The 72,089-nt window shown below is 43.7% G+C and overlaps 1 protein-coding gene and 1 pseudogene across 6 annotated transcripts; one reads left to right on the forward strand and one right to left on the reverse strand.

The window, feature by feature from the left end:
* Positions 1-342: 342 nt before the first annotated feature.
* LOC147627941 (putative TPR repeat-containing protein At2g32450 pseudogene) lies at positions 343-3,625 on the forward strand (annotated as a pseudogene). 2 transcript variants are annotated; one of them, XR_015268354.1, is made up of 2 exons: positions 343-535; positions 701-3,625. The product of XR_015268354.1 is annotated as a putative TPR repeat-containing protein At2g32450 pseudogene, transcript variant X2 (transcript). The 2 variants fall into 2 exon arrangements; XR_015268353.1 differs by having other exon boundaries at positions 344-535; positions 696-3,625.
* A 40,614-nt stretch (positions 3,626-44,239) lies between these two features.
* On the reverse strand, positions 44,240-48,933 carry LOC147627942 (beta-glucosidase 40-like). Of its 4 annotated transcripts, none has more exons than XM_086814913.1 (14): positions 48,280-48,933; positions 48,053-48,137; positions 47,561-47,627; positions 47,280-47,338; positions 47,099-47,174; positions 46,855-46,926; positions 46,653-46,740; positions 46,317-46,569; positions 46,052-46,167; positions 45,734-45,948; positions 45,533-45,564; positions 45,302-45,404; positions 45,094-45,202; positions 44,240-44,907 (listed from the first exon to the last, which is right to left on the reverse strand). In XM_086814913.1, exons 4-14 carry the CDS (start codon positions 47,280-47,282, stop codon positions 44,742-44,744), a joined length of 1,233 nt encoding a protein of 410 aa, XP_086671039.1. In that variant the 5' UTR covers positions 47,283-47,338; positions 47,561-47,627; positions 48,053-48,137; positions 48,280-48,933; the 3' UTR covers positions 44,240-44,741. The 4 variants fall into 4 exon arrangements, with proteins under 4 accessions (XP_086671039.1, XP_086671040.1, XP_086671038.1 ...); XM_086814914.1 differs by having other exon boundaries at positions 48,372-48,480; XM_086814912.1 differs by lacking the exon at positions 48,280-48,933 and having other exon boundaries at positions 48,053-48,253.
* Between the last annotated feature and the right edge of the window lie 23,156 nt (positions 48,934-72,089).

Here is a 72,089-nt window from a genome sequence, read left to right on the forward strand (position 1 = left end):
GCAAAACCCTTAAGAGGGCTTTTTACCTTTCAGATAAGGGCATACAAAATTTTACCCTTCAAAAGAAAGGCATATAGCTCAGTTAGTAAAATTGTGGGGTCCCTACGACGATGAGGACCCGGGTTCGATGCCGAAGGGGTACACGACGATAGCACACAAAAAATAAAAAATAAAAATTACTAGGGCTCCCTTCGAGGAAAAAATGCTAAATGTGTGCAAACAATTGAAAGAACTTTTCAGCGCCTAAGCAGTGTCATTCGTACAAAAGCTGGACACTGAGGATAGTGGACGGTGGGCACCCTCTGCAAAGGATAATAATAAAGAACCAGTATCTTAATTTATAAGGGACTCACTGAGGTGCTCTCGCAGCAACCATGGTTTTCCTGTAGGGCACTGGCTATGTACAGATTAATATCAAGCTTTGATTGGTCCCGATCTCCTATCTACAAAGGACCTCTGAACGGCCACACGCGCTACCACCTGCCGATTGCTATCACTGACCCACTGTTTTTGATTCCCTTGTATTTTGTATAAGGTAGGACAACAACACCGTAGTCAAATTTTTCTTCGGAAATTTGCAGGCATTTTGTCACCTCGGAAATGCAAACGACTTATTTTAACATTAGTCTCTGATTACCTGTACCTTTGAGATCTACAGTTCGCACAATTCTGATTTTTGTATGGCTTTGATTAAGGTAAGGCTGCACAGGATTCCCTTGTAAGGAAAGAACCCCAAAACCCACCTCTGCTAAGTCTCTGAAAACTGTGCTCTCCATGGCAAGCAAGCTTGGTTCGCAGAGTTTAACACCAGCTTTGGGCAGTTGTTGCTTATCTGGGTTTCTCATGTCCGCTCAAAACATCAAGTTTTGCCTACAAAACTGCTGCAGGCATTGTGGGCGTCTTCCCAAACAGCAGAAAAAAGCTTCTTGTCTACATGAAGACATCTACTCGTAGGGCTTTTGCATCTGGGTTTCTTCACATCAGCCGTGCTGTGCAGGGGGTTTGTTTACCCTCATTAAGTAGTCTGCAGAAAGTGCAATTGCCGGGCTATGGCTTATGGAGGGCATGCCTCCAGCCTCCGTGTGCAAAAGGTTACCAAAATCTTTAACAGATTTGACGTTAACCAAGACGGGCACCTCAGCAGAGAGGAGATGGCTGCCCTTGTAGTTGCTGTCAACCCAAGAGTGACCTTCAATGAGGATCAAATTGCAGCTATCCTTGATGAAGTTTTCCGCACTTACGGCGACTATATTGATGGGGACCAGGGCCTGAGCTTTGATGGCTTGCTGCAGACCTATGATGATGGTGCAGGAGACATTGACAGAGATTTCAATGCCCTGGGCCTGGAGTTAGATAGTGAAACTGAAGCCTATAGCAAAGATGGTGGGAATGAGACCTCTGCTGCAATTGTATTCTTAGCAGATGAAAGAACATCTTCCTCTAGGAGGAAAAGAACAGTTGGGTCATGGGCAGGATCGCCCAAAAATGGCATTGCATATGATGATACATGGGGCTTGATAGAAGAACTAGAGATACTCATCAGGCGGCTTGAAGGCAAGATGGATAAGAAGGGAAGAGGTGATAGTTGTGGTAGTGATTCTTGCACAGCAAGCATAGGATGGGCTAGGGATGTGGGTTCTACAGATGGCAGCACCACTAGTGAGGTGGTCATTGGTAAAAAACCCTGGCAAGAGCTTGGCCAGGATTATTCACAGTTCCAGAGAGGATTGGCTGAGATAAGGAAGAAAGCTGATCGATCGCGGACACAAGAAGAGGCTTTCGACGCGCACATGGCCACTGGTAGAACACTGTTTGATCACAGATTGTATAAGGAAGCTCTGGTGAGCTTCAAAAGAGCCACGGAGCTAAAACCCACAGATGTGAGGCCTCACTTTCAGGAGGGCAACACACTTTATGCCTTGGGTAAAACCTCGGAGGCGAAAGAAGCTTTTACTTTAGCATTGGATGCAGGGGAGATAGATGGGGATCAATGGGAGGGTCTTCTTCCTCAGATCCATGTTAATTTGGGCATCGCCTTGGAGGCGGAAGGAATGCTCTTGAGTGCAAGTGAGCACTACAAGGAGGCAGCCATCAAGGAGCCCAAGCATTACAGGGCTCTGAAGCTCCTGGGAAGTGCTCTTTACGGAGTTGGCGAGTACAAAGCTGCAAGAGAGGCCCTGCTTGAGGCTATCTTCTTGTATGCAGGTTATGCTGATGCTCACTGTGAGCTCGGTTCAGTCTTGCATGCTTTAGGACATCATGATCAGGCCATTATGGAGTTTCAGAAGGCTTTGGACTTGAAATCTGATCACATGGAGGCTCTCTACAATCTTGGAACCTTACTTAAAGACATTGGGCAGTATGGAAGGGCGGCCAGTACATATTCCAAGGTGCTCACCCTGCAACCAGGTAATTGGCGTGCTCAGCTCAACAGAGCAGTTTCTTTACTCGGAGCAGGGGAGATTGATGAATCAAAGAGAGCGTTCAAGGAAGCTTACAAGATGACAGGAAGGTCTGAGCTCTATGATGCAATGGTGCATCTCCGACACATGGAGAAGAGGCCTAAAGGTCTCTTAAGCTTTTTGAGAAGAGGTGAGGTGAATTCAGGCACAGTAGGGGATAGCTTCAGAGCTGAAGACAACTTCATTATAGTGGAGTCCGTTCGGTTCAGAAGAGCGAATGCAAGTACAACCCCTAGACAATGGCTTGCATCAGCTCTTGACATCAGACAGTTTCAAAGATGTACTAGATTCAACCGATGTGACATAGCCAATATGAAAAAAGAACTCAACCAAACTCTGCTACCTGTGTCCTCTTCACATGTTGGCATATCAGAGAAGTTGATTAGGAAAGAGGCTCTGGAGAAAGTTATACGGCGTCTGCTTCATTTCTTGAAGCCTGAAGCATATCAAGGAGCCATGAAGGTGATCAATGAGAAAGTACTGGCCGTGTTAGACCCTACAGGTTCAGGGAGAGTAGACCTAGGCATGGTGTTTGCTGTTCTTGCTCCGGTCTGTGGGGGATCAGTAGACAGAAGAAAGCATACAGCATTTGATGCGCTGGTCTTCCGCTCTTCCAAGAATATCGATGGAGAAATCTCAAAGCAAGATGCGAAGCAGTATTTGAAGATGCTGCGGGCAGCTTATCTACCTTCACAAGGGGAAATCAATCAGGGTGAGACTACCGGAGATGATGATCATGCAAGCTTATCATTCCCGGAGTTTGTTGAAATGCTGGATGATCCTGATTGGGGATTTGGGATCTTAAGTATCTTAGCAAAACTGGAGATGGAGGATCAGGTCCGTCATGGGCGGCAGACCTGTTCTGTATGCTGCTATCCTATCATTGGCCCCCGCTTCAAGGAGACAAAGTCTAATTTCAGCCTCTGTTCTTTATGCTACAGTAGCGGCAAGGTGCCCTCTATTGCAAAACATGAAGAGTTTTACTATTTCAAAGAGTTCAATAGTGAACTGGAAGCTGTCAAGGATAGACTCCAAATCTTAAAATCGCCTTTCACATCTTGTTCAGAATTGTAAAGGTAAAATTTGCATTCATTTCGGCAAATGATTGTGGAACTTGAAAGAATTTTAGTACAGAGTCAATAAATCCATCAGCATTTGCACAAGTATTACCATAGTAATTTGCTGAGAAATGAGTGTTTGGGTTGTCTTACTAGAGTTCTATTTTTTTCCTCAAGAAGTGTCGGCCATTGGGGTTCAAACTCATGACCTCTTGGGTAGGGTGGGTCTTACTGTGATAATGTTTGCTGCTAAAAAAAAACCTAAAAAAGCAGTGGATCGTGCAATTGGAAGCATGCTTTTCTTCAATGCATGTACCATTCTTAGATTTCTCTACTGAGCAAGGTTCTAGTGGTGTGGAAGATGCTCATAGATCCTCTCCACGATGAGTTAAGTTGAACGCTAAAATCCTTGCTGTTGTCTGCCTAATGATGAGAGACACCATTGAGGTGAATGCATAAGCAATGTAGAGGATCGAGTGTGATGCTGCATTAAGTTGGAAAAGCCATTTAGGATCAAAGTATAGGAGTTAAAGTTTTTGTGTTGTCTTCAATCCAGCCATAGCATGTCTTTGGGCATTCTGGGAAACACATGAAAGTACATGAAGCACAGAGACATGAAATGCAGGTGTTCTGCAGTATGTAAGGGACTCCCTTTCCCTTGTCTCTTGCCCCCCTGGTCATCTCCTCCTCCTCCCCCCTTCCTTTTGTCCTACTCCCTCCCCCTCGTCGTCTTGTCCTCCTCCCTCTTTTCCCTTTGTGTTGGTCCCTCCCCTTTCTTGTACCCCCTGCCTCTTCCTTCTCAGCTGCTCCTGGTCAGTGCCTGTGCCTGGTCCCATCAGCAGTTGAATCGTGGTTTCCGATTCCCCCCTTCTTCAGAGGACTCCATGGCAGTTGCTTCATGTTCCTCTACGGAGAACTGTCATTTTGGAAGTATACCTCCTCCTCTCATCTACTTTGGCGGCTTATTTTAAAGCCAAGACCTTGGTTTGCAAGATAGTTGGCAGCATACTTGCAAGAGGCAAATGCTCCTAGTGGACTCCGTAGGCGGAGTGTGGGTGCCTTCGATGGCTTTGTTGCATCTAGCTTGCTAGATGTGCCAAGCTGCAATACTGCTACAGATCTCCTATCTCTGGCACGAACCCAGAGTCCAATGATCAGTAGATGGGTCTGAAAGAGTGCACAGAGTGGAAGCAGAGTGGCACTAGAATGTGCTGAACAGAGAGTGCAAGAGAGAGAGAGATATGGAGCAAACTATGCTGAATATACTGAACCAAAACTGTCCCAAGCAAGAGACAGTGTTAGTCTCATAAGTGAGGGAGCAAATATGTACAAGACTGAATGAATAATGAGAGGCCAGCACCCACTATTTATAATGGGGAAATGTTGGCCGACTGGAGCTCATAAACAGGCCGACTGGAGCTGTTGGACATGGCCGACTGGAAAAATGCCAGAATGGCTGGGAAAAATCCCAGAAAAATAGTAAAAAAGGGGTGGCCAGCCCACAAACAAGGGCCATACAAAAGGGGACCAAAGGGGCACCAGAAATGGGCAGAAACTGGGGATGAATGTGCTAACAGGGTCTAGGATTGATACTACCGACGTGCAAAGGTGAGAGACTTGACGGGCTAGCCCCCCACCTTCCTCCTCATAGGCCATGACAAGCTCAGCCTAAGTGGCCCAAGTGATAGTGCCCCATGAAATGACGCAGGTCGAGGTCCTGTCCATCGTGAAAATGGGGAGAAATCGCTACCAAACCTGTTGAGCCCTTGGGCAATCCCAAATACAATGTTGCTGAGACTCCCGAGGGTGGCTGCACCTTGGATAAGTAGTTGGTCGACCGCCAATGGCCAACCACGTGCCGACCGCCAAACTCTTGTGTGCCAGCAGCTAAAGAAAAGAGGGTGATCTTTCGAGGCTGAAAACTATCCCAAAGCCTCTTCCAAAAATCAGAGAGAAAATGTCGTGAAAGGCCTTGTGACTGCCAGTGTGCTAGTGCTACCGGGGTGCGCTCAACCTCAAGCATCTGAATCCTACAGCCTAGCTGTACGGTGCATGCGAAGAAAGGGTACTCAATGTCTCCTCCTGGTCAGTAAGATCACTCCAAGTCCACTCCCCTAGGTCCCATTGAAGGCGCTTTAGGGGCCGGCTCTGCCAAATCCATAACCGTTAGAGTCTCTCCTTGGCCACCTTGGCCGGCGGGGGGTCAATGTGCTGTTGGAAGGTTGGCGATTTCGAGCGTGTGATCTATGGCTAGAAGGTGCCTTGGATTATCCCATAAGTGGAAGCATGGGAAGTTGAAGAGCCATATATAGGCTAGAGTGGCACCTTGTCATAATCATCTCCTCCGGCCGGTGTTTTGGGAGGCAGCTCACCGGGAGATGGGAGCCCGGTGGAGGGATGTTGTAGTGCCCGTTGGGGGTGTTTGTGGAGCCCGATGGTGATGCGTCTCCTATGTGCGTTAGTCTTCCGCTGCGCATTCTATCATGGCATCAGAGCCCGGGCGTGTGTGGTCCTGGGCGGCTCAGGCGTGTGTCGTCTTGGGCGACCCCCTCGCGCCTCGATGGCTTGCGGAGCTTGAATCGAGGGAGGGTGTTGGAAGGTTGGCGATTTTGAGCGTGTGATCTATGGCTAGAAGGTGCCTTGGATTATCCCATAAGTGGAAGCATGGGAAGTTGAAGAGCCATATAAGAGGCTAGAGTGGCACCTTGTCATAATCATCTCCTCCGGCCGGTGTTTTGGGAGGCAGATCACCGGGAGATGGGAGCCCGGTGGAGGGATGTTGTAGTGCCCATTGGGGGTGTTTGTGGAGCTCGATGGTGATGCGTCTCCTATGTGCGTTAGTCTTCCGCTGCGCATTCTAACATGTGCCACTCGTTGCTTGAAATCTGATCGCCCTCACCCTCTATAAGGTGCGGCCATTGAAGTCATCCAGAGGGGGCTCTGATCTCTCTAATCTGCCATGGGGTCCAATAGAAAAAGTGAGCAAAGCACAGCTCTTATCCGTGCCATGAATTGTCAAGAGAATATCATGCCTAGTAAACATGCCCAGCCATTGTGGGGGGGTTGGGTGTGGGATAGAGGTCAGCTGAAGGAGATAGCACAGACGGAAGCATAAATAGTAAACTTATGAGAGAGTGCAAAGGAGATTGAGAGAGTTGGACAAGTTCACCTGTATAACAACAACAAAGCTTTACAATGGAAATAGCCAGCAACTAGCAACTGAGTGTTGAACAATGTGCAAGGGAAGTGGATGATGGAGAGAATAATGGGGAACTCCTTATATAGTGCAATAGGGAACTTGCTGATTGCCTCTAGGGCTGGCCGACAAGCCTTGGACAAAATAAATAGGAGAAAATGTGTAAAATACCCAATAATAGGTATAGTCCCAAAACATAGAGATGCACAAATTCTAACACCCCCTCTGCAGCTCATAGTGTGCAAGAGCTGGAAGAAGATAAGTCGATGAAGATGCAACCATGGACCCTCCAACACCGCGAATACTGGAATCACTTAGGAGAGAGCACCCGCCAACTTGTTTCCACGAAACAAGATGCCACCACGAACAACAAGGAACTTTGCATGGCGGTGAATTCCTACACAAGTGTGCAGTGAACTCCAAGAATAGATGATGAGTTGTTGGACACACCATGCCCATAATCCCCAACTCTGGACGGAACACATCACGTCCCAAAAGCCTCGAACAATGAACTTGGAACAGATCCGGTTCATAATCTTTGCTGTACCAAACATAACCATGTCCTACTAGATGTCTAATGCTTGGAACTCCGAATCACGGTCCCCATGCACAAGTAAGTGGAGTTGCAATCAGTCCCCTCTCCCACCCACAAGCCTCTTTTGGCTGGAAGCACATGGGGGGAAACTGCATGTGTACTAGAGAAGTACACCATCTGGGTTCTCTTGAGCTGGAAGCGTCTTGGGAGCCCTGGAAGTGGTACTAGAATGTGTATCATAGCTTCATGCTATTATAAAAGGTGATCTTGTCCACAAGCTCTCTATCTCCTTTGCTCTCCCTCTCTTGTAGTGTCTATGCTTCCGCCTGTGCATACTCCAACACTATCCACTAATGTGGAAAAGAGCACACAACAAATTAGATTCCAGGTTCAACAAAGACCTGGGAAAATTAAAGATTATTAGTTAGGGTGTTGTACAAACAGTACTTGAAAACAGGTGACTTAGGGTTTGTGAAGTTAAGACTATTGAGCCATTCTTGGACCCACCAATGTGTGTGCGAATTCATACTTGAATCCCACTTAGCAAAAGTCTCTTGACACCACTTGACAACACCATGGTCATTGGTTGGCGAAGACATGGAGCACCGATCAACCTTGGGCCGGACACTATCCTCCCTTAGGGGATCCTGGATAATGCGCTCTTGTTTATCTTGCAGCCTTACTGTTGGTGGTGGGTAAAATTCTAGCCGTTCCGATGGCTTCACTTGCTCAAAGTCATCAACGCCGTCCGACTCCTTGTCGTTACTATTGGAGGACATCACGTCTTTTCCCTATTTTAATAATCACGTCTCTTCTCCACATGGCCCCTTACATCCCTAGGTGCACATGCAGCTCATCCTTGGGCATCTGGCTGCCCAGGCCATCTGCCTGACCTGCACAACCTGCTCAAACTCCTGCTGCCCAGAGCGCTGCCCATGCACTGCTTTGCTACTTGGTAGGGGCCCAGCCTGATAACACTGCCCGACCTGCACATGCTGCAGCGCTGCCCGTGATGTCCATCAGCGCTGTCTGCCCTTGGTTGTCTGGCCCTGGACTGGCTCAGCCGGCCTGCAAAGCCAGCCCCTTATGGGTTGGTTTTGGCCATAGCCCAAGCCACCCCGGGCCCCGGCCTTCCTGATGGCTAGTCCACACCCGCCTACTTTACCATGGCTGCCTACTGCAGGTCACCCACATGCCACCCAATTCACTCCGTGTTGCCTCTTTATGGGTGCCACTGTTGTCCCTTTGTTGCAACAAGATCGTTCATCACCTGGCTGTTCTCTTCTGAGATAACAAGCCTATGGGTACCTTGTCTCATGATTTCCACACAGACAAAAGCACAGCCCCAAAGGATATCATGATTATCTTCATGCCCGAGACAACCACCAAGGGTAAAAAGCTCGATGTGCTGTCCAGCCTGTATGAGGGTTTCTTCTCTCAAATTCTTGCGCATCCACGTGAGGGATTTCTCCCTTTCTTACTTTTCTGCACATCCATGTGGAGAAACCATGGCTTTCTTGCCAAAACAGCCCGCATGAGGGTACTATCTTGTACATCCTCCATGCCTCGGGTTCTAGCACTTGTCAGATCCAGGCTCTCATACCAATGTAAGGTCTCTATAGACCACGCCCAAGGATTATCTGACCTAGAACCAAAACCCTAATGAGGTTTCATAGACCCGACATCTGATCGCGACAGATTGCGGCTAGTGGCTCACCACCCGACCGTAGAGTTCTTTGGATTCGCCCCTAAGCTTGAGGTCCGATTGTCGTGAGCCTGCATGGTACTGATGGCCCCAACCTAGCACCTCATACCACTAGGCCGAACCTCTCACCTTGCAGCTCCACGGCCATGAGGTAGCCCTCCTGTCTACCGTATGGATACCTCAATAACTCATAAGTGCCCCAAGGTCACTTACATAGCAATAACTTGGCTCCCTTGTTTTGCTTTATTCATAAGCTTTAGCCCTAGGCTATTAATTTTAAGCTCTTGGCCAATCTAAAGCTTATCTTGCTAGCGCCCTTAGCCCATGTGTGAATCGTCCATGTAATCTTGGGGTTAACCCTAACCCTAATACTAGGTTAGTGCACGTCCCTAGCCCTAACCCTAGGCCTGTTGGGATGTAACACTGGAGCCGTCCAAATGTGCCTTGACTTGCTACATGATGCTCGGTTCAACCTTGCGGAGATGATCATTGCTTCCTTCAGTCCTATCTGTGGAGACCACAGGTGGCACCCCACTACTACGCCATCAGGTGTCTCTCGGTCAAGACGAGCTCTTAAGTTGAGGTGGCGACCCCTTTCTGAGTTTGTGTAGTTCTACACCACGCCTGCCCTATTCATCATAATGTAGGAGCAGCCATATTTGCTGTTCTGTTGAGTGTGACCCTCGAGAGGGAGTGGAACTCTCTTGGTGGCAACCACCAGCCAGAACCAAGTCATTGACTTCTCTCGGTTGGCAACTTGCACACCATGGATTCCATTAGCTAGGCCAGGCCTGTGGCGAGGATGGAGTTGGACTGCTTTGTCACAGAGAGCCTGATCGCTCCTATGATGTAGAGGGGAGAGAGGCTCACCTCTTTGTCTTCTTTCACATGAACTTTACTGCAGAGTGGGGTATTTATAGCTACGTGCACTGCGAGGATGGCCACCTGCTGTGGCCCGGAGCAGGGCCATTGCCGAGTGGTCCTATTTGGCAGCATGCATTCATGCCCATTTGGATTACCTTTGGGTTCAGATGGACAGTTATGATTCCTCGCCCAACCTTGCATGGAAATCATTGCGAGCCAAGGAAAGCTCATAACTTCTTTTGTTAGCCATGCAGATCATCTCATGGAATGTTCACGCCTTAGGCAGCACCTTAGGCCACCCACAAGGTCAAGATGATTGTGTGGAAAGAGTTACAACAGACTAGTAGGCGGTGACCTTGATGTGCTCTTGGTTTAGGAGCACCATCTCATTGGGGGCTGCACCCATCGCTGTCGAAAGCTTCCACAGGGCATATAGCGATACCCTCTGGTCTCTGGTGACTGGCCCCTTGGTAATTATGGTGGGGTGTGCATCTCCATCAGTAGCAGTAGAGCCAGCTCTTATCCCAGGTGATGGACTCGTACTACTATTCTTAGGTAGAGCGTAGTGGGTGATCTTCGCTCCAGTTCATTCAATTAATGCATACAATAGATTAGGTTGAAACACAAGTCTTATGTTTTCCGTTTTTGCAATAGTTAGTGTTAACTGCAGCACTATCAAGCACACTTCCACTTAGTATTTAACATTGGTATCAGAGCATAGGTGCTTTCTAGGTAGCCATGCATGCACGTAGCACATTAGGTTGCTAGGGAGAGTCTAGGCAGCAAGATCTATGTTTTTGTTTGTGGCCCGGGTCTACTCCTAAAGATGATGGAGTGAGCCTTAAGTTGCAACAGAGACTCCTCTCATGTGCCCTGAAACCTGAAGCTTGTCCACTAGCTAGCTTGACTTCCTCTAGAGCCCTATCAAGAGCTGCAACAGCAGCCCCAGGGGAAAAGGACACTTAGGTCTCGTCAATGTGCTGGCAAATTGTTAGGTTCTGATGAGGCTGTCCAGGATGTAGCAGTGGTGTGCTAGTGTGCTTGGATAGTGTTATAATTAATGCTAACTAATGCACAAACTAAAAGCACCCAAAGTTGTGTTTCAACTTAGTCTACTGTATATGTGCATATTGATTGAATAGACAATCATGAATATTTAAAATGATTGTACATATCAGAATTAAATCTTGTAAGACCCCTACCCCATAAATATACTAGCCAAAGGGTAGAGATGCTTACTCAGCAAATTCCAAACATTGACATAGATCCCAGCCTAACCAGCGGCTCCCCGAGGCTCAACTAGCTAGGGACAAACATCCGAATAGTGTGAGCAATTTGCCTACTTTCCTAAATTAAATTTAATTCAATTAATCTTGAAGACAGGTGCAACATCACACATATGCTCCCCTTTTCTCTTACCTTTTTCAACTCTCACGCGATAATCCAGTGCAACCTTGCACAACTTCAAAGAAAATTGTCCCAACTGAGTTAGTGTAGTGGTCAAGCTTATGATTTGTAACCTCTAGGTTATGAGTTCAAGTCCCACTAGGCTCTCTCATGTTATAAAGGGACACCTATGCTCGCTTGATGTGTTTGGTTGCTCGGGCTCTTGCCCCTTGAACACTCGAGTGACTCCTCCTCCTCGGGTGGTGGATCACCCGAGATAGGAGGATCCATACGAGACCCCTCTGCTGTTCCAGTGCTCGACTCATCGCGGTGGTTATGGGGGATGCCTAATTCGTGGCTCTTGCCCGATGGTACGTGGCCCTTGCCCGACCATGATAATTGGCTAATTGTTGGAAGGGGAAATCGGCTCCACCCACTTGAGTGGGCCTCGGGTGTGTACGAAAAAAAAGCTTCAAAGAAAATTAAATAGTCAAAACATATCTAGGTCATCTTTGCATTCACTCGTATTACATTTGGAACTCATAACATTTCATGTATCACAACATCACAAAGAGTATATTAGAATGACTTTACAATAATATTGTGTACCTTCATCTAAGATATACATTAGCAACATCGTGTCATATCATATCATGTCCAATCATATCATATCTTATCATATATTATTATTATCGAAGCATATGTCATATCCTCTACTAAAGCATAGTTTATATGAATCATATCATCATTCACAATCGATGCACGTTCATTCAACCATCTGTATGGATCATCTACATCATCATTAACAAAAAATGACCAGATGAATCATGTCATAACGTCAAATGTGCAAATGCAAGTGGATTATTTTGGCATGGCCTTTTGTGTGGTATACTAAGTTCCATCTCACAATTTTCGAAGTGCCAATCTAAATACATTCATGTAAGTACTCATGCTTACAAGCATCCATGCATTTGTAAATTACAATTTATCTAAAAAAAGCAAAATTTTTCTAAGTAGGTTAATTCAACATGTTCTCCCCAAGAAAAAATTATTTTATCACACGCAAGACTCGTTCCAGCACGCGCAATCTCTTGTGATCCCTCCCCCTGTGCAGCCGCTCCATCATCCCCGACCCGGGCCGCCGTTGCTTGCATCTCTTTCTCCAAAGCGGATCTATAGATTCTTGCCACGATTGTTGCCTCACTTGAGGCATCCACCTTGGTTTGCAAAATTGTTGGTAGCCCAACTGTGCGCGAATAACTCAGGGATCTTTTTCAGGCCAGCCTCATTGGCGAACCTGCAAAGATCATCGATACTCAGCCTCTGGGGCGCGGATACTACCAGGTGGAGTTCGACTTGCTATCGACGTCAAACCGAGTCATGCAGTTGAGTCCCCTTGCATTGCGTACGACGCAAGCCTTCTTTGCATGGTGGTAGCACAACTTTGATCTTGCGTCTAAGCCATTGGTTGGTGATTGAGGTTTCCTAGTGACAGTTTGCTTCCCATGCCTTCCTCTTCTCCCGGTGATTAGTGGTTCCATCAGGAGAGTGATGGAGTCCCCCTTGATCGCTACCTCGGCCTTGTGAGGGCAGTTGGGATTCCATCCCTCGGCATCTATGTGGCCTCGTTGGAGTCTGTACCGCATTCTATATCTATTCCTAGCCTCTGAGGGGACCCCATATAGTAGCACGTGGAGTATTCTGGCCTTCCAGGCCAATGCTTCATTTGCAGACAGATGGGCCATTTAGCTAGGGTTTGTCCTTAGGCGATAGTCCAGGAGATCGCCTCGGATGGTTCCTCCCTCCGTTTCTCGTGATGACCCTCACCAGGGGGTAGAGAGAGGGGCAAGCCCTCAGGCAGTAGAGCACCAGGCCTCGTTTTCGGGTGACCTAGCGGACGGTTGGACCGCACTTGGGGCGCTAGACGACCACCACCGAGCGTGCCAGGCTGGCAGATCTCACGAGGATTCAGTTTTGTTAGAGAACCGTTACGAGCATTTATCTCGGTATGTTTCCATTGGTGACACTCCTCTCCAGTCCCGGAGTGGGCCCCTTCGGCTCCACTAGTATGGTGGCCGATCCCTCATCGATATCCCCCCCTGACCCCCAGTGTTTTGAGAGGCCAGCCGGCCACTTTGAGCCCCCGGCGCGGGCCCCTCCCCTCAGCTTTCCTCTGAATGGATCCCTCACGATAGCACCCCTCCTTGGCCTCTCCGCCCCTCCATCCTCTCTCGTCGGCTCCCCCACCCCCACCCCCACCCCCACCCCCACCCCCTCCTCCCCCTCCTCCTTTCCCAATCTCAACACCGACTTTACCCGCTGCTACAGCGCACTCCGCCCCACCTTTATCATCCGAGCCCTCCCTCCCTCCCTCCCTCCCTCCTTCCCCCCCCCTTCTCTCTCCATAGCACTCTTGTCACCCCCGAGCAACCCGTGACCTGGAGCGGGATCAGTCTGTCGCCGCCTGATCCATAGATTTTTTGAGTCGGTAGAGAGCCTCCCGGGTGAGGGTTCTCTCGCTAGAGTCTTCTAGTGGGGCCCCTAGGATCCTGGGACAGTATGTGGACTATAGTTTTTTTCGATGTCTGACGGAAGGGACCGGCATATTTGAGGAGACAGTAGTCCCTATTTGCGTGTGTGGTTTTTCACCACTCCAGGTCCTCTACGCCAGATAATGGCGCGATGATCTTCTCTTTCCTTCTCACCCACTTTTGGCCTGTGGTGGCTAGGATGGAGCTTGGAGGTTCAACCCATTGAGGCCAGGACAGGGAGATGGTAGTCTCTAGTCTGGAGGTGCTGCTTTTTGTGTTCATGCATACTTCTGCTGCGGTACCTCTTCCTCCCTCTTATAGATACCTCTACTGTGATCGATTGAGTCTGGAGCATGTATATGTGCATGCTCGTACAGAGTGGTGTCAGATGGAGGATAGGATTAGTGCTCATTTGGCGCGCCTCGCTCCCACACGGATTGTGATTATTCCCCGACTAAACCCTCACCCAAGACTCTTTGAGTGGAGGGTAATTCCACTAGTGCCGCATCACACCGAGACTGATATGCGATTTTTTTTCATGGAACATTTAGGGTTTAGGGCGGCCTCTGTGCTTTCATAGACGAGGCGAGCTTCAGAGGGCCATAGTGAGGGGATCCATAGATATTCTTTTCCTCCAGGAGCATCATCTCTTAGAGGGGCGCGCACCCGCAGATGCAGGAAGATTCTTCCAGGTAGGAGTCATACCACAGTTTCAGCAGCAGAGTACTCAGCCTGGGAGGAGATGATTCTTACAGTCAGGAGACAAGACCCTTGGCATCTTCCAGAGTTTGGGCGTAGCCCTGGGAGCCTTTGATTCTTGAGATCGAATAGGAGAAGCACCGGCCCCAACCTCTCTAGACTTGATAGGTTTTATATTGATGAGTGGGCTTGCAACCGAGGGGGTATGATTGGTATTTTGGCAGGTACTTACTTTTCTGATCACGCCCTGATTATTTTGTCCTTAGAGGATCCTTGGAGGCATGAAATGCATGTGAGCTCGAGGATTCCGGATAGCCTCATCTCTAGGACCCCGAGTTATGCAGTAGGATAGAGCGGATATGGGTGGGATTGGATTTTCTTTCAAGCTCCGCTGTGCGTACGTTGGATGAGGGCTTAGGGGAGATCAACAGTTTCTTGTAGGAGGCAGTCTAGAGCCGATTAGAGGGTTTTCGAGAGCAGGAGAGGAGTTTGAGGAGGAGTCTTGCCTCTATATTGCAGCTTCAGGAGAGGTTCCCAGATAGCCAGTGGGTCGAGAGTTAGCTTGCCGCCGCTCACACGGAGATTAGATCCATAGAGGAGAGGGGGGTGGAGTACATGTATCATGCTAGGGCCTCTTTTTGGACTCAAGCAGGGGGGATAGAGTCAAATGTGGATTTCTTTGAGATAGTCGGACCCCACAGGAGGAGAGATGGTATTCTTAGGTTGCGTGGCCAGGATGGAGCTATTGTTTCAGATCCCCCCCACAGGTGAGAGCCATCGCCAACGGGCTTTTTTCGATCCCTTCTCACTGGTGCCCCAACATCTTCACAGGTGGTGGACGCACGCGAGAGGGTCTGGCGGCATACGAGGGTGGCGGTTCCCCCTTCTCTTCAGTTATTCTTATTGACATCATTTAGTACCGAGGAGTTAGCGGAGGCATTGACGGCACTTTCCAGGGGCAAATGCCCGGGGCAGTTCCAGTGTCCTTCTTTCTTTGCCATTGGGACCTCATGGAAGGTGACCTTCGAGCTGCCTTCAATGAGATTATGATTACAGGTGCCATGCTAGAGAGGCTCTCAGAGGGCTTGATTCACTTGATTCCCAAGGAGGGATTGAGATTCGGCAGTGGAGATCCATCACTCTTCTAGGGATAGCCTATAAGATCTTAGAAAAGGCCATCAGTAAGAGACTTCAGCCTTTTCTCTCTGACTTGATCCACGACACTCAGACTAGCTTTGCTCAGAATCAGAGCATTCTAGACAACATCTTTACCTTTTGAGAGGCGACAACTTTGGCCAGGATGCGGCAGTAGGACCTCATTGTGCTACTTCTAGACTTTGAGAAAGTTTATGATAGGGTGGAATGGAGCTTTCTGGAGGGCACTATGAGCCGGATGGGATTCCCCATCGAGTGGATTCGTGGAGTCTAAAGACTTAACTCAGCCTCACACAGCCAGGTTCTCATTCAGGGAGCCCGTATGGCGACAGATTCCCCCTCTCCCGCTCGGTTCGACAGGGCTCTCTTCTGGCACCTTACGTCTTCCTATTTGTTGCCGAGGCCATAGGAGACTGGGATTTTGGGATTGCGTCTTCCCCTCCGCATGTAGGAGGAGCTACTGGACTCAGGGTTTGCAGATGACACAACAACCTTGCTTGCAAGAGATGTGGGGAATCTACAGAGATTTGAAAAGGCGATCGAGGTTTTTTGTCGCGCATCAGGAGCACATATCAACTTGCACAAGTCGTGTGGTTTTTGGGTAGGCTCAACACCCCGACTTAGCGACCAGTTGAGGATTTCCAGTGGATCCCGAGGGGCACTCCAGTTCGATATCTCAATTGCCAGGTCAGTTATATCTCTCTCTCGAGCAGCTCCCCCCGCTTCTTCTGAGTATTCGAAAGAAGCTTCTATATTGGAGCTCGACGAGGCTCTCCCTAGTAGGCAAGGTGGTGGTGGCGAACTAGGTACTTCTTTTGCCACCATGTGGTACATCACTTCATGCTGGGCCTTTTCTCGGGCATGTATTGGCCAAGTACAACGATTAATTCGGAATTTCTTGTGGGCCGAAATTGATGGGAGGCCAGCTAGGTCCAAAGTGGCATGGAGAGTGATCATTTAGCCACGTTGTAAGAGGGGGGCTTGGCCTCATTGATCTAGCTATTCAAAGCCGTGTGCCTTGCTGGGCACGCTGATTGTTAGAGGCCTCCTTCTTGGTGGTGAGCCTTGGAAAGATTTCCTATTAGCCCGGATTTCAGCTCGCACTCCGAGTCTGAGGGGCACTTGGCCGCAGAGTAGGAGATGGATCGTCACAAAGATGCGAGCCCATGGTTTTAGCCTGGCTTTTGAGGACATTTGCAGCCAGTTTACTTCGTGCTTGGGAGCACCTTAGGCTTGCCCTAGACAGATAGCTCCAATTGCCTCAAAGGAGCGGCTACGACAGCCTTAGGTTTGGAACCCCCTGATTCGTTTACCCAGTGGCCACATGTTAAGGGCTCGACCGCATGTTTCTTGGGGCGCCTTGAGCATGAGACCAATCAGGTCTCTTGGATATTGGTTCGCCCATAGGCAGTTACCCCCGGAGGTGCAAGAGAGAGGCATAACAGGGATCCAGGGTAGAGATAGGCTCAGCATCGACATCGACTTAGCTAACCCCCAGGAGTGGCTGACTCCTCCAGACCTGAACCCCAGAGTGGCTAGGTGTGTTTACCAGACACGATATCCTAGTGGCGGTCCACGGAGTAGATGAGGACAGTGGTCTGCTCACTTTTTCTATTGGATCCCATGGTAGACTAGAGAGATCTGAGTTTCCTTTGGAGGATTTTAGTGGCTGCACCTTGCAGAGGGTGAGGGTGATTGGTTTTTGGGCAGGGGAACGGCACATAGATCCACCATTGGCCAAGGTGGCTAGGGAGTGATTATGGCAGCTATGGATCTGGGAGTGCTGACCTCCCACGCGAACACAATGGGACCCAGGAGAGTGGACTTGGCATGATCCAGCGGATCGGGAGGAGACTTTGGATGCCCCCCCTCTTTGCATATAATGCGCGGCTAGGCTGCAGGATCCAGATGCCTTAGATAGATGGCACATTGAATTAGGGAAAAACGGGACTCATTTTCAAGCCCTGTAAGATAATCCACGTCATCCTATTATTTGCGAGTCAAAAAAAGGAAAAATGAAGAAATTTCGGCTCATTTTTGCGTGTTTTTGTAGAGAGAGATAATCAACAAGTTGATCCTTACTCTGACGACGTGTTTTTAAATGCTTGAGAATAAAAGAGAATATTCCATTATTGTAGAATGTTCCTTGTATGTAATAAATATCCAAGGAATAATTATCCCCCAATGTATCTATCGAGAAACGAGCTCTCAATCAATGCACTATATGAAAAGAGTTTTCTCTGTTTAGTAAAGCATTTTTGTTTAAGCGATTTTTCTCTCCCTGATTCTATTACAATTTTATCATTTAGCCTAATACACTAATATTGCTGTCCATTAAATCCTCATTCCATTTTACACTTGCATATTTGATCAAGTTTCCATGGGAGAGAAAAGGAAACCATATCATATACATATTATCTTTAAGAAGATTATGCTCCCTTTGAAGAAAATAAATAAGCCCATTTCAATCAATTCAAGAGACAAGAATGAAATAAGAATTTTAGGTTCAAAGCATATAGACCTTTGGTGCGATGGATCTATGTATCCAATAAATTATCTAGACTCATTCACTTCTCCATTCTCTAATCTGATCTCATCGATCAGATATATTGGAGATGGTCACCAAGGATTGCTTATCCAATAAATCCTCTAGACTCCTTCGTACTTCCATTCTCTAATCTGAACTCATCAATCAGATATGTTGGAGATGGTCACCAAGGATTGCTTGGCTATTACATTGCACTACGTAAATCAACCAGAGTTGTAAAAGGCTTAAATTTTGTAGCACAGGTGGAGTACAATCATTTGAAAGAAATGTACACCACTTCAAAAAATCCATTTACATTGAAGAAACCACCTTTTAACCATTTATCTTATGATAATTATTGCTATATAAAAATGACCATAATAATGAGATATGGGACATCCATGGGATCTAATATCTTATATCGTGCTATTATGGCCAATTTAGAATAACCTCATTTTAGTCATTTTAGTGCTTGAATGCATTGAAATGTCAATTAATAATTAAAGAACTGCTCCAAAAATATAATATTGCATTCAAGATAAGAGTGAGACTCTAAGACTGTATGATGTTGCTCCAATAGTTTTTGTGATTGAAATTTGGTGTTTTTGACATTGTAGACGCGTTTGGCACGCCTAAAAAATCCCAACAACTGTTAGATCACTGCATTCCGATGTCGAAATGAGGAGTTATGCCGAAAATAGACATGGAACAAGAATTTCAATCCATATCGCGTTGGGGCATATGCCCCATATTGTGTTGTAGTGGTCATTCTTGTATATGTCCCATATCGTGTTGTAGTGATCAATCTTGTTCCGTGTCTATTTTTGTCATATCTCCTCGTTCCGGCATTAGAATGCAGTGATCCAAGAGTCGTTCTATAGGTTTTGAGGCGTGCCAGACGCGTCTGTGATGTCAAAAAAAATAAATTTCAATCACAAAAGCTATTGGAGCAACATCATACAATCTTAGAGTCTTAGAAATCATATCATATTGCATTAAGGAGAGACCATGAGTAGAAATCAAAATTGAATTATAATAACATGATTCATAATACTAATCTTATTGGATTACTATAATTTATGCTTCAACACATGTGCTCTCTACATGTGATGGATTTTTCTTTAGATATTTTTTAAATTAAAGCAAATCCATCTCATAATGTTTAGTGAAGGAGCAGTGGATCATAATGCTTTTAATGACCAAGTAAAGAAGAAATATGTTGAAAATAGACATGGATAAAAATGATTCACCCAAAAGGACCAGAACAACGCGATCTAGAACAAAAGTCAGCATAAGATGTCCCATATCGCGTTGTTGTGGTCATTTTTTGCATTGAGAGTATTTTGCATTAGGCACTCAAAACGACCAGAACAACAAGATATGGGGTATAAGCTAACATAGAATGTCCCATATCGTGTTGTTGTGGTCGTTTTTTGCTTTAAGAGTATCTTGCACCAAGCACCCATAATGATCAAAACAACGCGATATGGGATATATTTCAGCATAGGATGTCCCTTATCGCATTATTGTGGTCATTTTTTACTTTAATGCTATCTTGTACTAGGCGCCCAAAATGACCAAAACAACACAAAATGGGACATAATCCAGCATAGGATGTCCCACATCACGTTGTTGTGGGTGTTTTCTTCCAAACCTAAATGCTCAATTGGCATTAATCTTAGAACTATGGAAAAATAAACTAATGTTGTAAAATATCGCAAAATCAAATCAATCAAGGAAAGACCACAACAATGCGATATGAGACAAACTAACATAGAATGTCCCAAATCGCTTTGTTGTGATTGTTTCTCACTTGATAAAATCATGCAAACTTTAATAACTAACTATAATTTTTAAGGTTTCTCACTAATAGTGATTGTTGAAATTACTCTATCATTAAATTTGACTGTAATTCCAATTAGAATAGAAAATTACATTTTTCTCTTTCTTTCTATCCCATCCTTCATCAAGGATTTCAATAATATCTCTCTCTTGCATGTTTTCACATATAACCAGTATCTTCGTAACTCTTATAATTGACTTTGTTAACAAATGAAATAAGCTTACAATTTGGTTTGTATCGAGGAAGATCTTATGAACAAGAATCTCTTCGATACATGTTTTGTTGATCCCATGTCTGAATCTTTGGATTCTTTCTTTCCAACATGATATAAAATCGTTGGGCTGATCCTCTTTGCTTTCTTTTCTATAATGGCTATAGAAAAATCAACCACCCCTTCGACATTGTCAAGGGATTCCATGCATTTTCTACATCAAGTATCTTATAGATTGTAATCATTTGGACATTTGAAGATGGCCTTCTAGATCATGTTGCCATATATCAAGGAATGCAAGAGTGCAAACGGGAAATGGAATTTGGTAGTGATGAGAGTGCAAAAAAGTGATAAAATCACGCATGTGTTGTCAAATATGGAAAACGTGAGTTGAAAAGTATAGGCGTGAAATGTACATTTAAGCCTTACGAAAATGTTACATGTTGACAACATTTGACATACAAAAGGGAAAGAAAGATAATGATGGTTGAGTGTCTATTTTTCTTTTCGCTAAAAGGCCTAAGAATGAGTCTTGTTTTTCCCTAATGGCAGTTAGCAGCACGTTGGTAGTCTTAGGGTCTCTCACAGCACTTCCTTCCAATTTTTGGAAGAGACTATGGGACAGCTTTCGGCCTAGAAAGATCACCCTCTTTCTTTGGTTGATGGTGGCAGATAGGAGCTTGGCAATCAGTACTTGGCTAGGAGTTGGAGGTCGGCTTGCCCGCGGTGTGGCCACCCCCAGGAGTCTCATAGACATTGCCTTTGGGATTTCCCGAAGGCTCAATAGATTTGGTAGCGTATTCTCCGCATCTTTGCTATGGACAAGTCATCTACCCAGATCATTACATGGGGTACTGTCGCTTGGGCCATAGATGCTAGAGTGGTCAGGGCTTATGAGGAGGATGGGGGAGGGCTAGGCCCTCAGGTTTGTCACCATCGTATTGTAGCAGTATCAGTCACAGCCCCACCTACATGCAACTGGCGTCCAGGCTCATGCCAGAGATGGGAGATTTACAGTAGCATAGTGGCGTGGCACATTTGGCGTGCTAGATGCATTGAGGCCATCAAGGGTACCCACACTCCACCGGTTGAGACCATCAAGAGCATATGGCTTGATATAATTCACACCCTCTGCAGTCAGTGTGGGGGAAGTTGCAGGGGGGTTTTGACCACATACGGAAGTAGCGGGAAGCTTTCTTGAGGCTTTGGAGGCCTGGCTCTTTCCTCACAGATAGAGGCAGTGACCCCATTTGGCATTATAGACCACTTGTGTGGTTGTTCCCCCCTCCCCCTGTATGAGAAAGCCTTCTCCTCACAGAGCGGCTTGCCAGAGGAGAAGCTTCTCTTCCCCCTTATGATCATGTGATTCTCGCCCTTAAATGAGGCGAGTATGTATTTAGCCCTTTGTGGTTGTATCTAGCCCTCTGTGGCTCTTTTTTTAAACTAATAATAGAAGGATATTTTTCCTCCAAAAAAGAACATGTTCTCCCCAACTTTAGGGTCAGGGTTGAATGATAAAATCTCTCAAACTCTTTTTTAATTTTCTTAATTTATCACTAATTCTCTTTTTTTAATGATTAATAATATCAAGCATATTAGGCAACATTTATAACTATATAGAGATCTTAATCATGCATAAGAAATAATCTTCATCATTTTAAATCTCATCAATCAAGTTTTATCTAATAAAACCATTTTTAATGATTTCATGAATAGTGTATGTCAATACAACATGTCATTGTAACCTCATAGATCACATCCCTAAGGTCATTAAAAAAATCATGATTAGTATGCTTAATCCCTTGCTTTTGAAAGAGACTATCTTTAATTAAGAAAAGTAAAAATTACTGATTAAATTTAATCATGTAGTGTCCTTAGTCTTATCAAGATACACCTCTCTATCGACTTAATGTGCATAAATCATCAATCTAAGCCTTAATGATTGCTAATCTTGTTATAATAAGATTAGTGAATATTGATCATTTTAATGATTGAATTCCTAATTTAATTGCATAGAGGCTTCAGCAATGAAAGAGACTAAAGGACTATTTGATCAATTTTAGGATTGATCTTAATCAAGATATTAATTAAGTCTTAATCATTTTAACCTTATTAATTATATACTCTAATTACTCCTAGATCTTATCAAGTTTCAAGGTTAGATTCTAGATTGTGGAAATTAACTTAATTTCCACAAAGCTTGATTACTATAGGAAATAAAAAGCACGAAGCATGAAAATGGACCTACTACTTGTCTAACTTGATGAGAAAACTTGGAAGAATTGATTTGGCAAGATTGTAGTAGTAAAGTCACCCTTTCCTTCTTGACGATGGCATCATCATAATGGTGAAGAGAAGTGTGAATTGAAGTGTGTGTTATTGCTTAAAGTTATAAGGTTTATATAGGAGAGAGCATAGTCCTTCCATGTAAGAAAAGTCTTGCCAAGTGGAGAGAGGCATGGAGAGGAAATATAGGATTGTGGGTTTCTACATTAATTCACTAATATCCATTAAATTCTATAATTTTATATTATTTATCTAGCCTAAGGTCATTTAACCTTATATCTTTGTTCCCTTTTCACATGAGTGTCCAAACCTACATTTGAGGATTCAACAATTGAATTCAAAGCTCGGGTAATGATTTTAAAGCTTCTCGCAACTATCATTAAGGGATCAAGGCCAACTAGGCAAAGGCCTTATCAGATGAACCCCAAGTATTCTGCTATTATGTAGCAGGAAATAAAAAATTTTATTACACGGAGATGTGAAGGGAGTAACACCCAGAAGTGGTGTAACACACAGTACCTATCATTGAGGGATCAAAGCCAACTAGGCACATGCCGTATGAGATGAACCACAAGTATTCTACTATTGTGTAGGAAGAAATTAACAAACTTATTATTCAGCAAGGTTCATCTATGGAATTTTACACTGATTAGGTATCACTCATCATCGTTGTGCCAAAAAAAAATGGAATGCTGCGAGTATGTGTAGACCTAAAAAAGGTCAATGTAGCCACACGAGAAGATCACTATGCCATATACCAAACATGTATTAGAAAGAGTAGCTAGCAAATAAGCCTATAGCTTTTTAGATGGATTCTCTAGATATAACCAAGTGTTTATTATTACACTTGAGGACTAGCACAAGATTGCATTCACAATGATGGGAAGCACGCTTTAGCTAATTGGGTTATGCCCTTTGGACTAACCAATGTCCTTGCAACATTCAAATGGCTAATGTGCACAGCTTTCAAGGATTATCTACTACAGAAGTGGTTAGAAGGGGAGGAAAGACAGTTGTGGGCTAGGGGAGGAGGTAGAAATCCTCCCTAGTTTGCATGATGATGCCAGTTGTAGAAAGCTTACATTATGCCTCCCCTAATCTTCCACTAATCAAAGATTAAACAAGCTAAAATACTTTTTGATTGAAACCCTAATACATGTAAAAGCCCTAGTTCATATCTAATCAAGCATAAATAAGGCTTAATAGAATGCTAATCAACTCACTAAACCATTGAATGACTCTAAAGCATGTTTAAAATGATGCTAATATGCAAGAGTGAAACAACACTAGTGATGCCAAGAGCCAAGAGAGTAGGGCCACCAAGTGATTCTCATTCGATTTACAAAAAGATAGGGTTAGGGCTATCTCCTAACTAGCCCTGCTAATCCACTATGCCCATAGTAAGGCACCATCCATCGCTCGTTTTTGTCCCTACCCAAGGTCCCAAAAGGCTATAAGCCCTTTCTTGCCATATGTATCCACAAGGGAGCAATTTTGGGGGAGGTGTTGCCAGGCCTCCTTCTTAGGAGCATGTTTATACGAGCATGCGAGCAGTTTGCATAGTCCACCACGGTAAAATCCCTAAAATGAGGATGGATTCTTATCCTTCTATGAGGCAGCAATGTTAATCCCATAGGGTTGCCAGGGCTACCTTTTCAATAGAGTCATTAGGTTCATAGACAGAGCATAGAGTGAAGCAAATATAGGATTTTCTCACTTTATGCCCATTTTTATCTTTGAATTACTCCTCACATGTACAACCTGACTTCATCAAGATGGCCGTCCTACCCATGTGGCTTCTGGGTGCATTAATGTAGTCAGGAGCCCCACCCCTCTCAAGATTACGAGGGCAATCGTCTTCTATCTTTAATGTAGTCAGGAGCCCCACCCCTCTCAAGATTACGAGGGCAATCGTCTTCTATCTTTAATTCCTAAAGGCATAAGAAATCCACTTGTTGCCATTTAGCAAACACATCTAGAGCCTATCTATGTTTTCGTATAACACATAACCCTAAAATATTCTAGCATTCTAGGAGAGGATGCTAACTTTCACATTCATGGACATACTAACTAGTGTGGGGGATGACTTGGGACATTTCTAGATCTATGGACTCAATATTTGTAAGAACATCAACTTATTGGCCAGAATGAGTGCATGACCTTTTTCTCTTGCCTCTTTCTTGAAGGAAGCATTAGGGGGACGTACATTGGGGGGAGGGATGTTGGGGGTATTTTCACTACAACAAGGGAGTGTAGGTGTTAGATAAATTATCATCTTACCCCAAGGTGGTATCCCATGGGTGGATCCCTTGACTCGGGGAAGGGACATTGGGGGGGGAGGGATGTTGGGGTATTTTTTCTACAATAAGGGAGTGTAGGTGTTAGAGAAATTATCATCTTAGTACCCCAAGGTGGTATCCCATGGGTGGATCCTGGTCACATTTGTATGGGAATTCTCTACTCTAGACACAAACTGGTGTAGTAAAGGAGAAGGCTAGCCTAAGGGGATATCAAATCTTCTCTGTGATGCATCCTCTGTGTGGGGGATTTTGAAGACTTTGCCTCCGTACTAAAAAGTGACCTTATTGTGGGGAAATATTTAGTGCAATGGCCTGTTTACTTGCATTTGTAGTAGGAGTTTGTGAACCTACCAAACTTGACAGCCACATTAAACTCAATTCCTTTCTTTGGTGTAGTTGCATGTCTACTTGCATTTGTAGCAGGAGTTTGTGAACATGCCAAACTTGACAACCATGTTTTCTAATATGGAGAGAGCGAGCTCATCAGGGATATCATTCCTTCTATCTTAGAGTATGTAGCATCTGTGTAAAGGGTCACCCCCTTCATTAAGTTCCAGAGGCAGTGCATAAAGAACTTTTCCCAACACACCATCCAATCGTGGGCCTAGCATTGGGTAGGTCCAACAAAACTATGCCACTTATGCACACTAGGCACTCATTTTGGATAAAGAATTATTTCCAATACACCAGCCCACTGTGGGTAACTCTGACCATAGATAATATGATGGTAGGTTTAGGAAATCGACCCACACCAGTAGGTACTCGTTCTAGGGTACATACTCAGGTTTGAATGCTAGGTACCAAGGGATGATATGCACCAGACTACCATTGTAGCTAAGCACCAGAGAGCAGAGAGTTTTCATACATAGGGATTTATGCATGCATGCTCAAGCAAAGATCTCTTGTATGCATAGAGCCTAGAGCTCTTACATGCATAGAGCGCATGCACATGCAAATAGCAGAGAGCTCAAGCAAAGAGCTTTTACATAGATCTGCATATATATGTGAAGAGTATGCAACTTTATGCATATGTATGCATAGAGCACATACACAGAGCTATATACATATACAAAGAGCTCATGGATGCATGACCTTAAGCTCTATGGCTTTATGTATAGAGCTCTAGCAAAATACCTATAGGAAAAGAAACCCAAGGCGCTCAAGGTCACTGTGCAAAGAGAAATTTCAAAAAAGAGAGAAAAAGTAAAGAGAAGTAACCTTCTTATTACGATTTTGGTAGCGGGTTGAAGAGAGAACAAAGCTTGCAAAAAAAATCCAAAACCCAAAGTATGATATTATTTTACAAAAAAAAAAACAGAAATAGAGAGAAAAAAACAAAACAAAGTAGAATTACTCCTTTGTTGGTTGTAGATCTATGGAAAGAGAGAAATAGAGAGACCCTATTTGTAAACCCTAACCTTTGTTTGTTGTAGATCTATGGAAAGAGAGAAGTAGAGATACCCTATTTGTAAACCTAACCTACAAAAAATCTAAAAAACACACAAGAATCACTAAAATAACAAAGAAAGACAACTTATTTTTCTAAATTTTTAAAAAAGAGCATTACCTCTCTTATCATAGCTCTATGGAGAAGAAAAAGAGGACAAGAGATTGGAAGGCCCAAGTGCCATGTAAAGGATACATGGAGCAACCCAATATCGTGAGGCTTTTCCCAATTTCACTTGGTAGTACAAATAACTCAATGGAGAAACTAGCATGCCATGGCCTAGCTCACACATGTAAGTTAAATAGGGATAAGGCACCAACCCATGGAGACCATGGAAATGGCCTAGAGACCTCTGTCAAGAGTATTTAAGGACCACGAGGAATCTCTTAATTATGGTGATGGATTACCCTTTTTCTTTTATTATTTTATTGGTGACACAAGGTCGTGTCCCATGAGAACCAAGGCATTAGCCTCAAGGTACCACCATGAGTAACCAAGAGTCCTACCATGCTCCTATATGGCAATAGTTATCTTCTTGGTCTCAGTTTTTTCTTTTTTTTTCTCTTTTTTAAAGTATTTTTATTATTTAAATCTACTACATCCAAAGTTCACTAAAGGTTGAGTGGGAGCAATCGGCATACTCCATGGGCATATTGTAAGGCCAATCATGGTCGGATATGGAAATTATGAAGTCTAAGAAATAATAAGGCCTTAGTGTTCATGTACGAGACAAGTAGAAAGTAGTTCATTCCAATCATAGAGTCATTGAGTTAATCCATGAATGCCATTTTGCAAAGTAAAGAACCAATTTTAAAGGTAAAGTTAAGTTAGGGTGCACCTGAGCAAGTGGAAGGATTCGATCCATATCGAGGATGCATGTTCACCACCACTGCTGCATGGGTTCTTCAAGTCATAGAATCTGGATTTGGTGCTTGGACTGTAACTCAATAACATGTAAAACAATTCTATTGAGCAAGTTGATGGAAGAGTAGGCAATGGTCACATTGTATTCTGGCTAAGAAAGGGCATATGTACTATAGGTAAGTTGGTCAAGCATCCATTAGGAATTTTTTGAGGTCATTTTGGGGCCCTGTAAGGAAGTTTGACCGGAATATTCCCCCCAAAAAGGGGCACTGAATAAAATTTTTGCAAACGAACTCCAAATTTGTCGGACCTTACATATTTAGATTCTACTCTTCAAAAGCTATCCATTGATATATAACACGATAGGGTTCGGAGAAGGGACAAGATAGATACCTAGAAGATTCCTTTTTGCATGGGAAAGATTCACGTAACTCGGATCTTACATATTTAGATTCTACTCTTCAAAAGCTATCCATTGATATATAACACGATAGGGTTTGGAGATATGTGCTAATGTTCTCATCTTTTTTAGGTTTATTTTTGTTAATGTTTTATGTTCATTTTGGTATAAGTGTTATCTTATTGTACATATGGGAATTAATTTGTTTTCCAACAAGTTCTCGCTTTGTGTGAACTTAAGTTATCATGGAACAAAATAGTATTTGGGGGTACAAATATAAGGAAAAGCTTAAGTTACTTGCAAGCAAACACACATGCACAAGAGAGAGCAAGACACAAGGGAGAGATGGATGGCTGGATTTTCTTCTATCTTCTTCTCTTCTCTACAAACCATTAACATAAAGAGATAAGTCTTCTCTTCTCTACAACCATTAATATAAAGAGATAAGTACATACTATAAGGTAAAGTACCCTCCTACTATAACATACAATGGTCAGTCCATAGTGTGAACCTATGCCATAACTCTAGTACTCCAAAGTGGCTATCACATAGCTTGTCATCCACCACTGGTAGTATATCAACCATTATGTCACCAACCATGCTAGTGGCATAAGTGTGGAAGCTATCACCCAAGGAGGTCATCAATCTCCACAACACTGGTTGAAATTGATATCTTAATTCAAGTTTACACACCCAAGAAAAAAGGTGGATTATGCATTACTAGCCTTGGCCATGTAAGCAACAAACCTCACGCTCAAGTGTCTATAGAGAGAGATAGACCATGGGGTGTGATCATAAGACATTACATTCAACAAGCTAGTGGCCTCTTTGGATAGGCAGAATGGCAGGGTATCACATGGTGCCACATTATAGATACCACTGGGAAATGCTCCATCAAAATCTCCCCACTTATGTAGGGCTTCGTGCATGGGTGGAAAGGGATTCTAACTACACTACAATGGACTGGTTTGTGCACCCACTAGTTTGTGATAGTGCCTTGGATGAAAGCATTTGGTGGCCTCATTGCAATAAGGAACAAGGAAAGCCTCAAGCGTTCATGCACCTACACTAAGCCTGTAAGATTCACAAGGAAGGTCTCCTCATTTGGCATGACCTTTGGGATGCCCAGCTTACGTAGTGGGTCAGACTCGGAAGGGCATTGCCAAGCAATATGGGCTCTCACTCCTAGCACTCAATGTGTTGCAACAAGCAGTAGCAAAGGAACTTCCTTCCTATTGGCCCATAACACTTTGGCTTAGCCTCGATGATTGGCTCTGCAACAACTAGAGGAGTAACACCTTGCGAAAGCCTCTATTGAGCATGAAGGATGCAAATATTCTAGCCTACTTCATTGATTTGAATCTCTAGCTGGCTATACCCATGGTGGAGTACCTTCTCTTACGAAAGCCTCTATCAAAAGCATGAAGGCTACATATATTCTAGCCTACTTCATCAATTGGAATCTCCAAGTGCCTACCCATGGTGGAAGTATCAGAATCCTCCTAGACCATGGAATAGATGCACTATGGAATTTTGGAAAGATACCCCATGCTTTAAGGTTAATCATTTTCTCTAGAAGATTCTCCATCACAAACTCCCTACCTAGGACTAGTTAGCCTATAAGCCCGACATCTCAGTCTTCTATCCCCTTTGTTAGTTCGTAAAAAAGAGAGAACGTATTCCATCTCTTATGGGTTTGCCCCAAATCTCAAGCCCCCTGAGCGGGATGTGCGAATGTCTTTGTGTGACAGAGGAACCTAGTATTAATTCACACAGAAGAATGACATGCTCGATGACACTAAGAAGCTGAATATTACCATGGTATATCCGTCTATCCCCTAGATGCACTACAACATTATAAACACACAATGGATGGCCTAGAAAATCAAAGCCTACTTTGCATGCTAAATCGTTTAAGAGGCATAGACATTGCCAAGAGTAATACTCAAGTAAGACCACCTAAAAATGGCAACAAACATAACAAGTCATGTTGAGAAGTTCACTAGGGAAGGGTTCACATGTGGGCTACACAAATGAAGTATCTGTTAATACACAAAAAGCTAATGAATATGGTAAAGGAAAATGCACCTAATAACAAAATTGATGAGTGGCTCGAGAAAGATGAGCAAACATTGTCACTCATTGTGTTACATTTGGGGCCTAATCTCATTCACCACATTGATCATAAGGATAATGCTAAAGATGGGAAGAGTTAAATTCGGTGTTTGGAACTAAGGCTAAAAATCAATAAATTTATGTGAAAATTGAATTCTATGGGCTGGAAATGAATTTCAATGAGTCATTAGCAAATTTTTATTAGAAAGATAAAAAGTATAATGATGCAACTAGATGGCATAGATGCCAAGATAGGACATAAAGATGTTTTAGCCATTCTCTTAAAAAGCATGCCAAAGGAGTACAATGCATTAGGTGTCTACCCTAAATAATTTACTGGAACCAACCTTTAAGGGATGTGTCTCCTCTATTTTTGAAGAAGAAAAAGAGCTAAAGCAAGGAAGCACAACTGTGCAACATGATTTCTTCACAAGATAAAAAAGAAATGCTTTTACTATGAAAGGATGGGACATTACCAAAGTGAATGCAGACTCATGCACAAGCCAAAGTGTGATCATTGTTGCAAGAAGCTAGGACACAAAGAAGAGGAATACAGATTCAAGAGCCCAGAAGCCAACTACATGGAGTAGTCTTCATCAAGCAAAGAGGAGATTCCCAATGATAGACTCTTCTAAGAGCTACATTAACAAACCTCATTGCCCAAGCCTACATTTCAGCCTACATATTTAAAAGGGGTCACCATGATTAGATACCCATCTCATCTCATTTCTATTGACTACACCTTACCACCTTAAGTAGCTATGTTGGCACTAAGGGTGGGTGATGGCATGTTGTAACCAAACCTTGCTACTTGAGCAATCATGCACCCAGGGGGATATTGGAGTTGTAAACTCACATCCCACCACCTTGCGATAGCCTAAGAATATGGCACCAAGGGAAGGTGTTGAGAGATGGTGCCACAGAGCACAAGGAAGGTAGAGAGTGAGTGTAAGAGCAAGCTACCACATGTGCAAGCTAGAGTTATCCCACATGAGCTAACAAAGCCAAAATGTACCTACCTCATATAAAAGGGATCACTTTTAAGCAATCAAATCAAGCAAGCAAAGTCTCAAGTCTTTCTATAAGCACAATTTTCAATCTTGTAACCTAATTGAACTTGAGTCTAAATCTTAATTAGTTTAGTTTCTCATCATTATGTGTATAATTGTAGGAAACATCCACCCTAACTTAAGGTTTTTGCATCATCTCTTTAGCACACAAGCTTGCATAGCCATATCTTCATGTGCTGTGTTTCTCAACAAAGCTCACACCACATCAATTGTTGACGTGTAGAGCTTATAACAAAATATTGAATGGTGAAGATGAGAACCAAGAATTTAAATCCCTCTTGAAGCCTGTCGACTTTGACAACTGCATTCATGTTCTACAGCCATGGACAATCTTCCACAGAAGCTTAGGATAAGGTTTTCAAGATTGGACGATGCCAAAATTACATTCCTATTTGCGCTCAATGTATTAAGTCAGAACGGTGGAACTGGCTTGCCTAGAGCAAGAGTTTCCCTAGAAAGATCACATGGCTACATGGCCCACCTTGATTAACATTGGGGTAGCCATTGGGGTAGCCACTACATGTTATCTTGGGAGATGTGGACCTCATTAGGCCACCCAACCCTCGCACCATCCATAGCAACCATATAATTCCAAATCTGTGGCTGTCGGTTATTTTAAAGCGGAGTTTTTTATTAGATCTAAAATTACGTCGTGCAAGTTTTATGTGACTCTTGAGCATCATCCTTGTTGGGAGGGGATCAATCATGGCCATGGATTGCATCATCAAGTAGTGGAAAGGACCACAATGCTCCCATTCTGAATGGTTACCATACCCTTGGTGGTGGGTGAGGACACTCTAAACCTATCATAACATCCCAAGTATCATCCTCCACTTGTAAAGCCACCACCTCAGGTAACCTCTAACACTACATAACAGTCTTGCCTCCATTACATCAGGCCATGCCCTCAACCCATTATTATAAATATCCAAGACCTCATCAGGGCGGCAAAGACAAAGACCACCCCCCAAACCTCAACTTCAGCAACCCTTCATGATGAAGGTCACCAAAAAAGAAAGGATACCTAAGAGCATGAGGCTAGCCCCCCACGAAAAGTACGACACCCAAGCAAAGACCACCATTTGACCCAAAGCCCAACCACATGAGCAAAGATATTCCAAATGGGAGTCCCATGACCCCACAAATACACCTTTGAACGTCAGAACCAAAGCCATGCCTCTGATGCTAGCTCCAAAATTTAAGCAAGAATGGAGAATAGTAGCTTCTACCTTGACTCATATGTGTTGACACCACCTTCAGAATAGTCGAAAGACTTTGTAGCCTTTGAGTAGCAAAAGAGGCAATGCCTTGTTCATGTGCAGTGGCCCTATCTGTCCTTGTGAGCATCAAAGAAGAGCTGCTCTCGAGGGTGCCAAACCGCAAAGAGAACCATGCACGCATTTCTATGGCACCATGATTAACCCCAAGGCTCAAAACATTCACCAACAATGACCCCATAACGCCTGTGTGTGCCATGTTGCAACACCCACTTGCAAGATGAAACTATAAATACACAGCTCAATCTAGCACGCTAGAAAAGCCGACCACATCTAGGTGTCCAAGCTGTTGATGTGGATGGGCAAAGAATTCTCTATCGTCGCTCACTAAGTGCGCACATGATAAGCCTTGAAACCTAGCTCATGTGTACATATGTATAATGTAAACATACGTCCCCTTCAAGTGTAAAGTTTGGACCTTGTTAATCAAAACATACAACCTTGCACACAAGAGAAGGAGAGAAGAAAAACAAACATGCAAGGGTCGAGTCAGAGACCTTAGCCAACACTAATGAGGGTTGACTCCCCTTTGTGAGGCCGCTAGGGGCTCACTCCACCACCACTTGTGTCACTGAAGTGGATATTCAAGAGCTAGGTGAAGAGCAAGAAGAAGGGAGCTACAAAAAACTCAACCTTCACTCCATGCCACATGCATGCAAGAGGGACCTTTTGGTAGAGAGACAAGAGAGGGGAGAGGAGAGGAGAAGCTAGATCATCACCATCCCTACAAGCATACACAACCATAATCAAACATGCAAGCGTCAACAACACAAGCATGTTTCCACAAGCTTAAGAGAGAGTGAGAGAGAGAGGCAAAACTCAAACGAGACTAATGGGATTGTTCCTTTTCATATTCCATAAAATGTCTTATATACAAGAGCTCTCATTTTATAATGGCTGGCTGCCCATTTATAAATTGGGGGCCCAAAACTAGCTTCATAGATCTATGTACATCTCTTTCCTATGACCAGCATTACACAAGCCGTAAGCTCAGTCATCCCATACCTCTTTTATCATTAAGCACTTTGCGTGGTTACAAAAAGAATGTTACAAGAAGCGTAGCAACACTTGAAAAATAATGTTAATCTAAATGGTTAACATACCCTCCTCCCTAATTCAAGTCCGTCCTAGACTCGATAGGTCTAGAAGGTAGTCATGTCTTTGAAAGTTTGGAGGCACCAAGCTAGCATCCACATGACACGCTTGTAGTAGCCAAAGATTTTCTTTAGTGTGTTGGCTCTTTGTTGATGTCAAAGGCCAATCGTTGCATGCCTTCATGGTAGTGGTTCTAGTTGGGGAATGCCTGCAACAACATGATGATGAGGTTGAAAAAGCAAATAGTGGGGGTAACCACCGCAGGGTCACGTACTTGATCATATCTCCGGATGAACTCGTGGATGCACTTGATCATGCTCTCTTCAGTGCAGGGCTACTGGGGCATCGAAGGAGAGAACCATGGGAAGTTGAATAGCAACTTGGGGTTTTTTGCTGCTCCTCGTGGAAGAGGTTCTAGGCCCACCTTTGTCTGATTGGCATGTCCTCAGGGTTGATTCAAAGGGGGTGTGGCACCTTGTAGTAGTTCTCCCAAATGTAGGGTTTCAGTAAGAATGGGTGCCTCGAGGCTAGCTGCCCATGAGATTAAACGTTATGGGGCGAGCAGTGGTGGGTGGTTGATGGTAGCCTCCTCATTGTTGGGGGGCATATTCTCATGCCGCCAACTACTACGATGCTTCGCGTCGATGTATAGATGCAGGACATAGGTGTGAGTGGCACTGACCAAGTAGGATTTGTATTGCCTACTTGAACTCCATTCTGTCAAGGGGGTCACACCCGCTAAATAGGTTGATGAGCGAAGAGTTGACTTCCTCATGCTCGAGTGGTGGCAGCATCAGGATCTCACCTTCTTCTAAGGGTGGGTAATAGGAGGGGATTTTGGTTGGTGGTGGTGACAAGGTTGGAGGGGTTAGTGATGACGAGGTAACCATGGTGAGGCTAGCATGAAGCACGGGGGGAGGATTTGCTGATATATATTGAAGGTAAATTGGTGAGGGTAGTGTGCATGTATAAAGTCAATGTTAATGTGGAAAGGTGAGGGGGGGGATTGGTGAGGGAGGTGGAGTGGGGAAACGGATGGGAGTAGATGATTGGGAGGGGAAGAGGGGGAGTGTTGTGGTGCCAGATGGGAGTAGATGATTGGGAGGGAAAGAGGGGAGTGTTGTGGTGCCAGATGGGGGTGGGGTGGGGGTGGTTGGGTGATGGTGCTAGGGTAAGATGGGATGGAGGGTGGTGGTTGATGGGGGGGGAGATGATGGTGGAGGCTAGGCTCCAAGGGTTCTGTGTACGTTGTCATGGCCCCGGTAGGGTCACTGCCACTTTCTTTGTCGTCAGAGTATTCTAGGCCATGTGTCCAGAAGAATACCTTGGCCTTTGCAGCTTCCTCTGGTGTAAGTTCCATTGAGAACTCCACGTGCGAGTCATCAAACTACATAAAGCCTGTGGCTTCCATTACTTCCATCTGGATATGGCATCAATGGTAAAGGATCAGTAGGCCATCCAAAGAGTAAGGTGGAAGAGGTTCTAGGCCGTGGCTTCCATTAGGTATGGACACAAGCCATCCGGGACGCGGGACGAAGAAAAGGAAGTCGTTTGGGTCTCGTGGCATCCTGAAGCGGAGCAGATGCGACCAACTTATCAGGTTTTCTTGGAGAGGGTGGATAGGATGGTCGAAGAAGACGTGGGGGTGGGTGAAGGAGATGAGGCCTTGGAAAAAGAATAGGTGGAGGAGGGTGATGCTATGGATGGGGAATTTGGTCAGGATGTAAGCATAGGTGGTACGGGAGATTGGCTCTTTGATGAAGATATTATGCTACAACAACAACAGATTGAGGCGAACCATCCTACAGTGGAGGTCGAGGAGCTGGAATGGGTTTTGGGGAGGGATGGCAAGGTTGGGGAGCTCCATTGCGGTGTCCACCATCAAAGCATCCACCTTTTGATCAGTGGCACCGGAGGAGAGGACAGAGGGTGTCGGTGTGGGGGATGTGCTGCTCTTGCCTTTGCGGCTTCTAGCTAGGCCTCTTTTTGATGGAGCGTCTCCTCAGTGATTTCTCGATAGCACTGGAAATTTAGCTGTGTCTTGCTGAGGGCTTCTTCCGTCTCGCTGCGGCCAAAGCTCTTTTGTGGAAGTCATTGGCTACTGCTTGGGGCTAGGGACAAGTTGCTCATAGCCCTCTAGTTGGCTTCCTGCATTGCTTAGAGCTGATTTTGGAGCACTGAAATGGTCGAGAGGGCACTAATCAAATGTTGCTCCTTCTCATCGATGATCATCTAGAGATGGAGATTGTTCAGGTTAGAGGTGTACAAATCATCAATAGTTTGCCGCTCTTGAGCTTTTGTGAGCAACATTTGTTGCTGGGCCATTGCTGCAACCTCCTGTTGGCGGTAAATGCAATCTGTCATTTGTATGATGAGCTCACAGACCATGTGAAAGAAGCCCTGGGTGAAGTTTGGGACTTCCCCGTGTGTTGTGCGGACATACTCTCTACGTACGCTTCATTGGATTAGAAGTTGTCTGTCCTTGTCCAGTGGAGGGTCTCTAGAGTGTTGAAATGGGAGGAAAGAGGAGAGGATGGGCCTGCATATGAGTAATGAGGGGGGAAGTTAGATGATCCTTCAGGGGGTAGGGTTTCGGACTCCTCCTCAGTTGCCTTTCGTTTTGCCTCTTCAGCTTCTTGGTCTTCTGGGCTGGGCTAGGGCCTTGGGCTATGGGGGAATGGACTCTTTGCCTTTGGGCTCTGGGTGATGGCATGTTGTCGGCGGTGGTGATTGGGGAGAGGATTGGGGTGGAAGCAGAGAGATGGGGACTACGTCTGACCCACTGACTTGTACAGCCCTAGAAAGTTCCTCCCACCTTGCGACGTGATAGAGGAATTTGGTGAGGAGGGTTGCGGCTGGGAGATTTCCCTGAGGGTTCCAGCAGACGGCATGTATCTCTTTGTTTAAGTACTCTACCCAATTCACAGGTATCCCCTGGTGAACTCTGGCCAATGTGGACAGGCTACAAGCGGCTAAACCTGTCAATCCACGTGGTAGTCAATAAAAATGAAAGGACCCTTGCTGGCATCACTAGCTCCTCCTGGGTGATGTTGCTCCATTTGACGTTATCTTTGGTGATTGTGCCTCTGAAAGTACCTTTTGTCAACCATGGGGCATTGGTGAGCCTCACATACGGTTGGTCTAGCCAAGGGAGATGGAGGGCATCTCTGATGAGATCTACACTGAGGTGAACTATCTGTGGCTACCCCTCATTGTCTAGCACTTGACCTGTGTGCTGGTTGGCATCATAAGTCTCTGTAAAATATAAGCAGTTGTAGAGGTTAGGTCCCCATGGCTCCATGGTAGGCAAGCCTCTAAGTCCCAGCTGCTCAAGGCAGGCTGCAATGGTAGGTTCAGCTGCCTGCAATCACCCTTTAGCATGGTCTCGTATAGTACAACAGCTTATGTTCCACTTTGTGATTATTCTTCATGAATGAGTGGACTATGTGTCCACTGACCTACTTCATTAGCCAATCCCCCAAGTGTGATAATTGGGTAAGGTGGCGGCCATACGCCTTGAAGAGTCCCCATGCCTCGCACTTCTTCGTGAGGGTGGGGTGCTTGAGGGTTTCGAGTGAGGAGTCGGATGAGTCAGCCGTCGCCGCCATGGTGAAGGAGGGTGAGAAGTAAAGGAAGGCTTGAGGAAAAAGTTTTCAAGAGTTCTGGTAGGCTGAAGGCTGACAGTGAGCAAATGAGGGTGGGTTCCATATAGATAGGTTCCAAAAGGACACGGCCATGACAAGAGGTTGGTATACAGGTGTGGAATTATTCCTAGGAAACGAGCATACCATTTGAATGGTATGGCATACCAGTTGGAGAAGCGTTTGGTACGGGCGTGACATGTATTTGGAATGGGCGTACCATTGGTTGGAATGGCCATGTCCTTTGAGTGGTGAGGTTGGAACATGCGTGTCATCTGGAGCAAAGTTGGAACGGTCGTGGGCAAAAAGGGATGTTGGTAGTGGCAGTTCAACTAGATGTTGGTACGGCCATGGGCACTTGGAATTCTTAATGGTACGACCGTGGCACTTTTGGTATGCCCATGGCAAATTTGAAGTTCAGCATGTCCGGCCATGGAAAAGGAGAGATGAATGGTACAGTCGTGGCACCTCTTTTTTTTTTAGGGCATTCTAAAGCAGGTTTTTGTACCCTTGGGCTATGCGGCCAATGCCCCATTGTGGGTTTTGTACTGACTGTGCATGCCCAATTTTCCAAATGGAGTAGTCGGTTCCAATTAGGTGATGGCAAGGGTGGGATTTCCTTAGGGAGTGTAGAGGCTGGTGACAAGGGAGTACTTGAGCCTAGAGACGTTGAGGGTTGATTGAGAGTACTCCGATGTAGCCAAACAATGATAGGTGGAGGAGGAGTAACTGATGTCGAGGGTATATCTTTAGTATGGACTGTTGGCTGTGGTTGGGGGGTCACAGTGTTGTTGTGAAGCTTTTGTTGCCCTTTCTCGTGTGCAGTTGTTGTGGTGGAGGCCACTTTGGGTGTCCATTGAAGGGTGGGGGATTGCAGAGTGACAAGAGTTGAGAGTTGGTGCCTTGGTGATTTGGGGACCCAAATGTGGCGATTGCCCTGATAGAAATGTTGAGCCTGTAGTAGAGGTTTTTGGGATCCACTGGGAGGTTGTTTTTGGGATCCACTGGGAGGTTGTTTTTGGGCAAGGCTGAGGGTGTGATTGCAGGTAATTGGGCTTGGGAGAGCGCTTGGGCTGGCATTTTTCCTATACCTTGGGGGCTTGTGGTTGTCGAATTGGTTGCCCTCCTGCGAGAGGGGGATGAGGAACTCGGTGTGCTGGTGTATGAGCATGAGAGTTGGATCGTTGGGGGATCGACAAAGTAGAAGTGCCCTCATAATACCCTTGCACAGTTAGGAGCCTTTTAGGCACCCATTATTGAGAAGGCATGCCTTGTGTGATTTTGTTAGTGTATTAGGAGAGTTAGTGTTATGTGGTGGGTTAGCAGCTTGGGTGGCTTTTGAGATGTGGGAGTGGCTTGCTGCTGCCGAGTGGGGTGGTGGAGAGGATGTGTGCAAAGTGATGAGTGGACTCTTTTTGAGTGGTATGGATTTGTGTGGATGAGGGGTGGAATGATGTCGGTGACTGGAGGGGTGAATTTTTGGCATGGGTGAGCAACGGGTATGGGTTCTTCGTCTGTCATGAGGCCTATTTATATGCCCCTGGGAGAGCAGTCGGCCAGCATAAAAAGTGCCCACGACTGCATAAATGCAGTCGGCCAATCTTGACCATGATATGTTTCTGCCAAAGCTTGGCTTGCCTCGCTTTAGCCTCTTGTAGGGCGGCTTGTTTCATTTCTTCATGCTCCTTTTTTCTTTATTTTTTGCCGTTTGAATGGCCCTTGGGGTAATTTTGGTTAGTGGGCCATAGTAGCATTTTAACTTGCTACCATTGAGATATCCGGCCATTTCAACACCGTCAAGTGTCTCTATGCGCACAACACCTTGCAGGGTTATCTCAGTGACTAGGAATGGTCCTAAGCCTCTGAGCTTGAGTTTCGTTTTGTGTGTTTTTGTGCTGAATAGGAGGACCATGTTGCCCTTGTTCATTTGCTTGTCTTTTGGGGCTGGTCGTCAAACCATTGTTTCTGCCTTAGCTTTTCTACAATCATGCTATATACAGTTAGAAGGCATGTTTTGTCAAGGTTTTCAAGCTCGAAAAGGAAATAGCCTAAGACATTACCCATGATTTTCTCTTGTATAGCAGTGTGTAAGCTTGGGATGACCAAGAACCATTGGCATAACTGCCTTCAGTACCATAGGTCAAGCTGAAGGGTGTGGCATTGGTAGCTACCTTGTAGGAAGTTCTATAGGCCCAGAGTGTTGCTAGAAACTTCTGTTCCCAATCATTGCGGCTAGCCTCAACAGTTTTGGTGAGAATGGCACACAAAACTTGTTGGAGAAATCAAAGTCAAAGAGTGTGTTCTAGTGTGTAGTACTAGGAACTAGTTTATGAGTCTTTGTGTGAGAGAGTGCCACGTGTCACTTTGGGAGTTATCCCATAAGCATATGGTACTTGAGTGTGTGTGTTCACTCTATAAGAGTGATGTACTTTCTTGTGTGTCACATCAATCAAATCAAGCTATCTTGGTCTACATGTAAGTACTTGTTCATTGCTTTCATTTCCTTTCATTTCTATTTTATTATGTTTGCCATCTTTCCTTTCTGCAGCACCTAGAGTTAGCTTGCTCTCTTGTTCCGACATGGTATCAGAGCCATGCTTCTCCATGGGAAACCCTTGGGGGTCAAGGCTGACCCACAAATGGAAGTTGGTCTTCCTCCTTTGGTTGTCCTTCCATCTCCAAGCTAACTCTCTTTTTACAAGCTGCCCACTGCCCACAACCACCATCTCGCTACCAGCCTCTTCTTTGGCTCCACATCCATCGGTGCATCTGGGAGGCTCTGAAGCTTGCTGCCACATGAGCATCATTGCTATCACTCAGCTTCACCTACGCTAGAAAGCCCCTTGAGCTGGCGTTGGCACAGGCAGGCTCTGGCAACAGCAAAGGCTGGGCCTTGTCCCCCACTGGCCGCGCTCCATGCTAGACAGCCCCTTAAGCTGGTGTTGGTGCAAGGGCAGGCTTTGGCAATAGCAATGCTGGGCCGCGTCGTCCCCCACTGGCCGGTGCTCCGGTTGCATGAAGTCGTCGCTCACCGTCGCAAGCCCTAAGCTGCTCATGCGCCAATCCCCTTGCCCACCCACAGTCCTCTCCACCGCAGCCCCGTCCATCATCTCCAAGGCTTCTGCTGAACGTAAACACAACCTGTGAAGCACAGCTTCTACTGAGAAACGCAAACACAACCTGCATCTCCTGAGCCAGAGTGGGCATGCTGATGACTGCTGCTGGGCCATTTGCTGGATCTGGTTGTCGGGGGCAGAAGAAGGCGATGGGGCAGGAAGAAGCGATGGCGAGCAAGTGATGAGGCGTAGGTAGCCATTTGTTTAGGATAAGTTTCACAACCTTTATTTCTTGGCTTCACACTTCACCACAGATAGGGGTGCTTTCACATGAAGCTAAAACTTCCTACCCATCTGCTAGATAGGGGTGCTTTCACATGAAGCTAAAACTTCCTACCCATCTGCTGCACCATCAAGTCTTTTAAGATAAATTCCATTGCAAAAACAGTAAGTTTTTTAGTTCAGATTTGGGTCATCACTGCGCTATCTTCTAGTACATTGTTCATGGATAAGTTCAAGGGGGAAGGCTTTCCCACATGGAAAACCAAGATGTAGCTGCTACTTATGCGTGAAGGAGTCTGGGAAGTTGTTGAGAACGACACAATTGATGCACTTGATCAGCCACCACAAAGAAAAATTTAGAAGCAGCAAAATGCAAAAGCCATTGCCCTCATTGGTCTCTGCTTGTTGGCGGACTCTCTCATTCATCACATCGACTTTACATCCACGGCTAAGGAGATCTGGCATCGATTGGAGAGCATCTTTGGTAACAAGGTCACTAATTCCAAAGTTTTTCTGAAATTGAAGTTTTATGAGCTGAAAATGCAAGACAATGAAGAGCTAAGTGATCATCTCTCCAAATTTAATTCTCTTGTTCAACAATTATCAAGTTTGAAGTGTTCTCCAAATGATGAGGACAAGATGGCAGTACTAATCAAAAGCATGCAAGGAATTTCTCGCTTTGATCAGACCATTGAAGTATTATGCCTGGCCGCTACTACATATGATGACTTGGTTGCTCTTCTCATTGAGAAAGACCGCCCCCCGAACAAGGAAACCACTTCTACATCCTTGACCTCAAGCACTGAAGAGGCGCTTATCTCTGCCAGCGCAGATGGAAAGAAAACAAGAACATCATATGCAGATACTATAAGTGGAAAGGTCATATTGAAGCCAATTGCTTCAAGAGAAGGAGAAAGAACAAGAACAACACCATGCTAATCTTGTTTGCTGATGAACCACCAGACGAGCTTCTCGAAGATCATGCACTTTCTGCCCATGTCACCCTCGATGAGGATGACAAAGATTATTGTTTTTGATTTTCTCTATGTGTCCTCTACCTTGGGTTGTCTCCCAAAAATGTGTTGTTTTTACTTTGAGACACACCTAGTTCAAAGTAAGGGGGGGTGACGAGTGATGGTTCTCACTGCCGGTCTCGCAAAAGCTGACTGAGTAGTCTTTGACACACAGGAGGTTTTGGTCAGTTGGACTGGCTCTTTGCAGTATTGCGGTGGAGGGGGGATTGGTTTACTCCTTGCGTATTGGGTCTCACACTCTTTGCTCTGAGGGGGGATGCTGGAGAAATCATAGTCAAAGAGTGTGTTCTAGTGTGTACGAGGAACTAGTTTATGAGTCTTTGTGTGAGAGAGTGCCATGTTTCACTTTGGGAGTTATCCCATAAAAGCATATGGTACTTGAGTGTGTGTGTTCACTCTATAAGAGTGATGTACTTTCTTGTGTGTTACATCAATCAAATCAAGCTATCTTGGTCTACATGTAAGTACTTGTTCATTGCTTTCATTTCCATTTCATTATGTTTGCCATCTTTCCTTTCTGCACCTAGAGTTAGCTTGCTCTCCTGTTCCAACAAAACTTTGTTAGTGCTGTTGGCTTGGCCATTTGCTTGGGGATAAGCTGTAGGCTTCCTTTCCTGTGACCTGTTCAAGCACATGTTCGGTGAAGGGTAAGGGTAAACGATCTTGTATTATGGCCGCATTGACCTTTTTAAGGTCCACGCACACTCTTACCTTCCCATTCTTTTTGGGCACTATCACTATGGGTGATACCCATACTGTATGCTCTATTTCATAGATGAATCCGGTGTCAATGAGTCTATCGATTTCTTCTCGAACCATCTTGGAAATCTCTCCTTCGAATGTAGATGTGGTCGGTATCCCAATCGTGGATCATTTTGGTTCCCTCGTGAATGGTCACCCAAGGATGCAATCATATGAAACTGGCTGACGTCCGAAGTTCATCACCACAAAGGTGTGGTAGAAGGTGGTTCCAAGTATCTTTATTTAAAATTCTTCAATAGACCAATGGGTCTACCAATGGCTCCGTCAGTGAGTTTGACCACTAATGTTGTCTCATCCATAGCGGGTGCTCCCCATTTTTCCCAGCCTTGTTTGGTAAGAATGCTCACTCTTGCTCCTCCATCTAGGATTGCTGTGACTTGGAGGCCATTGAAGGTTATGTGGGCAATGCAACATTGAGTTCATCGCCCTTCAAAGTATTATCCGAGCTTATTTACTCAAACTATGGGGGTGCCAGTGATCTCTTGGGGTTTAACAAGCTCGTCCTCCTCTGACTCATTAGAGCTGTCTAGCTCTATGGATTCTTGCATGCCTTCCCCGAGGCGTCTCTCCATCCAATCCTTCAGACCTTTCCATAAGCTTGGGCTACCTTGAAGCAAGGTGCCAATGGGGATTTGGATATGAGAAGAGAGGAAGGAAGAGAGACTAGCAATGTCTCTAGGAGCAGAGGTTGTTCTGTGAGGAAGGTCGCCTTGGCTTGTTCTTAAGCTCTTATGTGTATATGGTATCTGGATGGGGATTTCTGTGTCCGTTCTTTTAAGATGGTCATCCCCCAAGTTTCTAAGATATTCATCTACTCGGTTCCCTTGGTGTGGGGGGTAGCTGTTGTTGCAATGGGTGTTGTTGCTTGTGCTGGCCTATGTGGGGGTGGCGGGTTTGGTAGCTCTCTAATATATACCTGATGAGATCTAAGGATAATACCCTATCGCACTATGATATCCTGGACCTCCATTCACCCATGCCAATCATTTCCATGGGATCTTGGTACTCATTTTGCCAAACATAGGATGCAAATCGTTTCTAGCAACTGCCTCATGTTGAAGGGTCCACACTACTTCCGCAACTAATGGACGCATGGCATGAAGCATCTCTACATTGCCTATCACTTTCCATGCCACCTAAACAAGTTGCCTTCCATTAGGGCTTCCCAAAGCTTCCTATCACTTTGCACTACATTTGGCTGCGGATCAGTTTCGAACTAATCACATAACCTCCAACTCCATTGGCATATCTTGGAACCTCCACACCATCCACTTCTCGGGAGTAGGTTCACCACCAACTTGGGTGATGTGAGGACACGGTGAAGAAACAAGATATGTTAACTACTCTGTAGGTTAACATGGTTTCACTCGCCCAATGTACCATAAGGCACTCTGCCAACTTACCCACGTGAAACAGGCACTTACCTTTTGTAAGATGGCACTAGAATATATAAAGCAACGTTACCATGTCAAATAGAGAAAGGCTATGGACTTAGTGTAAGGCAAGCATGGTCTAGCACTCTCTCATGGGGCATGCAATTGGAGGGGGGAGGAGAACATGATGTTGAAGACAAAAGGTGGAGGTGACGGACAAAATGTGGAGGGAGAGTACCTAGAGGAGGGAGATGGCTCTTCGAAGAAGTAGAGCTATGGGCGAGGCAAGGAAGTGGAGGACACATGCAAGGGTTGAGGACACTGACAATTGAGGCCAAGCTATTACTAAGGTTTAACACCATATAGACAAAGGATATCTAAATAATTAGTACACCCCGATAGTAGCTCAATTGGTAGAAGAGGACGATTGTTATCCCACAAGGTCCTACATTAGTGACTATGGGGGATGTGCACCCTTGTACAAATTGCTGGTACATACAAAGCAGAGTGTAAGTATCTATTTCATGTTAAAGAACCTTAGTAAACCCTTTTGAGAAGCCTTAATTATTTAATACCTTCAAGACACTGTCTCGATCCCTCCATCTTGATCCCTCAAAACCATACTAAATCGTACATAATGGATGATAAAATCACCATCATCGCCACACAAAATTTATCATGGGAAATATCATAGGCTCCTATGGCTCGTTTCTACTTTGGAAAATCCATAGAAAAATTTGAGAGAGAGAATTTCCACTATGTAGGGACAAATTGAGAGAGAAATCGAGAGAGAGAGAGAGTCTCTTTACTGCACAATGGCAAAGTGAGAGAGCTAAGAGAGAGAGAGAGAGAGAGAGAGAGAGAGAGAGAGAGAATCTCCTAGTCTTTGGAGCCTACCTACACTCCAATTGTTGGCAATTGAAAAGGTGGTATATTTGTGCCAGTATTTCCATGTCACACTTCATTTGTTTATTGACAGGGCATAGAAGCTCAAGATGAGGAACACATAGTGGTGCAATCAACACAATTGACGTGCAAAGTAGAAAAAAGGGAGGCATTTCCAAGTGTAGACCAACACCAAGTGATTTTTCAGATAAATGGTAGGAGAGGCATCTAGGAGAGAGAATACATTTGCACTGAAGGCGAGGTAATATTTCTTACAGGCTGCAGGGTCAACAAGAATTTGTTTTGGCGGGGCGGGCCGGGGCAGGGAACATAATAATGCAAGAGGGGCCCCACGAGAGGGACCATTTGTGCCCCTGAGAGAAGCTGGAAGGCTGTAATTAAGGAGGCTTCTCCAACTCATCCAGTTAAAAAAGCATCCAACATTCCTACAACTAAAGACTGCTATTACTGTGAGTAATGCATCTTCCTACAGGCTTATATTGGAATAGTAAGGTGAGTGGTTCTGGCATACGATATCGCTGCCATGAGCGTACAGCCACAGTCGCTAAAAGCATATATGACTCAGCACTACTATTGTCATCCTCTCAAGTGTATATACCATTTCCCTTTGTTACTCTTCCCACTGATAGAAACACATTCTGTTGACTTGAACACAGCTATATTATTCGTGTAAAAAGTCTTTAAACCATTGCACTGACGTTTTTGGATATCGCTTCAAGGTGGTGAAATCCACATGATAAAGTCCAAATCTAACTGAGTAACCACTCAACCACTCAAAGTTGTCCAGTAAAGACCATACGAAGTAACCGCGCACATCAGCTCCATCCCTATGCCACATCAAGTTGCCCAGTCAGAAAACATGAAAATGGTGCTGAAACATTGATACACTAGGATCACATTATGATTGAGTTGCCACATATCCCCCTCTGCCCCTTTCTACATGCATATCTGCATATATCCTTGCATCCATGCATGCCACGTGTGCATACATTCATTCGCCCATGCTGGCCTACCTAATAGCTCTGTTCAAGTACAAAAGATGTTCCCTGTGGTATTGCACCCGTTTGTGGTCATCCAATGCTTGCTTTAATGGTAGAGACACATTGTTCGCTTCATCCACACCTGATACGAAACATCCACATTTATCACAGTTTTAAGAGTGGCTAATCATCTCTCTCATAAGTATGACCGACAAAGCATGAGTACATTACCATCACATACCATTCTCTGTTATATACATGGGTATATTACTGTAAGTTCTTTTCAGGTATTGAACAATGCTGTAGATTCCAGAAGGGTCAATGTACAACCAGCTTGATGCAGCCTGCAAAACCCATCGCTTCCCTTGGTGAGCAGCTCAGGTAAAACACACATAAAGGCTCTTGCTTCAAGACTGAGAAGAAACACAATGCCTCATCACACATCTTAAACAATCATGTTTGGAAATATTACCATTGGCCCGATTGAGACACCATATCGAACCCCTACGAAGCATGCATACGAACATAAGATTTTTTATCAAGGTGGATGCTATATAAATTCTTATAATCAAGAAATGGCAGGGGATTTCATTAAACTATCAGTACTGTTAAGTTGATGAAAATACAAGCAGGTCTTACATAACGAAATACTAAAGAAATAAGCCTGCATTACCCGTGGAGTAGCATCCCATATCTGAGAAAAAGTCTTTTTCCTTTTTGAAGGAGACATAACTGGCAGCAAAATATGTTGAATAATAATTTACACCAATAAAGTCGACTGAAGATTTTAGCACACTGCTTTGTGCATCAGTAAAAGAGGGTAAGCGGTCTCCCACTAGCATGCGCATGCTCGATGGGTAGTCTCCAAACATTAACGGATCCAAAAACCTGCAGAGCACACATACATCATCACAAACCTCACATTGCCCATTCAATGGAAAGAAAACAGAACTTTTCTTGACCTTTTAGGTAGAATAAAATGCCCTCATACCATCCAATAAAAAAGTCCAAAGCTCTTTGAACTGCCTTTGCGTCCTCGACAGAGCTGCTGAAGGGGACATACCAAGCCGTGCTTAAAGTGATGCCAACTGAGCCTCCTTGTTTTCCCTGGTTCCACGGAGGGTAGAATTACAGAACATCAACCCGTTTGATAAAAGTGAAAGATTGAGCTAACAATGAAGCACATGTGTGAGTGTGCACAAGCACGTGGGTAAATGGGTGCATGCATGTGTGTGCATGGGATGGTGGGCACTCACCTGGTATATTTTTCTGTAAATATCTACGGTGGTTGCATGAGACAACAGGACATTGTGTCCGGCTATGTAAGGCTCTGTTGCTGAATCTCCAGATGCACATTCTCCAACATACTTAGAGCATCTTTTTGGTGGAAAGGACCCATTGTTGTACCCGAGCAAAACAAACGCACATGGCTCATTGAAAGTGATCCAATGCTTGACTCTATCCCCAAACTCTTTGAAGCAAATCTCAGCAAATGCAGAGAAGTCGTCCCTGTACAGGAACAATGCACATCTTACATAATAATCCCTATGATTCTTTAAAAAGCCATATTATATTTTCACTGCATTACTTACACAACTTGTGGGCTAAGCCAGCCTCCATATGCATCTTGGAGAGCCTGTGGCAGGTCAAAATGATATAATGTAGCAAAAGGTTTAATCCCTGCAATCACCACAAAGGCTGTGAGCTAATACTATGCTTTCACAAGATATGATTAATTTGTTTTATAAATAACGTGCTAAACATGGACAAATATGCAGGGCATGGTAAAAGAACCTTTGTCCAAAAGCCCATCAATCAGTTTGTTGTAGTAGTCAATCCCTCGCCGGTTTACTCTTCCTCTGCCCTCTGTCACATTTAGGCTAAACAACAATGCTTAGTGGCTAGCTAATGTAGCCGTATGATTGGTATTTTTGTCCTTAGCAATCTTAAGCTAAACAGCAAGTTTGAAAGACAACAAGGTGTTTAATCATTAAATCCTTCCAATCTGAAGGTGTATGGGAAAAAATCTATCACTTACCTGGAATTACTCGAGACCACGAGATTGAAAATCTATAGGACTCCATCCCTATTTCAGACATAAGCTCAATGTCTTCCTGCACAAGAGGAATTACAAACGCTTTGTTGTGAGCCGCTTTTCTCATAAACAATGTGATCGAGCATAGATTAAAGAGAAAGGAAGTTGTCATAGTGGATGCCACCATGTAGTGATGATACTCATCATTAGCAACGTTTCCATTAGAACCATCCACAATGTTACCTGTTTGAAATTTAAATTAAAAAAAAACATGTTTTGCATTAGTCTAGATATTGCACACCATCATAAGACATGATCTATATACCAATGGAAAGTTCACACTATTTTCCAAACTTAACAAAAACTGAAGGGCAGTCTTTACTCCACGAGAGCCTCTACGAACAAGGTAGGATTAACTACTACTGTCTCATGGAGATTTAAAAAAACAAAAAACAAAAAACTAACTTCTGTTCTCAGAGAATGTATCCCAAACACTTGGACCCCTTCCACCTTCTTTTGCCGCGCCTTCATACTGCACATCATACACATTTGCAAACAGTTAAGGGCTATATGAAGCATGACTCCTAAAGTACACACACATACATAAACAAGCGTCATATACACACACATGTCTATGTATACATAGTGCATAATAATCATGTGTATATAGAGCACCATAAAATATGTACTGTGTACAAAGGTGGATGTGGATGAATGCTTACATGTAAATAGAGGTACTAAGATATGCCATATGTAGAGTCTGTATGATGTTGTCATAGGTGGGTGGGTAAGAGTGCTCTTACATTTACATGAAAATACTAAGATATCTGCAAAACCATACATATATGCATGCCCATAAATAGGTGTAAAAATGCATACATGCAGACCCAACCCATAGACATTATACATGTAAATGTATGTATGTGAAGACAGATCACAATAGTTGCTCTTTATAACCTGATAGGCTGATGAGGCAGTGCCGAAAACAAAACCCTTTGGAAAATCTGCTTTGCTAAGCTGAACTTGTTTGGCGATGGTGCTTCTGTAAGCAAGCAAAAGCAGTGCTAAAGATACCAGAATTATTGGCTTTCTCCTGATAAACATCTCTCTCTCTCTCTCTCTCTCTCTCTCTCTCTCTCTCTCACACACACACACACACACACACACACAGAGGCCTCTTGAACCTTATATAGGCAACCGATTATGGGCAGTCATCGCTTGCTTTCATTCCATATTCCTCCTGAAATCCTATCCACGAAAGGCCATGATTAATCACCAATAATGTCTTCATGGAAAAAAAAAGCTGCTTCTGCACCAGAGTTTTAGTGAATCGAACTGCATTGAGAAAGACAAGTCTTTTTGGCATGTTGCTGTGATAATACAGAGTCGGTTCGAGAGGACGCTGGCTTGAATTGAAAACACCCAAAGTGTGTATACATGAATGCACACATAAGAAATGTACATACACGTGTGCACGTATTATGTACACATACTAGCATACATAGACACGCGCGTGTATCAGTCCCGAGCATACATAGACAAAAACACAAGCGTCGCATTCCTATGTGTACATATATAGAACTCTAGAAGCATGCGCGAGCACATGTGCAAGCGTGCGTGCTATCTAAATACACATGGAATGTAAGGGAGAGGCAATGCTGTATGATTTGTGCTTTTGGAAGCTTTAGCTGGGCACGGGGAGGTTTTTAATCATTTTCTTATATATGGTAAGTATAGGCTCTTATTTTCAAGCAGTGGGGCGGTTGCAGGACGATGGCGGAACTTTCAACACGCTGCAGTCTTTCCGTCCTTTTCGCCTTTCTGCAGTACAGCGCTTGGGGCCTCCTCGGCGCTCGCTCTCGCTCTCTCTATACATACACTCTCTCTACCCCCACCCTCCCACCTCCCTTTCCCATCACACGCCATTCGCAATCTCTTCCCAAGAGAACGTTTCAGATTTGGACGCCATTTCCTATTAGTCATCATCAATGATCACACTACCCCTGGTCCACTCTCCACCATTGCTAGTGTGCTAGCGAAACGCTCTTCATAAACTACTTCCTTCTTGTTGCCCCAATCAAAATGGCAGCTCTCATAGCTGTTTAGGTTGATACACTAGTTTTTTTTTTTTTTGGAATCTTTTGTGCTCGTGTGCGTGCGTGCTTTCATGCCACCGCATCAACAACTAGCAGGTTTTGAACCCAACACCTCATGCATGGGACTTCAACACCTTACCCCACTGGGCTGTGTCTCCATTGATACACTTGATATTCACGCCTCTTTGCAAGAGCAGGAGAGAAGTATGGTTTCATGGGCATGAGTTGTTCCCTTCTTAAATTACATTATGAAGGAATTTAAGTATGAGAATTTCACACATTATTATTAAAAAAACCTAGAGTACCTCAAAAGGGCTAGCCCTACTCCTTATACACAATTGAGAGTCTCTTTTCAAGTCTAAGTAAAGTTGGGCAATGCAAACCACTATCAATGTTTTTACATTACTAGGCAAAGTAGAGTTTGCCCATGGAGTAAGACTAGGATTACATATTGCTAATATTAAGTAGGAGGTGAAGAAAGAGGTATGATGGTGGATCGTTTATAAGAGGAAGGATGGCGATGTCTAAAAAGTAGGCACACTCTGATAGCAGAAATCTAATAGATAGGATGCTTGATTACGGCATTGAATTATGATGTGCTTTTTCTAGGTGCTCTATAAGTATAGAATTTCACATGTACAAAGAGATTACATGTTTATGTGACTATAATGATTATATAATTTCTTTTAGAAAAAGCACGTGTACAATTAGATGTTTTTTAATGAAAAGTGTACAGTTATCTTGGATATGTATTACATTTCAAGTACATATACCAACACATTTATAGCTTTAAACACATTAAAGTTCTTTGTCACTATAACATGCTTTTACCGACTCAACTAGAAATATGGGCAAGGCATTTCTTCATCTCAAACAAAGTATTGCTTTCAAAAGCTACAAAAGAACATGTTAAAACTACTCTTATATATAAAGTGATTACATATGTTATGAGAGCAACTTTAAAACATTCTAATGCAAGATAAATAATAATACATGAATAGCTCAATGAGTACTAATGGGTCTAGTCCATTAGTACTCATGTTAAAACTACTCTTATATATAAAGTGATTACATATGTTATGAGAGCAACTTTAAATCATTCTAATGCAAGATAAATAATAATACATGAATAGCTCAATGAGTACTAATGGGCCTAGTCCATTGAAATGCATGAAAATCACCTAAAAATGAAGAATTTGTTCAATTTTTTCACAAGAGTAACATAGGAATAATATGGAAAACTTTCACATGCCATTGAAGATAACATCGATAAAACTTTCGGCTATAGAAAAGAACGCCAATTTAGGACTTTTGGCACTTATTCAAGTGCCTTTTTAAAATCCTTATTAAATGCTCTATTTTTGGAGAATGAGGATGGAGAATGAACATGATTATAAAGATATTGTTAAAGAGATGCAGTGGGTACATTATTGTTGCATGATACTTTTAATTGTATAATGTTCTTAACCATCACGTAATCTATTATGTTTGAGGAAAACTATCCTTAAGGCTCAAAGTCAAATTTGAGCCTCTTGCAGTCTATTTTGTGTGAAGATGATGTCTTTAGAAGCTACAACTATTACTTGAGACTCTCTCATACAATATCTATTTGAAGGAAACTCCCCACAAGGCTCAAAGTCTAGTTTAAGCCTCTCATAGTGATGGGAAATAGGCTTCACACATGATAAAATATGAGAGGATCAAACTCAAGTTTGAGCCTCTAAGGGAATTTCCTTCCCATAACATAGACTCTAAATGGCCCAAGTGTAAGTTTAGGCCTCAAAGAACATTGCCTTCATAAATGAGAGGCTCAAACTTTAGTTTGGATCTCAAGGGACTTGAGTTTTAGAATTGTGCCAAAAATCATGAATATTTTTAAATTGGTGTTCAAGTAAACCATATTAACAAACCCACTGTTAATTAACCATGAACATAAACAAAATAATGATCGTGTCTTAAGGTGGACATGTTGAGACTAATCTAAGCCTTAGAATTGTCCAAAATCCCTAGGTTTGGGAGTGTGAGCAATACCTCATTTAAGGTTTTGGGTTGATATATTAGCATGCCATGTGGCACCATATAAGACATGAAAACACCTCCTTCAATGTATTGGATTGACAAATCAACATGCTATGCAACACCATATAGGACTGTAAAATACCTTGTTCGAGGTATTGAGGTCATAATGTGGAATCCTAGGTGTCTATCCAATGGCAAGTGGTGAGGTCACAACAACACATGCCATTGACAAGTAGTGAGGTCACAAAACGATACATGCCATAAAAATTTACCTTGATTAAGGTATGTAAATGTTTGACTTGGAGGCTTATGTGGCACACGTGGATGCTCAAAGTACCTAGATTGAGGTATTGAATGTATGATGAAGATCCTATATGCCATTTTATACCTCAACCTGGGTACTACTCCAAGGGATGACGATAATATTAGTCAGTGCACAGAGCAAATTAAACACATTAATCCTGACTATATCATACCAATGCATATAGCTGATTAAACACATTAATCTTGGTAGATGATATAAACAAAAGGCACATCCTAAATAAAATATCTCGAAATAAAAACTGGGCGTTCCCATAGAGGCGACTAACAATTCTAGAGTGGAAGACCATAAGATTGAGATTCTCCCTGGCAATACACCACCTTACAAGGCACCTTATAAAGTCAATATGCTATAGAAAAAAGAAATCCAATGTCAAGTAGAAGAACTTTAGAGAGAGGTTTGATAAGACCTAGCAACTCATACTTTTGGTGAAGAAAAAGATTGTGTTTAGGACTTAGTTTGGTCATTATGTATTTTTGGTAATGCCCTTTAGACTTACCAATTCTCTTAATGACTTTTAGTCGTATGATGAACCACATATTCTTGAAACAACAAGATTTTATGGTCCTATTCTTTGACAACATACTAGTTTTCAGCAAAAAAAAAAAAAACGAATCATCTGGAGCTAGTATTCTCCCTTTTGAAGGAAAACCAACTTTATCTCAAACCTTAGAAAAGTTATTTCTTTCAAGATAAAATTGAGTACTTGGGCCACATAGTCTCAAGTAAGGACATTTAGGTGGATCCAAAGAAGATAGAGTCCATTATCACTTGGCTTAGACCTCTCGTTATATATATGACTTACGATCATTCTTAGGATTATGTAGCTATTATAGGAATTTTTGCAAGAACTTTGCATATATTACACACCCCCTACTGATAGATCTCCTAAAGAAGGCTAAACAATTTTGTTGCATTGGAAGACATGATAAATTCTTTCAAGCTTTGAAATAAGCTCTTACTCACAAGCCCTTATTTTACAACCTCCTAACTTTTCTAAACCATTCTTTGTAGTTAAAACTAATGTAAGTGGCTATGGATTGGGCAAGGCCTCTTGTAGGAAGGTCATCCCTTAGCTTATGAGAGCTACAATAGAGTGTAACTATAGCACATATAAAGAGTTAATTGTTGTAGTACATACTTTTAGGATTTGAAAACATTATCGTATGGGTTATGAATTCCTAATCAAGACAGATCAATAGAGTACTAGACAATTTCTCTCTCAACCCTTGATTTCAAATAGAAAATCAAATGGGCTTTGTTTATTTAGAGTTTTCAGCCCACCAATGATACAATATCAACCTGCGGTGGCAAGGAATATGTAGTGGATGATGCTCTAAGTAGAAGACCAAGCATCAACCATGTCTCTGCCATAGATACTTCACCCTTTGAAGCCATTGTTGAGATATCGAGCTCAACTAGTGTTGCAGACGGACATTAATGACCCACCTAGGTGATAGCTTCCGCACTTATACCATTGGCATGGTTGGTGAGATTATGGTTGATATGTCACTACTGGATGACAGGTTGTGTGAACCACTTTGGAGTACTAGAGTTATGACATAGTTATAGTGCCAGCTCATATACTCAGGTTACACTATGGACCGACCATTGTATGTTATTTGTAGAAGAGTACTTTCCCTTTATGTATGTACTCTTATCTTTTATTTATATGGTTGTAGAGAAGAGAAGAAGATAGAAGAAAATTCACCCATCCATCTCTCTTGTGTCTTGCACTCTCTTGTGTGTGTGTGTGTGTGTGTGTGTGTGTGTGTGTGTGTGTGTGTTTGCTTTTAAGGAACTCAAGCTCTCCCTCTCCCTCTCTTGTGTGTTTGCTTTTAAGGAACTTAAGCTCTCCCTCTCCCCCGCATTCTCTTTATGGTATTAAAGCTCCGGTTCATGTGAGAGCTAAGAAGATAAGTAAGAGGCAAGAACAAGAAAGGAAGGAAGCGGTACACGGGTAAGAGCATCATCATCTCTTGACCTTCTTGTTTAGGTACAACACTCCCCCGGTAGCACCGAGAGCTACACATCTCCGATTGAGGAGCTTTCTTCGTAGGCTTGGAGGTACTTGTGTGGTACGTGTAGTACTTTGTACTATGTTACAGGTTTAAGTATCACTGTAGTAGTCATAAAACATACTGATGTGTTATATGTTGCATACAAAAATTGTCTGTTTGCAGGTTTCTGATTGTTGCAGGCTAATATGTTCGACGAACTCAATCAAATTGTTAGTGAGAAGCTGGATAAGAACTTCCATGCGTGGAAGTTTGGAATGCCCAATTTCTTGATAGGTAAAGGATTTTGGGACTATGTCGAAGGAGATAATGAGGAGCCTCCAAAGTTGTCTGAAAAGATTGTCACTCCAGCAAATATAAAGGCATTTAAGGATTGGAATCATAATGCAAGGAAAGTAATGTATTGGCTTTTGATCAGTGTCACAGACACAATGATAGGAAACATACAGGATTCCAACACTCCAGCAATTGCATGGTAGAATCTAGTGTAGATGTTCCAAACCAATACAAAGGCAATGAAACCACAGCTAAAACAAGAGTTGCATACTGTGTAAAAGAAAAGCATGTCTATCACAATGAGTATGCTTTAAAGATCAAGGGCATTGTTGAATCCCTTAGGTCTATTAATGTATCGGTGTAAGATGATGATTTGGTGAGTGTCTATTTGAATGGGCTTGGCAAAGAGTAAAATCAATTCAAGACTCCCATTGTAGTTAGAGAGAATGTTCCCAACTTTCAGGACTTCGTGTCTATGATGATCATAAAAGAAAAGTCTCTAGGGGAGAAGTCTTCTTCACAAAGCAAGAACACATTGGAACAAGCCTTTTACTCTAATTCAGGTAGAGGCAGAGGCAGAGGTAGAGTTTGTGTCAAGGCCAAGGTCGTGGCTGACAAGGAAACCACAATTCAGTAGTAATAGCAATCATACCCAGGTGGAAGAGGCCAGTCTAGAGGTAGGAGGAGCCAAAGACTGAGGTGGTTGGCAAAGAAATTAGAGTGCAAATAGAATAGAGTGCTATTATTGTGGCAAACTAGGGCACATGGAAAAGGATGGCAAACTAGGGCACATGGAAAAGGGCAGAATGAAATTAAAAGTGGAAAGTTGCAGCAAGGCAACTATGCATCATCTAGTAAAGAGGGTGGTGATGATGATAGAAGTGAGCAACTATTTGTGATGCAGCACATTCTCAGTTCCACAACATGATATGTGTTAGGATCTCAAGATATATGGTGTGTGGATTATGGCACCTCTAACCACATGGCAAGTCATGGTGAGTGGTTTAGAGACATGCAGAAAATAGAAAAAGTAGGTTATGTAGAAACAGGTTATGATATTGTACATCCCATTGTGCATGTTGGTGAATTGCCATTATCTATGCAGGATGACAAAATGAAGTACTTGGTAGATGTACTTCATGTTTCAAATATTACAAAGAACCTGGTTTCTATTAGACATATGGTTGAGTAGGGTCTGCAAGTGAGGTTTAATCCTCAAGGATGTTTTGTGGAAGACTTTAAAAATCAATGCCACTTGGTTGCAAAGGGTAACAGAAATTGCAAGATGTTTACTTTGGATGTGAACATGCTTGAGGTAAAGGTAGTTATGTTTGCATATGGAAGAGGTGTCATTACAGATATTGATATATGGCACATTATTTTGGGGTACAAGTAGTAGCAATTGTTGTGTATTTGAACATGATACCCACTGCAGCTGTTCATGGTATGAGGCCTGAATAGAAGTTTACAAGGATAAGACCAAATGTGTCTCACTTGAAAGTGTTTGGGTGTGTTTCATATGTGCATGTTCCTGATGAAGTAAGAAACACTACAAGAGAATGAGAACATAGCCGCACAAACTAAAGAGAGATGGAAGTGAGAGTGAAAAGATGCAGGGGGGAAGAGAGCTTGAGCTCTTGCAAGCACACACACACACTCACAAAACCCTAATAGAGAACACACAAGGTGAGAGGCTGAAAATCTTCTTCTCTCTACTCCACACTCAACACACCATATACAAGATAAGAGTACACACAATATGAAAGGTACTCAACCAATACATACACAGGTTCTCTATAGTGTGAACCCGACTAAATGAGGTGGCGCTATAACTATGCCAGTCTCTAGAATGGCTGTCACACAGCCTGTCATCCCACTGGCCGCATATCACCCAAGATCTCACCAACCATGCCAGTGGTGTAAATGTGGGGCCTATCCCCCAGGCGGGTCATCAGTGGCCACCGCCTCACTAGACGAGCTCGATATCTCAACACTCCCCCTCGAGCTCAACTCCATCTCATGTACACCAAGCGAAGCCCTGAATCTGCGGAGCTTCTCTGTACCCAATGCTTTGGTGAAGATGTCAGCTACCTGATCCTCTGTGCTGACATAAACAAGGTCAAGGTCTCCTGCCAAGACCTTCTCTCTGACGAAGTGGTAGTGGACCTCTATGTGCTTCGTACGAGCATGAAAGACTGGGTTCCTGGCCAACTGTATACTGCTAATGTTGTCACAGAAAATGACAACCTGTCTATCCACTGATAGACCCAAATCTGCAAGTAGCTTTCTCAACCAAGCTACCTCACATGCTGCCATAGCAGCTCCTCTGTACTCGGCCTCTGTACTCGATAGAGCAACCGTAGGCTGCTTCTTGCTGCTCCAAGTCACAGCAGCACTCCCCAAAGAAAACATGAATCCACTGGTAGATCTTCTGTCTGAGATACTACCAGCCCAATCAGCATCTGTGTACCCATGTACACATATCTCTGTCCCAGTCTCATAGAATAGTCCACAATGCAAAGTAGACTTCACATACCTCAGTATGCGTCTCACTGCATCCAAATGCGGTTTCCGTGGAACCTGCATAAACTGACTCACCAACCCAACAGCATAGCTCAAATCTGGTCTGGTGATCGTCATGTAGATCAAACTTCCTACTATGCTCCTGTACATAGTAGGATCCTCCAAGATCTCTCCTGAATCTGCACTCAACTTGCCATTCTGATCCAATGGCATAGAAATAGGCTTACAGCCTGTCATACCATACTTGGACAACATGTCCAAGCCATACTGTCTCTGCAGTAATCCAATACCATGTGGTGACCTAATCACCTCAATGCCCAAGAAATATCTGAGCTCCCCCAGATCCTTCATCTCGAACTTCTGTCTAAGCAAGGTCTTTACATCAAAGATCTCTGCATCATGGTCCCCCGTAATGATCAAGTCATCTACATAGATGACAACAAGCACAACCCCTCTATCACCATGTCTCACATACAATGAGAAATCTGCATTGGCTACATGAAAGCCAATAGTGACAAGATATTCAGAAATCTTGTCAGACCATGCTCTTGGTGCTTGCTTTAAGCCATACAAGGCTTTCTTCAACCTGCAAACATGCTCGGGGTGACCCACATCCTCATAACCAGGTGGCTGCAACATATACACCTCTTCTTGCAAATCCCCATGCAAGAATGCATTCTTTACATCCATCTGATGTAAAGACCATTGCTTTGACGCAGCCACTGCTATCACAACTCTCACCGTTGCCATCTTGGCAACTGGGCTGAAAGTTTCCTCATAATCAATCCCATATGTCTGCGCATATCCTTTGGCTACCAATCTAGCCTTGTACCTGTTTATGCTTCCATCACTGTTATGTTTAACTTTGTACACCCACTTGCAGCCAATGGCTTTCTTGCCTTCAGGCAATTGCACTAAATCCCAAGTTTCATTTCCATATAGTGCATCCATCTCCTCATCCATAGCTTTCTCCCAACACACATTTCCAACAGCCTCATCAATGCATGTGGGCTCTACAACCTGCACAACTTTTGCCATATATGCATAATGATGTGCCACATAACCATCATATGTAAATCTCTGCACAGGGTTCTTCACTCTCCCTGATCTTCGCAGCTTTTCATTCATGGCCTCCATAGCCTTCTTTACACCAGGTGTTCTCATAGCTGGGATCCCAAGCTCCTCATCAAGGCTCATATCTGAGCCACTAGACTCTCCATCAACATGAGAATGCCCTGCAGAAATGTCAGGCATACCAAGGGGCTCAACCACTTTCTCTTTTCCTTTACGTGATGTACTAATCACATTTGCAGGGCTGGTATTATGACGCAGCCTGCCACTCCATGGTCTATCAATAGACCCACTAGATGAGGACTCTCCTGGTCCACTCAAAGACTGTGATTGCTGACCTGCATTCTGTGCAACCACACTTCCACTCACATCAGCCCCAACAGCTTCTTTTTCAGCAGCATACCAGCTGCTCATCTCATCAAAGACAACATCCCTGCTTACCCTCAACTCACGTGTAGCAGGGTTATAACACCTGTATCCCTTTTGCTCAAGGGAATATCCAATAAACACACATTTTTCAGCTTTCGGATCCAGCTTAGTTCTCAGCTCATCTGGCACATGCACATATGCAATGCATCCAAAAACTTTCAGATGAGACACATCTGGTTTTCTGCCTGTAAACCTCTCCTCTGGAGTTACATCATGTATGGCTGCAGTTGGAGTCGTGTTCATGATGTATACTGCTGTAGAAACAGCCTCAGCCCAATAGCAATGCGGCATATTCTTCTCTTCCATCAATGCTCGCGCAATCTCAGCAATGTGCCTGTTTTTCCGCTCAGCAACTCCATTTTGCTGCGGAGTGTATCTGCATGTGAACTGTCTCCGAATACCATTCTTCTTCAAAAATTGAGAGAACTCATTGGAGAAGTACTCTCCCCCTCCATCTGACCTTAGGCACTTTACATATTTCCCTGTTTGCTTTTCAACTAAAACTTTGAAATTCTGAAAGTGAGTGAACACCTCACTCTTCTCCTTCATGAAATATACCCACACTTTCCTAGTGTGGTCATCAATGAAAGTGACATAGTACCTGCAGCCTCCCATAGACACGGTCTTCGTAGGACCCCATACATCTGAATGCACAACATCTAGTGCATTTCTGCTCACATATCTGTTACGTGGAAACACATGCTTTGTTTGCTTCCCAAATTGGCATGCTTCACATATTTTCTGCATACCTTCCACTTTAAATTTTGGCAGCCCTGTCACAATTCCTTTTGTCTGCATAGACTTCAATCTCTGCACATTTACATGTCCAATTCTTTTATGCCATATGTCTGTGTCTGCAACAACTCCTGAACCATTTGCAAACATCGCAGCACTCATTTCAGGCATGTCTACATTCAATGTAAACATTCTACCCACTCTGTTGCCTTTTGCAACCAACCTGCACTTGTCTTTAAAATCTTCAACATAACACCCATCAGGGTTAAACCGAACCTGCAACCCCTGCTCAATCATCTGGCCAACTGAAACCAGATTCTTTGTTATGTTCGGTACATGAAGTACATCTGCAAGGTACTTCACTTTGCCATCCTGCATAGATAATGGCACATCTCCAATGTGGGCAATTGGATGAGCAGTGTCATCCCCTGTTTCCACAAAACCTGGTCTTTCCGGGTTCTTCATCTCCTTGAACCACTCCCCATGACTCGCCATGTGGTTCGAAGCGCCTGAATCCACATACCACACATTATCTTTTTGTGCTGCATCAACATTTTCAGACATGGCATTTACAACATGCTGCATAACAAACAACCTTTCATTGTCCTCATTATTTCTACTTGAGGATGCATAGTTGTTTTGCTGCACTTTCCCATTTTGCATGTCAGCCTGCTTCTTATAACATTCTGACTGCACATGTCCTGGCTTACCACAATAGTAGCATTCACGTGCATCATTATATTGCCTTTGCCAATTTCCATGGCCTCTTTGACTCCCCCTGCCTCTGAATTTGCCTCTTCCACCTGTGTGTTGTTGTTGTTGTTGATTATGGGACTGTTGTTGTTGCTGCTGCTCTGCTGGCCGTAATTCTGATTACCTGTTCGGCCACCTCCTTGACCGCGTCCACGGCCTCCTCTACCTCGTCCTCTTCCTGAACTCGTGTAGAAGGCCTGTTGCTCTGAACTGTTTTTGCTTTGTGAAGACTGTTGGTCTTCACCCAAGTTCTTCTCTTCGATAATCAGCATAGACACCAAATCTGTAAAGTTGGGAATGTTTTCCCGAGTCTGGATAGACGTCTTAAACGCCTTGTATTGTGGCCCGAGACCACGTAGACAGACTTCCACCTTGTCATCATCATCTACTGACACACCAATAGATGCAAGGGATTCCACAATGCCCTTTATCTTCAACGCATAGTCATTCACAGACATGCTCTTTTTCTCCACAGTATGAAGTTCATTCTTCAACTGTATCTTACGTGCCTTGGTATTTGTTTCATAAAGCTTTACCAAGGTGTCCCACGCCTCCTTGGGGGACTTGGCATCCTGAATGTGCCCAATCATGGTGTCCTGTATACTAATGGAAAGCCAATACATAACCTTCCTGGCTCCTTGATTTATATCCGGTATCTCCGGTGCCTCTTCATGCTCACCTTCTATGTAGTCCCAATAACCTTTTCCCATCAGGAAATTCGTCAACCTGAACCTCCAAGCATGGAAGTTATTCTTATCCAGCTTCTCAGCCACAATCTGAGTTATCCCATCATTTGACATCTTGCCAAACACACAACTTTACCAGAAACTGCACTCTGGTTTTTCTGCACAAATGCTGTATTTTCTGCACAGCGGTACTGCAGTACTCTCAAATGTCACAACCAGTGACTTCAATGCACATACATACACCCAATGGCAACTGTAGACCTCTTTGCAGCACCCACAGTGTCTGCACAGTCAATCTGTCTTCTTGCAGTTCTTAAAACAGAGTTCTGCAGAGAATTGATGACTTACCCGCAGTGCTCGAAATCGCCTGCTTTCTGAAAAACGGAGGTCCAGACGCGCCCGAAACGCATTTTCGGCCCGAAAATTATAGTCCAAAGGACTGTATAGTTGCCCTATAGCTTCACTCCCGCGAAGAAAGCTCCTCAATCGGAGATCGTTTGCCGGTGCCTCCCGTAGAGCTCCCGACAAGGGTGTAGTCACCAACACAATAGGGAAGAGTAGTTGCAGCTCTTACCCTCGTACCGCTTCCTGTGGTTCTCTTGCTTGCAGCTCAGCCCTTAGCATGAACCAGGCTCTGATACCATGAAAAGATGCAGGGGGGAAGAGAGCTTGAGCTCTTGCAAGCACACACACACACTCACAAAACCCTAATAGAGAACACACAAGGTGAGAGGCTGAAAATCTTCTTCTCTCTACTCCACACTCAACACACCATATACAAGATAAGAGTACACACAATATGAAAGGTACTCAACCAATACATACACAGGTTCTCTATAGTGTGAACCCGACTAAATGAGGTGGCGCTATAACTATGCCAGTCTCTAGAATGGCTGTCACACAGCCTGTCATCCCACTGGCCGCATATCACCCAAGATCTCACCAACCATGCCAGTGGTGTAAATGTGGGGCCTATCCCCCAGGCGGGTCATCAGTGGCCACCGCCTCACTAGACGAGCTCGATATCTCAACAAGAGAGGGGCCATCGGCGAATTTGCAATCTGGTAGGGTTTACACGGCTATTTACACGTGGCTATATGTGCGGATATATACACGTCTATATGCGTGTCTATACTAATATAGATGTGCATATAGACGTGCATATAGACGCAAGTATAGACGCGCTCTGTTAAATTGTTTTTTGAATAATCTCGCGTCGATGTCGCAACTATTTTCGCTTCCCCTTTGCTCCCTCTGTTGTACATAACCCTAAGTTTTTGCAACCCTCTCTTCCTCAATGATGGTTGCACCTCACCCTTTGTCCTCTCCTGACAAAGTCTCCTCTCAAGTCTCCTCCCCAGGACGATTCCTCACAAGGTAATCTCTATCCCACTTGTCTCTCCCACCTCTTCATATATTCATGGTTTTTGAATGGTATGTTTAGAATTAAGGTTTTTGATTGGTATTCTCTTCTCTCTCTCTCTCTCTCTCTTATGCATAAGCCTAAGAGGCTTATGCATACTTAAACCTCCATATGCATAAGGCTTAAACCTCCTTGTGTATCCATGCTATTCACACTTTTAGGCTTTTGCATTACTAATTCTTTTCTCAACTTTTTATTTTGTTTTGTAGGTCTTATAATCCTCTCTTTCAACTTCACCAAAAAGAGGTAAATGCTTTTCTCTCTTTCCTCTCTTTTTGATTTTGTATGTATGCATTAAGTTCTTAGGGATTTTGTATATATGCATTACTAATCCCTTCCTTACCCTTTTGTTGGTTTTGTAGGTCTTCTAATCTTCTCTTTCAACATCACCAAAAAGAAGTAAGTGCTTTCCTATCTTTCCTCTCTTTCCTATCTTTTCATCCTCTCTTTCCTCCATTTTTACCTACCCAAAAGAGGGGTTTTGTTTTGTAGGTCCTCTATGCATAGAGCTTAATCTATGAATAGAGCTCTAATCATAGAGTTTAATCTATGCATTAAGCTTTATTCGTAGAGCTCAATGCATATATTAAGCTCTATGCATGCATTCATAATGCATAGAGATCTATGTATAGATTAAGCTCTATGCATAGAGCTCTATGCATGTATCAAGCTCTATGCATAGAGCTTAATGCATGCATAGAGCTTAATCTTTTCGATTTTGTATGTATGCATTAGGTTCTTAGGGATTTTGTATATATGCATTACTAATCCTTTCCTCACCCTTTTGTTGGTTTTGTAGGTCTTCTAATCTTCTCTTTCAACATCACCAAAAAAAGGTAAGTGCTTTCCTATTTTTCCTCTCTTTCCTATCTTTTTATCCTCTCTTTCCTCTATTTTTATCTACCACCAAAAAGAGGGGTTTTATTTTATAGGTCATCTATGCATAGAGCTTGATCATGAATAGAGCTCTAATTATAGAGCTTAATCTATGCATTAAGATCTAGTGCTTTATGCATAAGCCTCATGCATAGCTTTATGCATAAGGCTTCATGCATAAGGCTTCATGCATAAGCCTTATACATAATCCTTTATGTAGAAGATTTATGCATAAGGCCTCATGCAAAACTTTATGCATAAGGCCTCATGCATGCTTTATGCATAAGCTTTAGCATAGCTTGCATAAGGATTGCATAGCGGCATAGCTTGCATAAGGATTGCATAGCGGCATAGCTTGCATAAGCTTTTGTAAGTATGCATTACTAATCCTTTCCTCACCCTTTTGTTGGTTTTTTAGGTCCTCTAATCCTCTCTTTCAACATCATGAAAAAGAGGTAAAGGCTTTTCTATCTTTCCTCTATCATTATTGCACCCTTGGGTACTGAGGATTTATTTTGTAGGTTTGCACATAAGCTTTATGCATAATGCTTTATGCATAATGCTCATGCATGCTTTATGCATAAGCCTCATGCATAGCTTTATGCATAAGGTCTCATGCATAGCTTTATGCATAAGGTCTCATGCATAGCTTTATGAATAGGCTTTATGCATAGGGCCTCATGCATGCTTTATGCATAAGGCCTCATGCATAGTTTTATGCTTAAGGCCTCATGCTTAAGGCTATATGCATAGTGTTTTATGCATAAGCCTTGTGCATAATGATTTATGCATAAGGCCATATGCATAGTGTTTTATGCATAAGCCTTGTGCATAATGATTTATGCATAAGGCCTCATGCATAAAGCATTATTCTTAAAGCTTTATTATGCATAAGGCCTCATGCTTACTTTATGCATAAGCTTTAACATAGCTTGCATAGCGGCATAGTTTGGATAAGATTTTGTATATATGCATTACTAATTCTTTCCTCACTCTTTTGTTGGTTTCGTAAGTCCTCTAATCCTCTCTTTCAACATCACAAAAAAGAGGTAAGTGCTTTTCTATCTTTCCTCTCTTTCCTCTATTATTATTGTACCCTTGGGTGTTGGGGATTTGTTTTGTAGGTTTGCGCACAAGCTTTATGCATAGCTTTATGCATAAGTCTCATGCATAGCTTTATGCATAGGGCCTCATGCATGCTTTATGCATAAGGCCTCATGCATAGTTTTATGCTTAAGGTCTAAGGGCTTATGCATAGTGCTTTATGCATAAGCCTTGTGTATAATGATTTATGCATAAGGTCTCATGCATAAAGCATTATGCTTAAAGGTTTATTATGCATAAGGCCTCATGCATGCTTTATGCATAAGCTTTAGAATAGCTTGCATAAGGGGGTGAAAGCATGTATAGGTGGTACCAAAAAGGAGTGTCTTGGACACTCCTTTTAGCCACCCCTTCGGGAGGAGAAAGAGAATTAAATTTGAAATAGAGGTGGGCTTGAAAATGCAACTGAGCATTCATTAAGGGAATGGCATGCCCATTAAACGCTTCTGAATATTCTCTCTCCTCCACTCAGTCTGTACTCGTCCTGTAATCCATTGGCTTGCCGTGACTCTCTCTCTCTCTTACTCTCTCTCACTCTCCACCTCTCTCTCTCTCTGCCATAGCCTCTGCTTCCCGCCTACACACAGAAGAGTCTCTCTTCTCGTCTGAGCGCAAGCTGTATTTATCTGTACTATCTCCCTCTCTCCCTCTCTCCCTCTCTCTCTCTCTCTCCATGAAGACTACAGTTGTGCTTTAATGGTCTTCTTTGCAATAACCTCAGCCTCCTACCTCCCTCATAACTGGCTCCACATGGAGTCTCATAGTGTACAGAATGGCAATACAAGCTCCGTATATCTTCCCCCATTGTCTATCACACAACACATCCTGAGAGAACTTCTGCGCGCTAGGTATTGGAAACTACTGGGTTGCAAAGAAGAGGGAACGAAGAAGCATTGAGAAGAGGATGGCACGTACGCGTGAGGATGGTGACATTGATGAGCGAGAGGCAAAGAAAATCTGTAGAGTAGTTTCTCAGTGCTGGCGCAAACAAACAAACGGGCTTTCCGAGGGCCTTCAAACAAAGATTTTACAATAGCTCCTCCGTCTTCCAACGTTCTCAGTGTTGCAGCACACGTCAGAGATAGTTGAGAGACTCATTTTCTCTAACATTTGTCATACATTATCTGAGGTGAAGACACCCCATTCAAATAACGAGTTGTTTTTAAAGCGGGCTACTGTCGTGGCATGCCTCAATGGCGCATCTGGTGTTGACAATCAAATGAGTGGTAGAGAAGTTGCCAAGGCTTTAGGAGTTCATCGAAGGAATGTCATTGCGGCCAATTTTTGACTGCAACATGAAGTGGAGGAAGGGTCACTTCCCTTGGATTCTTGTCACCGTCAATTGCATAGGGCAAGCACCATCACCAGTGAAATCAGGGAAATCGTGTTTCAGTTTTGGTAGGTGGAAACTCGCATCTCCCCAAAAAAGAAAGATGTTGTTCGAAAGAGGATAGGCAAGAGTGCGCATGTATTGCATCCAGTGCATCTACTCGATTTACCTTAGGTATATCACTGTGTTGAGAGTGTGTTATAAGAGCTACACAGTTGCTCGCATATGATTGATAGTGTATCCGGATATGCTCTTCTATACGATACTGATTTCTAAATGTCAGTGGTTTAGAGTGCTTGACAGTACTAAAATTTTGTATGATAGGGCATTAGAGTGCTTACCATGCTTCCAAATGTTTGCAAGTGCCTCTCACAGTGCATTACAATGCTTAACCATGCACTATAGTGCTTTACGAAGCTTTACAATTGATTTCAAATGCTCCTGAGTGCTTCATGGTGATTCCAAGAAATTCCAAGTCATGAGTGCATCTTAGTGCTTCTGAGCATTTTCAGACCACTTCTGAGTGCCTGACAGTGCACTATATTGCTTAACCATACTTTATAGTGCTTGACATACTTCTTCAAGTGATCATAAGTGCTTCTAAGTGGTTCATAGTGGTTCCAAGTAATTTTATGTCATTCCAAGTGCATCTAAATGTTTCTGTGTGCTTCTAAGTGCCTTTTGTTGCTTCTGAGTGCTTAATAGTGCTTCAAAAAGCTGCCAGGTGCTTGAGAGTTCTTCTAAATGCTTCCAAGTGCTTATGCTCATAATGGCTTAACAGAGCTTCAGAAGTGATAACAAGAGCTTCTAACTGCTTCCAAGTGCTTATAAGTGCTTCCAAGTGCATCTAAATGTTTCTGTGTGCTTCTAAGTGCCTTTTGTTGCTTCTGAGTGCTTAATAGTGCTTCAAAAAGCTGCAAGGTGCCTGAGAGTTCTTCCAAATGCTTCCAAGTGCTTATGCTCGTAATGGCTTAACAGAGCTTCAGAAGTGATAACAGGAGCTTCTAACTGCTTCCAAGTGCATCTAAATATTTTTGTGTGCTTCTAAGTGCTTGTAAGTGATAACAGGAGCTTCTAACTGCTTCCAAGTGCTTGTAAGTGCTTCCAAGTGCATCTAAATATTTTTGTGTGCTTCTAAGTGCCTTTTGTTGCTTTTGAGTGCTTAATAGTGCTTCAAAAGGCTGCCAGGTGCCAGAGAGTTCTTTCAAATGCTTCCAAGTGCTTATGCTCGTAATGGCTTAACAGAGCTTCAGAAGTGATAACAGGAGCTTCTAACTGCTTCCAAGTGCTTGTAAGTGTTTGTAAGTGCTTGCTAGGGCTTCTAAATGCTTGCTAAGTGCTTGCTAGTGCTTCTAAGTGCTTGCAAGTGCTTCCAAGTGCTTCTAAGTGCTTGCTAGCGCTTCCATGTGCTTCCATGTGCTTCTAAGTGCTTCCAAGTGCTTCCAAGTGCTTGCTAGTGGTTCCAAGTGTTTGCTAGTGGTTCTAAGTGCTTCCAAGTGCTTCTAAGTGCTTGCTAGTGATTCCATGTGCTTCTAAGTGCTTCCATGTGCTTCTAAGTGCTTCTAAGTGCTTCCAAGTGCTTCCACATGCTTTACTTGCTTCTAAGTGTTTGCTAGTGTTTCCAAGTGCTTCTAAGAAATTCCATGTTATTCCAAGATCATCTAAATGGATCCTCAGGCTGCTTTATAGTGCTTTACAACCATTTACAAGTGGTGCCAGGTGTAGAAAGTGCTACTAAGTGCGTCTAAGAGCTTTACCCAATGAGTGTCATAGCTTTACATTGATTTTGAAAGTGCGTCATAATGCTTACCAATGCTATAGGTTGCTTCAAAATGATTTATAATGCTTGATAGTGTGTCTAAATTTGTCTTCTTTGTCACAGAGGGACTTCTATATGCGGTTCCAAGTGGCTCATCCTAACATAAGGATCTCCCTTAGATGTTTTGAGGGTCTAAAGCCATACTTCGTATGCAAGTTGAAGGACCGCAACACTTGTTGTGAATACCATGTGCAGCTTGTCTACTTCAAGGAAGCTCTTAATCAGATGTACTAGGGAAGATATGGGCTACATGGCCGGCCATGCAGTTTTGCAGGTGCCTTGTTTGCAGTTCTCATGATGGAACAGCGCAGTGCGCGGCCTCCAATGCCACATTTCCAAGCTTAACAGACCTGTGGGAGTTTGTATTGTGCCCAAAACCCATTGACTGTGCTTATCACCGTAGACAATGTCTTTTGGGTACATGCCAACATTGTGGCATTAAACAGATCTCGTTGTGTCCACATGAAAAAAGCGATGACATCTCTATGATGACTGTTAAGCTTTTTGACGACGTTCCTACACAGGAAGTGGATGAGAACGGTCAAGCAAAAACTCAGAAAGATCTTGTTGTTCGCCAAGTCAGCCCGAGGACTTTCACTTCCTTGCTTCAAAGCAAATTGGGAAACTTCATCAAACACAATTATAAGTACAGATGGCAAGCTGATCTCCCTCAGATGTTTTGAGGGTCTAAAGCCATACTTCGTACGCAAGTTGAAGGACCGCAACACTTGTTGTTGCTGTGAATACCATGTGCAGCTTGTCTACTTCAAGGAAGCTCTTAATCAGATGTACTAGGGAAGATATGGGCTACATGGCCGGCCATGCTTTTTACCATGCGTGCATGAAAGGCCAATGGAGGAGATGTGTAAACAAGGACCACGTTGAGAGGTGGCAGTACTTGTTGTGCGAATACAACCGACTGTCAATGTTTAAAACGATGGAGAAGCATCTAGCGATGATGAGTTACCAGGAGCCCCCATGTATGCTGGCCACCATGACGACCTAAGTGATGCCTTGATGGTTGGCCAGAACTTCACAGCAGTGAATGCAGAAGAGCGAGGTGCAGACTTCTACATCTTGAAGTGCACTAAAACCAAGCGCTTGACCATCAAATCTGAAAGGGATGAATGGCATAACCGATTCAAAAGAACTCATTTGTCGTTGAGGGACTCTTCTACGACAACAAGGTAAATGGCCAAGATGACACCTACGTTCTTTTGGATGACAAGCCCCCTGCTTTTATCTACTCCCACCTGGTGCGATGCATCAGGTTTTTGATGTGCTCGGTGTAGAAGGTGAGCCTAATGTATATGAATTGTCAAATGATGTATTTGAACAAATCTATAATAGCATGCCCCCAAAGGAGAACTTGTAAGTTCTAACTTTCAAGCTAACACAATGTGTCCTCCTAAGAAGCACTATTTCGCACGTTCAACTCTTTGACAACACTTTCAGTAGTAGACAAGCACTTTAAGACCACTTGACAAGCACTTCTAGTACCTACACAAGAACTTCTAGGATCTACACAAGCACTTTCAGATTACTTGAAAAGCACTTTAAGTACCTAGACAAGCACTTTAAGTAACTAGACAAGCACTTTCAGACCACTTGACCAGCACTTTAAGTAACTCGACAAGCACTTTCAGTAACTAAACAAGCACTTTTAGACCACTTGACCAGCACTTCCCAAACAATTGAAGTACCTACACAAGCACTTGACAAGCACTTTTGGAGGCCACATGGTAAGCACCTGTCAGGTACTTTTAGTACCAAGACAAGCATTCCAGACCACTTGACAAGCGCTTTAAGCACCTTGACAAGCACTTTCAGATTACCTGTGAGATGACCAGCAGTTAGCCAACACTTTCTAGTACCTGTACTTTCAGACCACTTGAGAAATTCTTGTCAAGCACTTTAGTACCTGGACAAGCACTTTTAGTATCTAGACAAGCACTTTCAAACCACTTGACAAGCACTTCAATACCTAGACAAGCACTTTCAAACCACTTGACAAGCACTTTTAGTGTCTAGACCAGCACTTTTAAACCACTTGACAAGCACTTCAGTACCTAGACAAGCACTTTTAGACCATCACTTTCTTAAGAGTCCACAAAATGCAACCACAGTATAAACTAAAGAAAATGACACCAGATCGACACAAAATCGTTCCAAGGTCAAAACCATTTTTGTTTATATATATGTCAAGGAGTGTTGGAAGTTAGCCACACAATAAAGGCACGGTGTCAGAGTACATTAAGCTACATAGTAAGGGCATGGTGTCATGGCAGTGAAGGGGCTACAGGCAGTCCTCTGTACAATGGAAAAAATGCCAGCAAAAGCACTTCTAATTTGCTGTTTTACTCTTTGGATGCTTATACTTTCTTTCTTTAGGATCCAGGTTGGGGGTAATTTTCGGCAACGTGGAGGCTTCAACTTCTTTCATTTTCTCAACATTGTTCCGCACGATTCTCTAATTTGACCGTTGCAAGGCATCATCCCTGACATCAAAAGGGCACTATCTGACAGTTTTTGCTCTGTCAGTACTTTCTGCCCATTACAACACAAAGTCAGCCACATCCTATTTCAGAAAACTTTCCCACTGCCCCTCAGTCTGCTTCTCCACTTCAGGAAGGATCACATAGCATGCAGGATCATTAGAGTACATTTTATACAATGAGTCATCTAGCACAAGTGTATTTGTCTTATTGAATTTCGGGAAAAGATGCCAGAAGGTATCCAGGTTTTTCAAGAACATTGGCCTAGGAGGATTATCAAAGCGCCAAGTGCAAACATGGCAAGCGGTTTGACAGCCATTCACTCATGCATTTCTTGGCTGAGGCAGGCACTTATCCATGGCTGTCTCCAATTCCCTGCCTCTGTGGGAGGTCCACACAAATACCTCTGCAACTTGACTCAATGCAAGTAAGAACACCTCTGCATCCTACCGTACGTAATAGGTGATGTTCTCATCCTCACGGACTTTGGAAAAGTACAGCGTTGAGACATTTGGGGGAATCTCTGTCCTGCGCTTATCGTGCACGCACAAAAGAACCTTGTTGAAGTGAACAACGACTGCCAGGTCTCGAGAGTCATTGAAGCGTCGAAACTAATAGCGTGGAGGACAGTGCTCAATGTGCTCTACCTCATCAGTGGTGGTAGGGTTTTCGAGCCAACAACTTGAATTTTAACTACATGCACAACAATTAAGATGGTCAAGACATGCACAGACACTGAGACAAAGGACTTATATATTATACTGCTGCAAAATAATGCGACTTGCATGAGCAAAAAGCTACAAAGTTGCAAGAAGCTAAAGCTTCTTGCATGCTTTGGCTTTGGGAAAAATTGGGTTAGTACTTTTCTTGGGGTCCCGAAGAGGCCCATCCTCCACCTGCCTTTTCTTCTTCTTCCGCAACTCTCCTGCAACAAATTGGAGGGTCTCTTCCATATCTGGGTTCAACTCCTCTTCAGTATGTACACCTTTGTCGACGCGGCTTGGCTCTCCAGTTGGAGTACTAACATGACTTAATGTCTTAATGACATCAGTACTGGGATAGCAATAGGAAATCAAGTTAGGAGCACAGGTAGTTAATATGATCACAATGATCATGGATAATCATGTCTGAGGATAACATGTTACAGCAACCAAAATTACCTTGTGTGATCTCAGAACCAGGTGTCTCCCTCAGGATGCCTCCATCACCAAGCACATCAGTTTTTTCAGCAGATAGACTACAATCCTCAAAGTTTTTGTATTTCATCATCAAGGTGTCTAGGTCGAAGGGGGCGTCCACATCATGCATGGACAAGGTGGAAGCGGCTGGTTCCACCCCCTCTGGCTCACCTGAGACATAACAGACAATTACTGTACATATCAAAAGTAGCATGAATTGTGTCCTGTGAAAGAGGCATGCCTTACCTATGGACTCCTCATATGCATTTCCAAGTGCCCAACATCTTGCTACAAGTGGTATCTTCCGTGAACAGTCCGGAACAATGCACTTGGGCTCAGTCGCACAGACAATGGAAAAGCAAAAGGGGTGGTACTTGTGGGCACATGGCAGATAATAAACGCGGTCGCATGTTTGCTTGACAGCAGCTGGCCACAGGCCACACAAGATCCACCAATGAGGACAGTGTCAGCACCTAGGATAGACTTGGCAAGCAGGGTAGGCACTAGAAGGGCTCTCTCCTCTCTCTTCATCAAGATCCACCAATGAGGACAGTGTCAGCACCTAGAATAGACTTGGCAAGCGGGGTAGGCACTAGAAGGGCTCTCTCCTCTCTCTTCAAGAAAGTGCATGCCTCCTTCACGAAGGAGGCCTGTCTCCTCAGCTCACATAACACATGCTCCATTTCCTCAACCGAAGCCTGCACATAATGAAAAACAACCAGCCATCAGAACTTTCAAGCATGTGTAAGTGGTTTGAGTACCTGTCCGTGGTCTGTGCACAGTGCCCTAAAGTCTAAGCACTAGTGAGTGGCCTAAGCACTTGAAAGTGGTCTAAGCACTTGCAAATGATGCAACCACTTGCAAGTGGCTCTTCCAAGTGTTCTAAGCACCTGTTAAAGGTCTTAGAAATTGTATGTGCTTTGTGCTTTTGCTAGTGTTTTAAGCACTTGCAACAAGTGGTATGAGCACTTGAAAGCGGTATGAACACTTGCAAGTGGTCTTGAACTTTGCTAGTGGCCTAGGCACTTGCAAGTGGTATGAACACTTGCAAGTGGTATGAACACTTGCAAGTGGTCTTAGAACTTACAAAAGGCATGAACACTTACAAGTGGCCTTAGCACTTGCAAGTGGTATGACCACTTGCAAAAGGTATGACCACTTGCAAGTGGTCTTAGCACCTTCAAGTGGTCTAAGCACTTGTTAAACTTCTAAGAACTTGCATGATTTCTATGCACTTGCTAGTGATGTAAGCACTTACAGTGGTATAACACTTGCAAGTTGTCACAGCACTTGCAAGTGGTCTGAATACTTATGAGTGGTCCATGAACTCGATGACCTCTAAGCACTTGTTGCAAGTGATGCAAGTTAAACAAGCACTTGCAAGTGGTGTAAATGCTACACCACTTTCAAGTGCTGGAATCACTTGCAAGTGCTGGAATCACTTGCAAGTGCTTGGATCACTACTTAAAGGATAGAAAAATGCTACACCACTTGTAAGTGCTGGAATCACTTGCAAGTGCTTGGATCACTACTTAAAGGATAGAAAAATGCTTGAGTTTTCAAAAGTACCTGCATAGTGGACACCTCCTCCTTCATCTCTGCAGCAAACGTCACAGCACCATAAGCCACTGAGACCACCCTCTCCAGCACTCCTATCTCAGCTTCCTTCTTCAGAATGAGAGCTTCATTTTCTAGGGGAGATGCTTTTAATATCTCCCTGTCTGCTCTAAGTCTCTCCATCTCTACTATAATCGGGGCATAGGTCGAATAGGTGCCTTTGTTATGTAGCCACAAATCCCTCTTCTCTGCTAAGACTAATTTAGAAGAACCAACCTTCGCTT

The sequence above is a fragment of the Cibotium barometz genome, chromosome 20 (assembly GCF_041138505.1).
Source record: "Cibotium barometz isolate CiBa-2024 chromosome 20, ASM4113850v1, whole genome shotgun sequence".
NCBI lineage: Eukaryota > Viridiplantae > Streptophyta > Polypodiopsida > Cyatheales > Cibotiaceae > Cibotium > Cibotium barometz.

Bases quoted from the DNA above. Each gene is read 5' to 3' on its own strand.
- LOC147627942 (XM_086814912.1), bottom strand. From the start codon at position 48,199: ATGTTTATCAGGAGAAAGCCAATAATTCTGGTATCTTTAGCACTGCTT. The intron at 46,168-46,316 runs GTGAGTGCCCAC...CCGTGGAACCAG, and splicing joins TTTACAGAAAAATATACCAG to GGAAAACAAGGAGGCTCAGT. The intron at 45,565-45,733 runs GTAATGCAGGCT...CATGCTTCGTAG, and splicing joins TATGGGATGCTACTCCACGG to GGGTTCGATATGGTGTCTCA.